Raw genomic sequence first — 72,089 nt, 5'->3', positions numbered from 1 at the left:
GGCAAAGTGGAGACAAAATGCTTCTAAATCCATTTAGCCCAAGATTCCTTGGACAGAGAACTGGGTGGGGTGCCCCCCGTGTGGAGAATGTGCCGGGGGGACTGGCAGATGGGGCTCTGTCTTCATTGTGCTCAGGACTGGGTGTTTGGGACCAGCTTTGTCCAAACCACTGACCATCTGGGTGACTTGGGAAGATCTTAGGGATTTCACCTGTAATATTGAGTCACGGGGCTTCATCTCTAAGGACTCTTCCAGAAACAAAAGCATTAGAAAGAGATAAGCTGAGTGCAAAAAAAAAAAAAAAAAAAAAAAAGGCAGCTCCAACAGGTGGCTGTCACTGGACTACCTCATTGTGTCCTAGGGCCTAAGGCATTCTGGGAAACACCTTGTGCTGGAAAGTTGTCCCTCACAGGTCTGAGAGTAGCAATCTGAGCTCCCAGGTTCTTCTTCACCCAACATGATATGGCCACCATTTCTGACACAGTGCCTGGAACCAGAATCCAGGCTGGGCACTGACTTCTGTCCATTCACCTATGACAAGTAGGCTACGAAGTCCCATGGATTCTTGCCTCTGACAGTTACCCTGACTTGGCTCATGCTCCCTCGTGTTTTGCCCTGAAAACACTCATCTGATCTCCTTCTTGGATTCTTCATCTTCAGCCTTTCTTCTCCTGGACACTTCCTCGGTCAGTCCTATTGTTTCTCTCTTATTGCTACCTCATTGTATCTGCCGTTGTGTTTGTGGGATTATTCAAATAGTAACTCCCTTCTCTACTCAGATCATAAAATCCCCAAGGGCAAGGACTGGGTGTGTTTTGCCCATCATTCTGGTGACTCAAGGGAGGCCTAGTACACATAGATGCTCACTAAGTGCTTAATAAACCATGAGCAAAAGAAAGAATGAATGACCCCAAAGGTTTGTGTGTTAAAAGCTTGGATCCCAATGCAATAATGTCAAAAGGGCTATTAGGAGATGGGTCCCAGTTGGAGGAAGTAAGTCATTGGGGTCCCACCTCTGAAGGGTGTATCTTGTCTTAGCCTCTTCTTCTCTTTGCTTCGTGGCTAAAGTGAAATGAGAGTGAGTAATCTACTCAGCCACATGGTCCTACCACCATGATGTTCTGCCTGCTTCAGGTTCAAAACAATGGAGCTAGGTGACCTTGGACTAATAACTGTTAGCCAAATAAATCTTTCCTCTTCCAAGTTGATTTTTTTTCAGGTATTTTGTCATCGTGGCAGAAAGTTAACTAATACACTCAGAAATATGATGCTTGTTGACCAGATAATATTTAGTTGTGAGGACTGCCCTGTGAATTGTAGAAGGTTTAGCAGCACTACTGGTCTCTTTCTAGTAGATGTCATTAGTGACCACCCCTAGTTGTGGCAGAAATGCCTTTAGACATAGCCAAGTGTCCCCCAGGGAGCAACTTTCCCCAGTTAAGAATCATGGAGCTAGTTGTATCCAGAGCTGTCCCCCAGTATGCCAGCTCTCTTGGATGCTCCAGGTCTTCATTAGTCCTATACTCCAACTAAAATGCTGTCCCCTCTGGGATAAGAAGCTCCCTCTTCATTTTTTTTAGACCCAACCCAATGTCCTCCTTTTCTGATTTCACAGGACAGGAACCAACAACAGTAATGCTGACCATGTTATCCTTGTGACAACTCTTACAAAGGCTGAGTTGTTTCATGTACATGAAATGGCTTGGCAGCAAGGCATGAAGGCAGCATTTGTTCAGCCAGTGAGCAAATGCTCAGGAGGCAATGGTGGGCCCCCAGTGACTTACTTCCTCCAACTGGGACCCATCTCCTAATAGCCCTTTGGACATCATTGCATTGGGGTCTAAGCCTTGAATGTGCAAACCTTTTGGGGTCATTCATTATTTCTTTTGCTCATGGTTTATTAAGCACTTAGTCAGCATCTATATGTACTATAGGGCTACCTTGAGTCACTGGAATAATGGGCAAAGAAGCAAAATATTTATCTTTAAATAGCAGGAGGATGATCTATGACAAGAAAATTTATTTTGTGCTGTATGAGTGATCTTTCCTGGAGGTTGATAGTAACTTGCCATCAGGAAGTTCCAGTTAATGAGTGGCACTGTCCAGACTTGTGGTAAGGGAGACATCCCCAGCCGAGGCAATGGAATCCTCTGACAGAGACTGGACAGCTTTAGCTGGATTGCAAAGGGGTCTCTCCTGGTGAGAGTTCAATAAGGTTACATCTCAATTTCTTTCTGATTCAAGGACTTTACAATTTGAAATCCCACCATTTGCACATGAATTTGGTGACTACTGCTTCATTCCAGATGCAATGGCAGGATTGAGCCGTTTCATTTCAAAATGAAACTCCATATTTTATTTTATTTTTCAAAATTTTTTAGTTGTAGTTGGACATAATACCTTCGTTTTATTTATTTATTTATTTATATGTGGTGCTGAGGATCAAACTCAGCTCCTCACATGTGCTAGCCGAGCACTCTACCGCTGAGCCACAATCCCAGCCCCAAAACTCCATATTCTAATTGCAATTAATTTCTAAAGATCTGGTTACCCAAAGGTAGTGAGTAATATTTATAGTAAGAAATAAAGAGGTATTCCCAGGAATGGAATACACCACATGACCCAGCTATACCACTCATTCCTTAGTATTTATCCAAAAGAACTAAAGCCAGCATACCACAGTGATCCATGTACGACAATGTTTATAGCAGCACAATGTACAGTAACCAAGTTGTGGAACCAGCCTAGGTGTCCATCAACAGATGAATGGATTAAAAAATGTGGTACATATACACAATGGAGTTTTATTCAGCCATAGAGAAGAAAGAAATTATAGAATTTGCTGGTTAATGGATGGGACTGGAAGACATTAAGCTAAGTAAAATAAGCAAGACTCAGAAAGTCAAGGATCAAATCTTTTCTCTCAGACATGGAAGCTAGAGAGAGGAAGGGAGGGAAGGACGGGGAGAGAAACAGAAACAGAAAAAAAAAGGATCTCATGAAAATAGAAGGGAGACTAAAAAAGTAAAGGGATCAGGAAGTAGAAGGAAGGGAAGTTACTAGGGAATGAGATTGCTCAAATTGTGGCCTGTGCATGTATGAATATGGCATAGTGAATCCCACTACCATGTAAAATTATAATGCACCAATAAAAAAGAAAAAGGAAGAGGTGGTCCCTGTGGGGGCTGTAGTAGACACCATGACGTATGGCTTGTTAACCTCTTTAGAATACAAGGACTTACTCTGGGCTGCTTTGTGTGCTGTGGGAAGAGAGCTCTCAGCCACTAGCAGTCTTTTTGGGAATTGCCTCCACTGGGACAGTGCCCTTCCCAGAGCCTGGTCCGCTCCCTATAGCAGCCCACCTTTAGTGGCTGATCCTGGGGTATGAAGGTCTGGCTCTCTTTTCCAGCTTGGGTCTCTGAAGAGCCTCTCCAGTTCCAGTGGGCCTGGTATAGTCAGCTAGGGGCTCTGCTGAGGCTGCACCACACACCCAGGCTCCTTGTGCCCAACCTGCCTCCTGCCCCTCTCTTCTCCAGGTGATGAGCACAGGTCTCTGCCCCAGGAACACGCTGCTTGCTGATCTCTATCCTTGCTGGGGGATCCAACTCAGGACGGGCCCCTCTCTTGCTTCACCTCTTGGTCTGTCTCCATAGCCCTCTGTACTGTTCCCATGTAGATCAGAGCCTGGAAAGCAATGGCTTCTTAAGTCATATAAATTTTCATCAGCCTGTGGTTAACTCTGGGAAGATAGTTTAAGAGAAGTGGTTTTTGAGGGTGTGTCTCATGTTATGAAGCCCTTGGTCACTCTGAGGTTTATTCACTGCTTTCTGCTTTGGAGAGCTAGAAGAGGAGCTTTGTTGGAGTCCTCTTTATCCAAAAGTCTCCAAGCCCAGGGCAGCAGGCACTGTGGCGATGCCTTAGAGGTATTAACACTATGATGCTTCTCTAAATGCAGAGACAGGTATACTTTGGGGCCACAGAGGATGTTCCAAGTTACATAAACAGGACCTAGAAAAGCCAGGAGTCACAGGCAGGTCAGCTGACACTGGAACCCACAGCCTCATCCACTGAGCAGACTCCCCCCTACCCCTGCCGTCCCATGGACTGTGACTTGCAGAGGGTGAGGCCCATGGCCACACTGTAAGAGTTTAGGCAGAAGCACTCCCACTCCTAAAAAGCACCCACGTGGAAGGCAGGGAAGCAAGAAAATAATGGAGGCTTTACAATGAAGACAAGGAGGGGTTGGGCTATGGCACTTAGCTCTGCTATGAGCCTTCTCTGGTTTCTCCATAATCTTCCAAGTCCACTTGACATTTGGCAAGGACGTGGAGGAAAACCCCGATAGAACTCTGACCCTCTATCCCCGCTACCAGCTCTCCGTATCTCCTTTGCAGAGGCCTCCTCTGAAAGGTCTGCCTTCACTAAATTGCATTTATTCAAATGATGTGTCTCAGAAGGCTGCCAGGCCTACAGAAATCCCTTAGGGATTTGAACCTGCAGTTCCCTGGAGCAGAAGTATTTCAAACCTAAGTCTTTGGTCACTAAGCCAGGCCCTGAGGGGACAGAATGCATATTTTGCACTTTAATTTAAACCTGGGCAGGAGAACAGGCGCCATAGACTGCACTCCACCCACGGAGTCTGGCACCTGTGACTCTCCTGTCTCTTGCCTCTGGCTGCAGTAGTCACCATCAGAGCTGCAGAGATTAAAACAGCCCCAATACATGGGATGCTTGCCTGGTCCTGCCTGTGTCTGGAGGGTGTTCCTTCTTCAGCTAAGATCCTTTTTGCATTCAGTGAGCACCTACTATGTGCAGGGCACATAGTTATGTCATACAACTAGGAGGGAAGGAAGGAAATCATATTTTCTAGACAGAACTGGGCAACTGGGACTCAAAAACTCTATGGAGGTCACATACCAGGGCTTCCACTATAAGGTTTCAAATATTCCTGTTTTATTTCTGGTACAATCAACATGTCATGGTTTGCCAGGACAGTATCCCCCTGTTCCTTAGTGCCCTTTCCAGGGGGAAATGTTCATGGATTAGGACCTGGATGAAGCTCTAGGAGCTCCCTCCAACATCCCAGGTTTACTGTAGTTTATAAATCACACAGAATGGGGCTCATAATGACACTCTGATATGGGCTTCCATGTGCCGATGCTAATGGGCAGCTCTATAATAAATCCCACTGAGGCCTCCAAAGTCTGTATGCCATCTGGAGAGGATATATTGGTTGTTGCTCGAGGTCAATCTTGTCACTTCTATTTCTCAAAGTGTTCACATCAGGAATTGTGGGAAGGTGCCCTAGTTAGGTGCTGGTAATATCACCTGCCTAGCTCTTGGGGAATTTCTCCCGGCTGTCCCCTGCTGTGGCCATATATGCTGTTTCAACTTCCTTGCCTGAGCCCCCACTTGCTGGAGAGATTCACCTGAGTTTATTCTCCATGTTTGCGTTCTTGGGGTGGTTGATCCGCTGAGGAGCACTATGTGAACTGTGTATGCTGGGACACGGGCATGCTCCCACCCCTGGGGGACAGAGCTGGACACAGAGAGGCCTTGAGGTGTCCTTCCTGGAGAATAACCTGGATCCTGCCTAGGGGCTGAAGAATCAGTGGGTTGCAGAGGTAGAAGCCCAGGAGGCCTACACTCCCCAGACACCTAGGCGATGGTCATCTGAGGGGAGGGTCTGGGGAAGGTGGGCACAGACCCATAGGCTGGTCTAGGGCCAGCCTCATCTGATGTCCCTATTCCTTCCCTTGAGAAGCAGAGAGAGGGGCATCGAGAGAAGATGTTGCCAAAAAGGCAAGCTTTCTGAATCTAGGCAAGGTGACGCATGTTAGGGATTGGACTGTTACCCGCATTCACTGTCCCGCCTAAATGCCTGTATCAACTTCCTAATTCCCAGGACCCCAGAATGTGACCTTTTTTTTTTTTTTTGGAAATAGGGTCATTGCAGATGTAATTAGTTAAGATGAGGACATTAGGGGGTCCTTAATCCAAGATGACGGGTGTCCTTATAAAAAGGGAGAAGTTCAAACCCAGATATGCACACAGTGGGGACATGGGTGGAAGATGGAGGTGGGGATGAGTGATTCTTCTCTCCAAGGAGCAGCAGAGTGCCAGCAAGCCACCAGCAGCTGGACGAGAGATGGACAGACTCACCATCCTCAGAAGGCGCCAACCTTGTCAACATCTGGATCTCACACTTGTAGCCTCCAGAACTGTGAGAAGAGAAACTTCTGTCATGAAGCCACCCAGTTTGTGGTCATTTGTCACTGCAGCCCTAGCAGATTAATACAGTGAGAAGCAGCAGGAGGGATTTCTGCCCCCACACTGCTGGGGATGGAACGCGGGGCCTTGAGCATGCCACAACAGTGCAGCCTCGGGGGACTGTAGACAAATCTTCCTAGGAGGAGCAGTTCCTGGGTGAATTATTGTCCCCTGCTGAGGCCAGGGGTAACTTACACACTCATGTGGTAACAATACTAGGGGATAATAATTCTTCATTTATTTAATAAATATTTTTAACATATTTGGGCATCTGTTTACCTGGCTTGTTCTAGGTGCTGAGGATACAGCCCTCATGGACCTGCCATTCTAGAGGGGGAAGGAGGCTGTAAACTAAATGTGTAACTGACAATCATCAAGCAGTGATAGATGTCATGGAGAGAAATGAAACTCGGGAGGGGAATAAGGACAGGGAGGGGAGAAGTTTCAGCAAAGAATTCTCTACAGGGTGATATCCAAGCACAACTGAATGAGGGGAAGAGGGTGTCATGAGGATCTTGGAGGAAAGCACATTCCAGGCTGAGGGTACCAGAGCAAAGGCCCAGGCCCAGCACATGTTTGGTCTATGTGAGGAACCGTAGGAGCCTGGAGCACTTGGAATGGAGCCAGCGAAGGAGAGAGGATAAAGCCATGCACACCCTGGGTCGAGTCCACACCCCAGGGCTCCTTGTGGTTTCCTGTAACACAGAAGCCAGGTCAAGAACACCACCAAGAAATAGGCCCAGTTCCCCTTCAGGTACATGCTATACCTATGGCTACAGTTTCTGGAGATATTTAGAAAATGGTTTCTCTACCTACTAGGAAAAATCAAGGGGCCGATGTTATTCTGATGTCACCAGACAAAAGTCTCTTAATCCTCCAATTCTGATAGGAAGCCATTTTGTGTAGAGCCGTGTGTTTCCCCTGTAGGAAGAAGTGCTTGTCCCCTGGGGTCCCTCCTCCCCTGGCCCCAGGCCAGTTTGCCCAGGAATGGTGGCTGAGCTCTGGGGGTGTCTAGGGTGCTGAGCAGCCTCCAGGGAAAGACAGTGGGGCTGGCTCAACTCTTCCAAGGACTCAGGCTCTACTGTTGTCCCTGGATAACAATGGCCTTCCTGTGCTTGAGCTTTTACCAGCAGCGGGGAAGAAGTCATTTATTGTCATTTAATTTCCCTTCTAATTGTTAGGTCAGTAATCATCACTGAGTTGTTTGGTTTCTTCCAGAAACAGGGGATCTGGAGAGAAGGAAGGGAAGTCTAGGTGTGCTTTGGGTCACACGAAGGCAGCCTTGGCCTGGGCTCCTCTGCTGTGCCTGCTCCTGGACAGTGACAAACAGCCAGTAGGCAGCCAGCGCCTCTTGGACCTGAGGGTGGGGGGTGGGCCTAGCACGAATCATCCTTGTCTTGTAAAGCAGAGAGAAAGAGGACCCTTCTGCAGAAAATCAAACTGACTGATCAAGTATTTATCAAGTTGCCTGTGTTAGGCATCATGCAAGACAACACAGAATGAAGTAGACGTTGAAGACCCTGTCCCTAGGAGGCTTCCAGTCCCAGCAGAAGAGCTGAGACCATGGGTGTGATTTTTGATGAAAAGGAAGATAAAAGGGCAATGAGAAGACTAAAGAAAGCCCAAGTCAAGCTCTTGTTATTTTTTTTTTTAATTCTCATATATTTTTTCTTTTTTTAATTGATTTTATTATTTTTTTTAAAGTACACAACAGTGGAACGCACTACAATCCTTATTACACATACAGAGCACAATTTTTCGTATCTCTGTATATAAAGTATGTTCATGTCAATTTATGCCATTATACATGCACTTTTTTTGCATTGCAATTCTTAATACACATATATACCACAATTTTTCATATCTCTGTTTGTATATAAGGTATGTTGACACCCAATTCAAGTCTTTATACATGTACTTTGTATAATGATGTCCATCACATTCCACCATCCTTGCTAATCCCCTTCCTCCTCCCTTTCCCTCCCAACCCTTTTCCCTTTCTAGAATTAATCTAATCCTCCCATGCTCTCCCTCCCTATCCCACTATGAATCATCCCCCTTATATCAGAAAAAACATTCGGCATTTGTTTTTATTGGGATTGGCTAACTTCACTTAGCATTATCTTCTCCAATGCCATCCATTTACCTGCAAATACCATGATTTTGTTCTTTTTTAATGCTGAGTAATATTCAATTGTGTATAAATGCCACATTTTTTTATCCATTCACCCACTGAGAGACATCTAGGTTGGCTCCACAGTTTAGCTATTGTGGAGCCATATAAACATTGTGGAGCCATATAAACATTGATGTGGCTGTGTCCCTGTAGTACGATGCTTTAAGCTCTTGTGATATTTTAGAGTTAGGAGGGTCTGGACCCAGGGCTCAGTGATTCAGGTCTGAGGATGAGGCTATGTGGGCAACCTCCAGCCTGATGCTCAGACCACCTTTCACCCCAGGTTTAAATGGCACTATCCGGCTCTGAAAGGGTGTGGCTGGTAGTGTGGTTTGAGTTGCTGAGTCAGGGGTACCTCCCAGATCTCCAGTTTGGACTTCTTTCCAGAATTAGCTTTGTCTACTGTGAGCTTAAGTCAGTCTCTTAAGTGTCTACAAGAACCCTCAGACTGTTTGATTGACAGCCATGTTTAAAGTGTGCGTGTGTGCATGCACGCACACACTAACACACACATAGAAACCACTTTGAATTTTAAGTGCTTCGTGCTTAGAAGAAACGAAGTTAGTCCATCAGAATCCAACCCCTAAACTGTCTCTAGAATGGGAGGACACAGACTTCCTTTGAGATGTTTGCCAAGGGCTGGGAGTGCCATGTGTGACTGCTCTTGTTCTGGTCCCCTCTGGTTAACAGGGAGCCCGCCCTCCCTGAAGCCCAGGAATCTGGCTCATTTCCTGTATCTCCTATTTCACTCGACATGTGGCATGCAGTTCCTGTAAACTGCATGATGCAAGCCTAGTGGTTAGGGGAAGTGGCAGTTCAGAGAAGCCTGGGTGCCTTCTGTTAAGTGACTGGGCACATCCCATCTCCTGGCCCCTCATCCCATACCCTAAAGCAGTCTGGGTTGGGATTTGCCTGCTCATTTGCAAGCATCTTGGAGGATGGGCTCCAAAATGAGGGTGGATGAGCACTGGCAGGATTCAGACAAGAAAATGACCCTTCCTTGCTGTGAAGCTCAGATTCTTTAGGGACTCAGCCACTTTTGAGAAAATCAGATTAAACACCGAAGAAAGTCAAAGAACACTCTGGGTTGTAGGAGTTTTTGAAAGGATACTCGCTGGGCCCTTGATTAAGTAGTCACACTTGGCACACTGTTCTGGTGAATGTTTACTTTTTTATGGTGTTGGGGGTCTTGCACATGCTAGGCAAGAGCTCTACCACTGAGCTACACTCCCAACCCTTAATGTTTATTTTTTATTTGACTTCCTCAGTCAAGGAGAAGAGTGACACTCTGCTGGGCCTACCAGTGACGTTTATCTGTAGCACAACTGGGATATTGATCTTGAGATAAGTGGCTTTAATCAATAAAATAGCTATAGAGTCAGCTCAGTTTCTAAGGAGTTTTTGGTTTGGCAGGGACATTGTGGGAGGGGCCCTACAAGGTATGGCTGCTTAAAACCTAAACCTAAACACACAAAGGAAGATCCCCTTAGGTTTTCTTATTTCCTGTACAAACCTGAAATCCACCTCCCATGACCTTATTCAGCAAACACGTATTAAGCACCTTGTATTAGTTAGAATATAAATGCAGCTGTTCTAAGGCAGACCTGAAGTAACAGTGGCTTAAGCCCAGTGGAAAAGTATTTCTCTTTGTGTAACTGAGTACACACAAGCAGCTCAGCTGGCTAGGAAGGTGGCTCTGTGGAGTCTGAGAGAGCTCTTTCTTATCTTTGCTCTGTCCTGTTCTAATGCTTTGCTCACCTCTGCTGGACCAACATGGCTGCCCACCACATCTGCATTCCAGCTAGAGAAAGTGGAGAACATGGGAAGGGGCAAGCACCCCTCTCCGCCTTAAGATGAACACCTGGAAGCTGCACATACTCTTTTGGTCTACTTTCCGTTGGCCAGAACTTAAGCCCAGTGCCAGAACTAATGCAGAGGAGGCTGGGAAATGAAGACTTTGCCAGGTAGTAGGTGGCCATGTGCACAGCTTAAAGACAGCCTTTAAGATAGAGAAGCAGAGAATGGATGTTAAGGAACAATCAGCAGTTTCTGTGTTGCATGTTCAATATGTAAGTTGCCAAGTAGGTACTGAGTCAGGAGAAACAAGACGGGTCCCTTCACTGTACATTCATTTTAGAGGTGTATACTTTATAGGAATTGTGTGAGGCAGACTTTGAAAAGGTGACTTCAACAGAGGAAAGGAAAGCCCTGCTGACATGAAAGAGCTGGAATTTGATTTGGATTTGGTGCATGGGGAGTTCAAGAGGGGAAGAGATAATTCCAGACAGAGGGGCTGCATTGAGTCCCTGAGTGGGGCAAGAGGCCTATGGTTAAACAGAATGGAAAGGAAGCAGTGTGCTCAAGAGACTTTGCTCAAAAGAGAGGTAGCTAGGTCTATGGTTGCAAGACCTCAGAGAAGAAGGTTAAAGAGAGAGAGAGAGAGTACTCTTGGACCCAGGATTCTGAGTTTTAATAGATGAGTCCAGATGCAAACCTACACTCCTGCAAAATGATACAGTCATTGCAACCCATTCAGAGTTGGCCGTGATGGGGAATTTTCATACCTGGAAATGTTTTGGAGATCTATCTTGAGCTCTTTTGAACAAACTCAGAAAACATTAGACACTTCTGCTCATCCTTTATCTCTGAAATTTTTATTTTGAAAATTTAATTTCTTAATTATAGAATATTTCTGTTGTTCAAAATCCCCAAATATTAAACATGTTGCAGCATTTCACTCTTGCTTCTGTCTCATATCTCTCCAGTTCCCACTGTACCTCACACACTATCAATTTTATTGCATTTATAGAGTTTCTTATCCCTCTATAATCTTGATCAGTTGCTTTTATTTGGCTGAAGTCTCTTAAACCCATTGCCTTCCTTTCATTCCCTCTCCTACCTCTTTCAAATCCAAAGACTCATGTTTTTGCTACAGTCTTATGACTTTGATCAACACAATACCCCAATATGTGTATGCACACAATGTTGCCTCCCCCGCCCTGTCTCTCTCTTCCTTCACAGACTGCCACCTCAACCAAAGACCACACTGCTGCTAGAGTGGTCTCCAACAAGTGCAGTCCTGATCAAGGCCCTTTGTGGCCAGAGGGTGCTTCACAAACCTGCGTGGCCCATCCCAGGCTGATCCAGCTGATTTTCTCTGAGCTCACCTCTCTACCCGTCCACAGATACCTATGCTCCCAAACGTGATCTTCCTCTCCCCCTACAGAGTCCCAATTTAGTCCCTTTCCTGAAATTGCCTCTTCCTCTCCTGTTCTCTTCTTCCATGACATCCTGTTCAAATTTCTGTCATTAGGATTGTCTTTCCCTCTGTTCTTCAAGTCCCCTTTCCAAAGTTTGCCTTTCACACTTGTTTGAATGTGTACTAGATTACAAGTTGATTTAGGGCAAGATGGAAGAAGTGTTTGAACATAGAATAGCTTTTTTTTTTTCTTTTTAATAATAGAAAGACCTTGGGGTGAGTTACTTTGGCTGAGGGCTTCTTCATTCTAAAAGGATTCTAATTTGGGTGAACTGAGACTCCCTCCATTCTAGGACATGATGAAAGGCAGGAAGGGTGGATATATCAGGGCTGGAACCAGGTTTTATTGGCTCAGGAGAGTCAACTGCAAGCATCTCTTCCAAATTCCTCACTGAATGAGGTTAGTAGTTTGAAATTGGCCATGGAGGTAATATTTGTACCATATAAATTGATGTAAATTTAGCTCCTTTTCTCCCTGGGCAGTCAGTGTTAGATATTTCCAGCACATTGCTGGGAATATCAATCCTGATAGGCCATTTTTGTTTATTGATCTTGGCAGGTTCCTTTCTTTAGCTACTTGTTCTCTACTACCAGTTCCGTCTCATTCATTTAATCTTTTATTTCCTTCCCCATAGTGTCATTAGTTTAGGTTTAACTAATAGACAAACTCAGTGCCATCTCATCACTTAACAAAAATTACTCATTGGATTGTTCTGCATCTGCTAATACTTTTATTTTGTAAATTTTTTTTTTCTTTCTTTTTTTTTAGTTGTCAACAGATATTTATTTTATTTATTTATATGTGGTGCTGGGAATCAAACCCAGGGCCTCACACATGCTAGGCAAACGGTCTACCACTGAGCCCCAGCCCCAGCCCATACTTTTCTTTGTTTATGAGTTAAAAAATTTAAAAATTGTTCCTACAATTTTCTTGATTCAGTCCAAGATAGCTTAGTTAATCAATCTTTCATCAAGTTTACTTTAGGGCTTTATAAGCAGAATAGAGGTTTGTCAATCTCATCCTTTTTGGGTGATGCTGGTCACTGTTGAAATCTGAATCACAGTGGTTGATCTTTTAGGATGGAAAAAGTGGCTAACCTGGGAGACTTCTGAATATCATTAAGGCAGAATATCAGGTGTAGGGTATTAAAGAGAGGGAGACGTTGAAGTTAACATTGCAATGTTAAAGGGGGAGGGGAATGAGCTGATGCTAAGTCATTAATTGAAATAAGAGGGGCTTATTTAAGGGGATATATCTTGAGTTTGGATGTTGAGTTTGTAAGGTAAGGTAGTATAGGAAAGAGTTTAAAAAAATAGGACTTCAACTCAGAACACCTAGAAGAGAAGATCAACTGTAAATACAGAAGACATGTTTTATGAAGTGTGCCCAGTCCATCCTTCTTTCTCCAACAATTGTGTTTCCTGTAGCCATGTTTGGTACCATTCTAACCTACTTCCACTCCCTGAGTGGTTTACCTGATATGAACTGGGCTAATCAGAATTTCTCTCCTGAGAATTTAGAATGAGTAGACATGACATGATAGTCTTTTGTGTATTGACTTTGTAAGGTGCTATTGTCTGGGGGACAAGGGAGCTGGTATAGAGCCTCTATGATGTTACCATAGGCCGTGATGAGCAAGAGGAGAGAGCCAGCCTGCAGATACAGAGAACAAGGAAGGTGGAACTGACAGAGAGGAGCGGTGATGAGGGACAATCTGTTGAAAGGAGAAAGTAGCTGTGTTGCTCTGAGAGTTCTCTGGGCCCAGTTCCAGCTCCTAGTGTGGCTTGACTATAGCTTTTACCCTTGGGTTCTAGGACACATCCCTATAATAAAGCCACTTTTACTTAAGTTAGCTTGAAGTCTATGTTTCATGAGGCTAAACTATTGATCCTTAAGCTCCCAGCTCTGCCATTTAGTTGTAAGCCTTAACTAAGTTGCTGGGTTCACTTTACAGACAGTTTTGGTTTCTTCATCTGTATAATGAAGGTAATAATATATTATCTTTGAGGATTCTATGAAGATTAAATAAAATATTATATAAAAAGCACTTAGAAAAGTGCTTGATATTTGATATCATTGAGTCAATGTGAGGCAATATTCTTTGGTGAAAACATCTAGCACATAGAAACCATTAAGTGCAAGTTGTCCAGTGTGTGGTCTGTCGAGTCTCCGTACCCTTGCCTTTCTCTCTTTGCCATCACATCTGCTGGGCCATCCTCCACTTAGTCTACCCTTGGGGTCTCCCAAGTGGCCCTTCTCTGTGGTGACAACTGTTATCCTCTTTTCATAATTTTACTACTGTCTCCTCTAAACTTTGATAGCCTTAAAAAAAAACATATTTTCCTGGTAACCCCAATTTTTAGCAATGGACTTCGTGCACAATAAGGTTTCAATTGATGTGTGATTAATGAATAAATGGGTGGATGTAGTCTAGACCCAGGGATCAAAGACATGACATGAGGACTATTTAGAAAAGAAAGATGTTTGAAGTCATAGGTGTGAATGAGATCACCAGGGCAGTGTAGCATGAGAAAAAAAAAAAAGGAGGGGAAGGGGTGTACCCAAGGAGCTGGCAGACCTGAGGAAGAAGACAGAGTAAGGATAGAGAGCATGAAGGGGTCAGAAAGTACAGAGATGTAGAAGTCATAAAAGGGAAACACAAGGGAATTTGAGGAGGGGTTGGGAAGGTCAAAACTCTCGTAGTCAGAGAATGAGATGATTTAGACAAAGAGGTTGGACGTTGTACTTTGGAGGCCATTAATGAGATATTGGACAGCTGATTCAGATGGCTGGGCAAGGGGAAGGCCAGATTATAACATACTTGTATACACTATTCCTTTGGGAATTCATGAAAAATGAAAAGGAAAGAAAACGATGAAAGTAGTTATTAGCTAGAGAATCTGTCCTACTTTTGAGTGGGCTCTTTAAGCTTTCTTTTTTGATATGTAAAGTCATGTTATACTCGCTCTCTTCTCTGTTTGCCATTTTCATGATATTTCCCTTGATTTACCATTTGGTAAGTAAGTTTTTATTAATTATTGTTCTATTCATTATGATTTTATGTACTTGTCCTATTTCTCTCAATTTTTCTGTGGAAGCTCATCCATCCATCCATTCATCTATATGTCCATCTTCCCACCCAATAAATATTTGTTAAGACACTGTTAAGGTCCACACATACTTTAGGAATTGTAGGGAACCAAGACTATCCTCAAGGAGTTTTTAGTCTAGTTGACATAATTCGGTCACACGGGTTGCTTTCTCTGGAGTTTTTTGGTTTCAGTTTGGAAGTTGCAACTACCTCTTGATAATCCAGATTTCCTGGTGGTGGGCTTGACTCAAGGGATTTATAATGACTGACCAGCCTGACACCTCGGAAATCAGGATCCACTGAGCAACTGTTTAACAACAAACAAGAACCCCAAAGCAACAGGCTGTATGGTTGGGGTTTCTCTCTGCAAGAGACTCTTGTGCATTATTCATGGTTTGTCATTTGCAGTTTAAGAGACAGGCTGCCCTCTGACATCTCTAAAGAAGTTCATGATTTATTGGAGACATCAGAAGAAATATAAAACTAAATAGTAATATAATCCCCTGGGGGAAGTCTTGCTTCAATATTTTACATAATATTAGAAACTCAGCAAATAGTTTCCCTGAGATAAAAACTTTGGCAAACATTCAACTGAAATGTTTGAGAAGTGAAACCATTCATGTTTCTATGTCAGGAGACTTGAATCTCTTCAGCCTTCTAAATACCAAATTTTGAAAAATCCCCCCAAACAGGAATAGAAAGTCTGTTATGCCACACAGCCCAATACCAGCAGCTCTAGCCCCAGTTCTAGAGATAGTGGGTGGTTTTGAATTCTTTTTCTTTGATCCTTTTCCCATACCACCAAATCAAGTCTTTAGCACTTCACAGTTTGGGATTCTTTAGGAATCAGAAGGAAAGAAATGTGCCGAATCTTCGGTATCTCTATGGGATCCTTCTTGTATAATGTAGGAATGTTTTGTTGCAAAAAAAAAAAAAAAAAAAAAAAAAGAAAGAAAGAAGTCAAACTATAAGAGACTTAAACTTTTCAGTGGGAATTGACTTTCCTCAAAAAACAAGAAGTCTGGGGTAGACAGCCCAGGGCTGTACAGCTGCTCTGCGAGGCTGTCAGTTCCTTTGTATCTCCTTGTCCAGTCATTCTTAGTATGCAGTTCTGAGCTTCCTGTTTGTAAGGCAGCTTCCGGGCAGGAAGAAGGGGAATGCCAAAGCCTTCTCCTTGAGAAGCTTTGTCTTTTTAGTTGAAAAGGGAAGTGCTTCCCTGTGGCTTCCACTCATATCTCTTTGGCCCAGAACATGGCCATCCCTGGCTGCAAGGTGACTAGGAAAACTGAGTATGGTATTTAGCTTTCCAGAACTCAAAAGAAAGATAAGAAAAAATGTGGTTGGGATTGCATATCAAGGAAGGCCTTTTTACAGTATCTGCTGCAACACTCTGGACACAATTTTGGAATTCTTTAAAAAGTCATATTGTACATTCAGTTTTTAATAAACCAGTGAATTAAACTCAGAGATTCATAGCTGACCCTGCAACAGTTATGTTCTGCATACAGTGGTATCCCAATAGGACTTTTCATAATGTGTGATTAAGAAGCATCATGTTTCATGATGTTTCAGTTCAACTAAGAGCTAAGAAGTAAAAGAGATGGTGGGAAAAGAAAAAGAGCGGGATCTCCTTTTTTTTTTTTTTTTCCTGAGAGAATGAAGCAAACTCTAACTTCCAGCTCCTCCTGGTGATAACACTGGACCAATCGAGGAACAGATGAGTGACTCCAGGGTGGTTTGGCATAAGCCCCAGACAACATCTGAAAGGAGGTGTTCTGTACGGTTATTCGAATGTGAGTCCTCCCTCGGAATTCTACATGTGCTCATGGTGACATGTGCCATGGGAACAGAGTAGCCAGTTTGTATGATAAGATGCTTGCTGCCCTCTGAAGGTTTTTGCATCACCCTTCCCAGCCTGCTGGGGTCTGCATGGGCGTTGGTACTTGATCGCATCAGTCTCACTGCCTCCACTTTCAGTTAGGTGGTTATTCATCATATCACAGGAATCCAGTGGTTAAAATGTGTTTCCTCTGCCCCAGTGACCCTCTCTGCTTCCTCCCTGCCTCTCCTCCCGTCCCCCTGCTCAGTGGGCAAGGGGGAGTTCTTGGGTTCCCAGAGGCTACCCAACCAGTTGTTTTCTCTTAGCTACACCTCTGTTCATTTTATTAAAATAAAACTTCCAGGAGATGGCATTGGGTAGGCTACAATGATGCATCCGGGGGAAGAGAATGTCCAGGACGCGTCAGTCCCTCATAAGGCTGAGGATAGCAGAAGGTCAGGACCTGTGGTACTAGGGCAGGTGAGAGATGAAGACAACTGGTATTCTTGTTTGCTTGTCCATTTTTTAAAATCTTGAAAATAGTGGATCAAAAAAATTTAAAGAAAGGTTCTTTAAATAAAGCAGCAGATTATATTTTATGCCATTTGCATCAGAGTGTAGCTTCTCTCTGAAGAAAACGGCCCGGAAGATAAGAAAAGCAGAGTAAATCAATACTCTGCACAAACCATATGATTTAATCTTCACAACAATCCTATGAGGTAAGAAAATGTGACTGAGGAAAATGAGGCTCAGAGAGGTTTGGCATTGCCTAGTATCACACAGCTGGCAAGGTATGGTTTGAACCCTGGCCTGTTTGATAATCTCCCAAACTCTTTATGGGACACCCACCTTTCAAGGGTCCTCAGCCAGCTTATTAAGAAAGCTCTAAATGTAGAAGTCCCCTAGTCCATCCAGGAGAGAAGCTCTCAGCGACATTTGGAGGGAGAGATGGTAAAAAAAAAAAAAAATGTGTCCATTGTCCCTCAGAGCAAAGGCACCAGCCTGCAGATTCTTCCAGAGAAAACATTGAAAGCTGACCAAAATGGCTGCAGAGCTCGGCTAAAGTCACTTTCCTAGTTCCATCTGGAAGCTCTTCAGAAGCATAATTTCATTCCAGCCAAATGTAATTAAGAATTTGATTTGATTAAAAAACAAATCGAAGGAGAGAAATGAGGTTTCTCCTCATCCCCCCCCTTTCTTCACAAATAGGGGCCTCATTAACCAGGCGGGTGCGCAGGACCAGTGACCAGTTCGCCCCGCCCACCTGCCCTGGGCCACGCGTCCTAAAGAACCACGGGGGCAGGGGGGAGGCAAGAAGGGCAGGAGGGCTGCGATTCCCACAAGAGATCAGTGGACTCAGCAAATAAGTGCAAAGGATTTTCAAAAATTCTAATTTGGCTGCAAGATACTAGCAAACCACAGCAGCTGTACCACCTCTGCAGGAACGAGATGTCCACTTAATTAAAGCACGGGCAGGAGGCGGCGGCGGGCGTCTCCCAGGGAGAAGGACTCAGCAAGACTGGGTCTGACCACTGAGCACGCCAGACCTGCGGCCCACAGAAACAGGGGGCAGCAGGGAGCACCAGTTTGCCCCTAAGGGAGGGGAGAGCTCCACAGCCAATTTTGGTTAAAGAGAGGGGAGGGAGGAGAGAAGGGGAAACGTAGGGTGAGGGGGAAAGGGTTTGTGATATTGTATTATTGGCCATGACCCAAATAATCTGCCTCTGACCTACTCCATCTTACCTCAGGGGCTCTAATGAGAATAGTGTGGTGAGCTTTTATAAAGGGCAATTCAAAATGAGAATGGGGAGGTCAAATACTGTGAGGCTGCTCCTGTCAGATTTGCGCCCGGATTCACCCTCTTGCCAGCTTCCCTGTTGGTGGGGATATTTCTTTATTTAGTTACTAAATCTGCCCCTTTCCCTTCTTTGAAGAATCCCTGTCTGAGTGTATTTGCAAGCCACAGTAGGCAGGAACTGGACGCCACTTTCCAATGTAGTCAAACGAAGGCAGAAACTTCTGGAAAGAACTGGGCCTTAGAGGAGAGCTGTAGAACTCAGAACGTCACAAAAATGGTACGAAGCATGGACCTAGGGCTAAGGTGAACTATACCTGGCCCATGCTCTAGGATGCCATCAAGGACTCAGTTTCTTCCTACCTTTCTACCACATCACCCTTAGACTATTGCCTTTGGTTTTGGTATGTTTTGACTCACGGAAGCAAGAGGGTGGCTGCAGGTCCAAACATCATGTCTTCCCAGAAAATGAGGGAGAAGAGGCAGCCTCAGTCTTTCCTGTTTCATCTTATTGGGAGAGAAAAATCCCAGAAAGCTCTTTTTATTTCATTGGCCCAACCCTGCTTGCAAAAGAGACTGAGAAAGTGAAACTTTATTGGGGAATTTTACTGCTCTGATAGAAATTGGAGTCCCATTTATAAGAAAGATGTGTGTGTGTGTGTGTGTGTGTGTGTGTGTGTGTGTGTGGAGTAGGTAATGAATACTCTGTTCCACAGACGCTTAGGCTACGGTGTACCAGCAAACTTTAGTAAGGAAAATAAAATCTATTCAAGGTATGACAAGCAGAGGGATTCAATGTACGGATGTGTTTGCTGGATGAGCAGGGTGGACAATGAGGAGGTCCAGGAAGCAGGAACTGTCCAAGATGCCACTGCTGGGCTGCGGCTGCAGAAAGGAACAGTATCACCCCAAACTCAGGATTGCCAAACTCCTGGTTTCTGGAACACGTGCTGCTGCCAACTTGCAGGAAGCCAGAAGCCTGTGCCCTCACTGGCTCTGCAGGACCCTGGGTTTCTGGAGATGATCACCCTGCCAGTGCTGCTACAGGAGCCAGAGCCCACAAGCACTGAGTTGCCAAAGCTGCTCCCACTACTTCCAGGAACCCAGGACTGCCCCCTCGCCTGCTATGGGTGATGCCACTGATAATACCAGAAGAAGGGATAAAAAGATGTCTTCTCCCTTCCTCCTTCTTTTAGTCAGCTTTTTTGTGGCTGTGACTAAAGGACTCGACCAGCATAATTATAGAGGAGGAAAAGTTTATTTGTAGGCTCATGGTTTCAGAGTTCTTAGTCCATAGAAGGCCAGCTCCATTCCTCAGGGCTCGAGGTGAGGCTGAACATCATGGCGGGAGAGGGTGGTGGAGGGAAGCAGCTCACATCAAGGTGATCAGGAAACAGAGAGGGAGTCTCTACTCGACAAATACAAATATATACCCAAAGCCACACCCCCAATTCCCATCTCCTCTAGCCACACCCTATCACTTTAGTTACCACCCAGTTAATCCCTATCAGGAAATTAATTCACTGATTTTGGTTAAGACTTTCACAAACCAATCATTTTTCTTCTGAACCACCTTGCATTGTCTCACACATGAGCTATTTTTTGGGGGAGGGGGGACACCTTACATCCAGACCATAACACTCTTTTCTTCCAGTTTCCTGCCAGAACCTACAATCCAGCTGGCATGGGAACTGACCCAGGAAATGTTTGCAGGCTTCTGTCCCCACTAGGCTCCATCCTCCAGTCAGAGGCACAGCTAGCCAGGATGGCACAAGACAAACCACGACCCAGGCATTGCACCTGCAGGAGAAGATGAAGCCATCAGGTTTGTGAGGCATCATAGGTGATGCTTTGTCCTCAGCCTGTACTTGACGGGTTGAGGAATTGGAGGAACAGGTGACAAGAGAAACCCAACACCAATCTAGTGTGCTATTCAGAAATAATTGTTAATTGTATGTTCTAAGAAGTAGATTCTAGATCAAAAATAGCATGTATTTATTTCTACTGAAGATAACCAGGAAATTTTAACAGTTGAATGGATATTTTAAAAAGTCTGCTGTCAACTCTCATGTTTGATGCCTTTTGGGGAGTATAGAGACCTATACTGAAGATGGGTCAAGGCCACAGGATCTGTGTGAGTGAGCAAAACCTGTTGAGGGATTAGTCTCAGAATTCTCTACCAGAGGTTTTATCAAGATCATCAGAGAAGAAGTCAGAGTCATTTGATTATGGTTGCATTTTCACTGTCCTGACACTGTCACCCTCTGTTTGACAGGAGGTGTCTATCCAGATTCTGGTTGGAGAAAGTTAGTTTCAGGAACAGTTTAGAGCATCCAGGCCTGAGGGCACAAGTGGACATCTCTTTCCAGTTTTCTTCGGTCACCCAGGTTTGAAATGTCAGCTGTGAGCAGATGATGAGATGAGTTTAGGCACATGGGTTAAGAGCTCCAGCAAGCAACCGCAAAAGCTCCTGCAGGATCCCTCTGCAATTTTGGCCTTGTTGAAAAGCTCACTTGGAAAACCCAAGTGCTCAGGCATAGAGCCAAGGAAGAATTGCCATGGGCTGAAATGAGGGCCCAGAACAGGCCATGGGACAGGATGGCAAGGGCAGTATAGGAACTCATGCTGTTAACCATGCCTCCTTACATTTGTGGTGCACTTGATGGTTTATGAGGTGCTTCCTATAATCTGGGCAAGTAATCTCACAGGTTGGTCACTTGCTCTGCAAGTTAGGTGCTCTGATGACCCCTTACTGTCCTGCAAACTTCCCAAACTTAATGCCTATACATCTGTGGCACATTCACATGGAAGGTCAAGCTGACTGTTGGCCTCTGCATGTGGCTTGGGCTTCTCAGAATCTGATGGCTGAGTCCTGAGAGGGAGCATCTAAGAGTGAATATTCTGAGACCGTGGTGGAAGTTTGAGACTCCATGTACTTTATACATGGCAGATAATGAGTGTCACTTCCTTTACATCCTATTGACCCAGCAAGTCACAGAGTCCAGCTCAGATCTGAGGGGAGGGAAATGGACTGCCCTCACAGTGAGAGAAGTAGCAGTGAATCTGGGGCCATCTTTAATCTACTACAATAGGTATTAGAGCCTCATTTGACATATTTAGCACAAAATCAACTTGCTTTAAGTTATCTAATGAGCAAGTTCCATGACTGAATTGAATTGAAATACAAGTTTGTTGACTCAATATCTGGTGTGTGTGTGTGTGTGTGTGTGTGTGTGTGTGTGTTTCTGGGCATTAAACACAGGGCCTTGTTCACATTCTACTGAACTATACTCCCATCCAAATAAATAAATATGGTATTTTTATAAAAATCTTTCTCTCTCTCTCTCTCTCTTACACACACTCACACACACACACACAGAAAATGGGGGGGGGAGGGGCTATGTTTTGTACACTACACTTTGTGATTTCATGGTCATTTAAAGAGTGTGGGACCCTCTGGGTGAGCTGGTTCCTCTTCTGACGGTTTTATTGTTATTCCTACACCTGTACTCCAGTTAAATATGTCCCTTCATACAAACCATAGGGTCCCCTATTCTAGGTTCCAGATGCAAAAAGTGGATAGTTCCTCCTAAAATCCTGAGAAGTTTTGCGAGTTGAGCCTTCCAGGAGGATCCTGAGCCAGACTTGGCACTGAGCTCCTGGACCCAGAGGGGACCTTAGAGAACACATTAACAGAGACTCAGAGACAAGAAGAGCAGTGCCTCAGGACCCAGAGCTCAGACAGATGAGACCAGGTCCCAGAGCCACAACCCGTTCTGATTTCCCCTACAAGGAGCACCCTTTCTACCTCCTTGCCTTCTGGCCCTCTCCCCCACCAACCAAACTTCCACATGCTGGAAACAGTAGAATGAGGGACAGAGCAGCAGAAAATGGTGAAGAATGCCTGGAAACTTATTTCGTGCCAGAAGTCTGGTCCTTGGAAGGGCTGGAGGTCTGGGGGCTGGGTGTCTACAATCAGGTGTTCATTTCCAGTTGCGGCCCCAGTCAAAGGCCAGAAGTCCCACTCATAAATATGGTCAGATTCCAGCTCCCTGATGGAGTAGAGGCAAGGGCCACCATGTAGAATCTCAGGCGGTGTTCGGATCAGCCTGCTCCTCATGCATTTAGAGCCTGCATCCATCCAGCAGTGCAGGCTTGGGACCCAGGAGTGGCCTGGGGAGTAAGATGTAGATCCAGACCTCTGGCTGCTTGACCCTGCCTTCTCTACCCTTGTCTCATCACTCCTATGTCACTCCTCCCTCCTCCTTTTGAGTTCCTCTGTGTTATGGCTTGGATGTGAGGTGTCCCCCAAAAGCTCATGTGTGAGGCAATGCACGATGGTTCAGAGGAGAAATGATTGGGCTGTGAAAGTCTTAACCCAATCAGCGAATTAATCCCCTGAGAGGGTAACTGAAGTGGTAACTGAAGGGTGTGGCTAGAGGAGGTGGGAATTGGTGGGCGTGGCTTTGGGGGTATATATTTGTGTATCTGACAAGTGGAGTCTTTCTCTGCTTTCTGATCTTCATGTGAGCTGCTTCCCTCTGCCACACTCTTCTGCCACCATGTCCTGCCTAAGCCTCGAGGAATGGAGTCTGCTGTCTGTGGATTGAGACCTCCGAAACTGTGAGCCCCTAAGTAAACCTTTCCTCCTCCACAGTTGTTCTGGCCAGGTCTTTTTAGTCACAGTAGTGAAAAAGCTGACTAAAACATTCTGCCTTCATCCCTGCACCCCAATATCAATATCTGAGGAATGACTCAGTTGGGGTTTGTCAGAGAACAGCATGTGTATATACGGAGAAAGAGATTTATTAAAAGGACATGGCTCGTGTGATTAAGGAGACTGTCGGGTCCTGTCCCAAGATCTGCAGGGTGAGTCATCATGCCAGAGACCCAGGGTAGTTGTTGTTTCAGTTTCAATCTGAAGGCAGGAGAAATTCCCTGAGACTCAACTTTTTTTTGTTGTACTTAGGCCCTAGATTGTTTGGATAAAGTCCACCCACATTGGAGAAAGCCATCTGCTTTACTCAGTCTACCCATTAAAAAATGTTAATCACATTTAAAAATATCGTGACAGACACACCTAGAATAATATTTGACCACCCCGTGGCCCATTTAAGTTGATATGTAAGATGAACTATCACAATAGACACTGTATATGGCTGGGGTGGCTCTGGAGTGCAGAACTATTCCCAGAAAGCACAAGAAGATGAACCACCAGCACCAGTTACTGTGAAATTACAGGGGAGTCTCCAAATCCTTTCCCCAGCCATTCTACTTTGCCATCAGGATGAAATCACTTCTTTGCCTCCCCAAACCTCTCCTTGGTTTTTCTGCATTTTTCTTTCCAGCTTGTCTCTGTCCACTTCCGCTGCTCTGCTCCTCCTCTTATTGCCACCTGTCAGTCAGCTCCTGATTGTGCTGTGTGCTTTCACAGCCCCAAACCTTTGCACATGCTGTTATCTCTACCTGGAACACCCTTACCTTTCTTCTCTTCCTGGAAACTTCTATATGTCCTTTAAGACTCAATATATTATTACATTGAGTTAATAATTATAAAGCATCCAGATCTGTACCTGGCACTTGCATTGGTTAAATGACTAGCGTCATCAGTGGTCACATTTGGGTTTGTATCACTTCATTCATTCGTGTTCATGTAGTCAATAAACACATAAAGAATAACAATCACATATCAGGTTTTTAGATTCTGTGCTAGGTACTGAGACATAGGGAACAGGATGGAGTGACCTGGGATTGAACCCAGGGGTGCTTAATCACAGAGCCACATCCACAGCCCTTTTTTGTATTTTATTTAGAGACAGGATCTCCCTAAGTTGCTTAGGGCCTTACTAAGTTGCTGAGGCTGGCTTTAAACTTGCAGTCCTCTTACCTCAGCCTGCTGAGCCACTGGGATTACAGGTGTGAGCCACTAAGCCCAGTGGAGCATGTATTTTAAGTGGAGGAAACAGACATGAATCCAAGGATAAGTATATAAAATAAATCTAAGTTGGTTATATGAAGAATGGAACTAGCAACCAGCTGACACAGAGATTAGCAATGCCTTGCATTTGGGTGAGTTTCCACCCAACATGAACCGATGAACATGTTTGAGCTGAGTCATGAGGGATGAGAAGGAGAAAGTCAGACCTAAAAAGATTAGGTCAACCAGGGATAGCAAAGATAGCAGGGAGGCTCTAAGTCTAGGAAGAGACAGGAGAGTTTGAGAAGTGGAAGAAAGGCACGAGGAACTGGAGAGACTGGGTGAAGCCAAGACCAGGTGGAGAGAGCTGGGCTGGGGTCTGCTGTCCCTGTCCTCTGCTGTCCCTGTCCTCTCAGACACATTTGACCCTTACTCTCATGTGGTGCCAGCCTGGCTTTACACTGGCCTGGAGACTTCCCGTGGCATGAACTGTCTACCCCAGAGTGGGCTTGGCTCCTAGAAGAAATGAATTTTGCTGAAGGACTTAATGCAGCCTGCGACTCAGCTATGCCAGGTTTGCTCCCAATGAGACCATGAGTGCCTTGAGGATGGGGGACCTTATCTATGCATCTCTTCAGTCCCCAATCTGAACCAAGATGTAGCAGTTCCTCAATAATATGCTAGTTGAGTGAGTAAAATTTCCCTTCTTTGGCTTCCAGAATAGAGTTAGGGATAGAGTAGATGACCAACAAACACTTGCTGGATGGTGACTGGCCCACAGTGAGTTGGGCTTCAGCTTTGCTTCTTGAGGAGAACATGACAGAATCAAATAGGAGAGAAATACATGGGTGTGATGGATGGTAAGGGTTTCCATGAGGTTAGGAGGCAGATTCATAGTCACCAAAAGTTACATCCTATATGGGTGTCCCGACTATGCAGATAACATTTGTGCTTCTGTCCTTGGGGCTCCTCTGTTGTGCTTTTCAAAGATTAGCCCTTCTTATGCTTGATTTTTTTTCTCTCCAACCCATCCATTTTATTCATGTATGTGTGTATCTGGTTTGTCTAAAGTGAATGTAATTTGAAATTTCTTTGGAGAATTTTTTTCTTTTCAAATTATATAGTTACATGAGTATATTGTCTTTGCCTCTGCATTTAAACTAGTTCACTAAACTGTTTCTGGAAAACAAAACCACAACTTTGGTTTGTTTCACAGATCATTTAAACAACAACAAAAAAGGGAATATTTAGTCTCTTTTTTAGGCTGGCAGCCCAGCAAATTACAGAAGAGTGGTGTGCTGTGGTTTTGGGTTTGTTCTTCAAGTCCCTGGTGGAGGCACAGATGTTGGAAAATGGTGGGGGGGGGGTCCCTAAATTAGGGGGATGGGAGGAGGCTTTTGAATGAGAAGAGGCAGGTGGCTTGGCTTGAAGGAGGCCAGAGGATGCAAAGAGAAGCAGACGGGAGCAGCAGAATTCTGCAGCTGCCCTTGTTAGCACAAGGGATTCAGGGTTAAAGGGCAAGGAGAATATTTTAAAAATATGATCCACACTTATAATGATTGTAAGTGAGCTTTTGCAACCTTGATATGATCTGAGGCTATATTCTTCTTATTTATTGTCCCACATTTTGCCAGAAAGAATTTGGAAACACTGGTAGTTGCTCATTTTCTGCTGACAAGTTTTAAATAATCCCTGCCTAGTCCCACTCTTAGCTGCTAATACAAAAAGGCAAAATAGAGTTAGCAATAAATGGATGAGTAAATTAAGCTAGTGGGGAGATGCAGGTAAGAAGAAGTGGAGGCAGGAGTGTTTCAGCATATTTCTCAGAACCCTATAGTCTTGTGTCCTGAGACCACAGAGAAATTTCTCTGGTGTTTTGCCATAAATACTGAATTCTGATCATTAAAGATCATTAAGGATGGAGGTCCACCATCTTCAGTTCTAAAAGTGGAAACCTTCCCCAGGTACCTAATTGACTTGGAGTTTGAAATCAACTGCACACACAAGACCCAGGCAGGAAACATTTTGGCATGTGCTGAATAAAGCTTAGGAGGAGTAGGGCTCCAGGTGTCAATCTGCATTTGAGCAGTTACAACCTTCCTAACCCAATTCCTGGCTTACAAAAATCACATTCCAAGCTCTAAAGATGGAGTATAGCATGGGGATGAAGAATTAGACTTCCTCATTTTGGATTCTAGATCTGCCACTTACGAACTGTCTTACCCTGTCCATGATACTTGACATTACCTAGTCTCAGTTCTCTCATTTCTAAAATGAGCATAATCATGGCAACTATGATAACAATATTGTTATGAAGTTGATGGAAGAACGTCCATGTGGGTAATTTGTAATAGTACTAAACAGATAGCAAATGTCCTTACCTATTGTTAATAATGTCCTCTCCCTTCAATATATGAAGCCAAATGCGGGTAAGAAGGAGAAGTAGAAATTTCTCCTAAAGAAATTTCTAAAAACAAAAATTGAGTAAAATGTATATTAAATTTCATACTATTCTAGACAGGCTTTTCTGGTTTCATCAGTTGGCATGAGTAGGACTGGGGCATTGGTTTCCTAAGAAACAAACAAACCAAAAACGCCTTTCCCAAATGATTCTGATGTGTAGTATGGACTGAGAAGTGACTGTGGTATCTGGTTTTATTTGAGCTGCTCTTTCATTAGCTTCCCAGGCACGGCTTCAGAATTCTAGCCTTCAGGCTTATCACACACAGACCCATTTCACAATTGCTCTAGACAATTGTCCTTTTGCTTTCATACTTTTTCTTTCTGTTGTTCAGGGTAAACACAGATCATTAATTTTTTAAAATTACCATTTTATGAACTCATGTTAGTTATAGTCTCCATGTAGAGATAAATAATGCAAATCATATTAATTTTTTCCCCACATTTTTTATTGGTGCATTAAAGTTGTACATAATAATGGGATTTATTGTTCCATATTTGTAAACGTACACAATATAACAATATAATTTATTTATCCAAACTTTTGTTTATGTATTGATGTGTATATAAATGGAAGTTTTAAAATTACAGAATAAGTTTTGAAATCTGCTTCTTTACTTAACATAAGCACAGTCTCAAAATGCCAAGAATTCTTGAAAGCATAATGATTTTTCCTTATTCATTGTTCTGATGTCCCTTGCTCTACTTTATCATTTCCTTATTATCAGCTATATTAGTTTCCTCAAGAGAATGAAACAAAATACCACAAACTTGGTGGCTTAAAGCCACAGAAATATATGCCTTTGCATTTCTGGAGCTTAGAGGTTCAAAACCAGGTTTAGGCATGATTGGTTCTTTCTGGAAGCTCTGAGGGGGTATCCATGCTGTTTGCCTAGATCTGGTAGTTATTGTCAATGTTCCTTGGCTTCAAGATGCATCTAATATTTGCTTCTGTCTTCACATGGTGTTCTCTCTCTGTCCCTGTGTCTCTGTGTCCACGTTTCCCTTTTCTTAAGGAAATCAGCCTTTGGCTGAGCACCCATCCTAATCCAGTATGACCTCATCGTAACTTACTTATATCTGCAAAGACCCCATTTCTAAATGAGGCCATATTCATGGGCACTGGGAGTACTTGAACATACTGCTTTGGGGAACACCATTCATGCCCACTGTTTCACTCATTTGTTATTTATACCCATCTTTTTAAGGGAGCAGTACAGGTCTTAGGCTTCTTGCTGCTTCTATGTCTCTGCTCCTTACAGGCTTCCAGACAGGTGCTGAAAAAGTCAGACCACAGAGAAAAATCAGTGTGGCAGGGAGAGGTCAATTCCCATCCTCTTAGACACTCACCTTCCTCAGAGCAAGCAGAGAGAGGCTAACTCTATGGTGCTGGCTCCAGGGAAGTCCAGGAGGGACCAGATGAGGAAGGGACAGAAGCCACAGGTGGTGGCAGGAGCAGGGCTCAGGGTTTCCTGCAGCTGCTCAGCCACCTGGCTGGACAGCTGTTCTCCCTATCAGGGAGCTGTGTAAGGCAAGGACTGTCTGACTTATCACAGCTTCGCTGAGAGTTACAGGATGCCAAAATGCCTGGTCCAATCTGTCAGTTCTGTTGAGCAACTGTTCTGGGGGGTGAGGAGAGTGGGGTTGGACGTGTGGAATCGCCAAATTGTCTGTGAATAGTGATTCCTCGTTTAGGAAAGAATTGACCCAAATGTACCCAGAGTTTCTGCTTCAGCTCAAGTGGGTTATTCCAGGACTTGCTGACCACAGGCAGGCTGGATTCAGCCCACCACCCACTTTGTATAGGGAGCTAAAAAAGGTTTTTTACACATGAACATTTGCAAATAATTTGATGATAGGAAACACTAACTCCAAACCCCCATTAAGCCAAATGATAGCTCTCCAAATGAATCTCATCCTTTTCATTATTATTTGTGTTACATAAGAAATCATACTCAATGATTATTGCCATATTTTGAATCTCATCAACAGAAGTTGTAAATTTGCCCTCTCTTTATGCAAGTGTCTCCATTAGAACCTCAATTTTACTTCTTGATCTACAAACTTTAAAATTTTTACTACTTAGCCCTGTCTTATTTCATTATTTTGTGTTTCTTATTTCATTATTTTGTTTCTATAACTGGTGCTGGGTACTCTTAGAGAAAAGAGGTTTATTTAGCTCACAATTTTGAAAGCTGGAAGTTCAAGATTGATTGACCTCATCTATTTGGCTTCCGTGGAGGGCTTTCTGGCTACATCACAATGTGGCAGAGGGCATGATGGTGGCCAGAGGGAGGGTGTCACACGTGGAGGAGAAGAAAAGGAAAGAGCCACGTGCAGAAGTGGCCAGGCCCATGAATGGCCTCCCTTTATGACAACCTGCCCCCTTGAGCACTAACTGACTCCATGAGACCCACATTGGTCCCTTGCTTGGATAACACCCTTGTGACCTAATTACCTTGCCCTCGGCCATAATTCTTAAAGAGGCCTCCACCTCAGCCACCACACCAGGGACCAAGCTTTCACACATGACCCTTGGAGGACACGCACAAACCTTATCCAAGCCACAGCAAACCCTCAGAGGGAAAAGTCTGCCAGTCCCTGGTCTAGTCCGTTTATCTCAAACACCAGCAAATAGGAGTAAATTCTGCAAGGCCTTTGAAAACAGATTGCTGTGTCCGCCCTGGGGTTTCTGGTTCAGGAAGTCTGGGGTAGGCCAGAATTTGCATTTCTAAAAAGTTCCCAGATGCTACTGGGGGGAGCCACCTTTTGAGAACCACTTGTCCAGTCAACCACATGGTTACCAAACACTGATGGCAGCACTCACAAGAATAGGAGCCAGAATCAGAGCCGGGTTGTGCCTGATTCTGCCCACAAACTCATTGTGTGATCTTGGTTATGTTATTTATGTTTCCAGAGCCTTTATTTCCTCATTTGCAAAATTAGGATAACAAAAGTGCCTACCTTACAAGGCTGTAAAGATTTAAATGAAATCAAGCTTAAAAAGCTCTTCCCAAATATTGGCTTTTTTTTTTTTTTTTGGTACTGGGAATTGAACCCAGGGGTGCTTAACCACTGAGTCACAACCTCAGCCCTTTAAAATTTTTTATTTAGAAACAGAGTCTCGCTGAGTTGCTAAGTGCCTCCCTAAGTTGCTGAGGCTGGCTTTGAAGTCATGATCCTCTCCACTCACCCGGAGCCGCTGGGATTACAGGCCTGCACCACTACACCCAGCTTGGCTATTTTTTTAAACCTCTGCCATTGGACAGCTTACAATCTGGGGCTGTGGGAAAGAGACTAAATGTTAGTGAACAGCATTGAGTGTTTAGGGCTGCAAACAAGAAGCTCTGAAGAACAATCCTAGAGGACTTCCTGTAGGAAGGGAGGTGTGAGTTGGATTGGGATGGGAAGGCAAATGGGACAACTTATGGAGCTTGGAGAAGGGAGTGAGATTGGCATCCTATGTGGACAGAGAGGAATTCAGACTTCCTGATGGGCAGGAAGAGCTGCCAAGTGGTATGGGAGGCAGAGGAATCGCCGTGCCAACTCCCGGAGGTCCAGTGAGATTCTCACGGAGCAGCACCATGTGTGTGGGCGAGGACCGAGCCTCAGAGCTGCTCTTGAGATTCCATCAGGACTTGGGAGGCTGGGAAGCCAAAACACCCTTTCTGCTTCTCAAAGCCCAGCTCTGCTTCTGGGGGCCGCTTGGAGGGCGGGCCTCACCAGGGCTCCTTCTGTTTACCCCACACATTCCTGCTGTATGGAGGGAACTGTCGCCTGGCAGAGGAGCTTGGGAAGCTTGCTCTGTTTTCTAAGAAACAGGAAGTCATTATTTGCCCAAAGCAAACAAACTCACAAACTGCAGGGTTCACATTCAGTCCAAAGCTGGAGTCCCAGGAGGTGCGGTATGGGCTGAGGATGTGGGGACCCGAGCAGAGACTCCTCTCCCTCCCTGCTCTCCTGCCAAATCAGCCACCGCTGTCATATTTACAGCCACCACATAGTGTGCAGACGCTGAGCCGAGCTTCTTCCCCAGACAGGGTCCATCCCAGTAAGGCTCTCCTTCCCATGACATCAGCAAAACCACTTCCATTATTCCTGGAATTAGAGGACAATCAGCCTTCCACATGCCCCTTTTCTTCCCTCTACCAAGAGAGAAGAGAACTGAACATGAATGCCATGCCCCGTGCTTGGTACCAGCCTTGCCTAGGCTGTCTCACTTCAATCTTACCACCACCCTGTCAAGAAGACACTGTGGTTTACATTTTACAGATGAGAATAAATCAAGGCTCTGAAAAACTGTTTTTTTCCCCCCAATGTCACTGACTTTCAACACCGTGGCTTTCCCTGTTAGGTTTGGAATCACTACCGATATCCTCTCTCCTCCCTGAGTTCTTTAAAAAGCTTTGCCTGATGTGATTCTGCAATCTGTATATGGGGTAAAAATGGGGGTTCATAACCCACTTGAATCAAAGTGTGAAATATGATATATCAAGAACTATGTAATGTTTTGAACAACCAACAATAAAAAATTAAAAAAAAAAAAAAAAAGCTTTGCCTTGATGCTTCAGAACTGGGATGTGCAACTTTTGTGCAGCATACACAGTTCAGGAAGCTAATGGAATTGAATGTGCCTGACTCAGCCAAGGTTTGTAGGAGAAAACTGTGGGAAAAAAAAAAAAGGTAGCCCCTGTAATGGCAGCACAAAGGGACACATAGAGTATGCCAACAGGGTTCACCATTTTTTTTTTAAGCAGGCAGAGTAAAGGAAGGCAGCAGGCAGAGAGGGACTAGGGGAAGACATGGCCAGTCTCCTGGCTGGGTGGAGAGGGCTTATGTGATAGATTTCCCTCATGGTCACAAAAAGCCTGAGAGAATCAACTTCAAGGAGGAAGAGTTTATTTTGGTTTATAGTTCCAGAAGTTTCAGTCCATGCTTTGTTGGCTCTGTCATTTTGGGGCCTGTGATGAGGCAGAACACCAAGGCCTGGAGCGTACAGTTGAGCAAAGCTGCTTACCCTATGGTGTATAGGAAGCAGAGAGACAGATGCTTACCCGCAAGGCGCTAAGATCTCAAGATCTCCTTCAAATACTCTGTTAGTAAGCTTGTTGTTACTGTGACAAAATACCTAAGAAAAACAACTTAAAGGGGTTGAGATTTATTTTGGCCCATGGTTTCAGAGATTTTCATCCATAGGTACTTGATCTTGTAACTGGGCTTGTGGTGGGGCAGAACATCATGGCAAGCCGCATGAATAAGCCAATCTGCTCACTTTATGGCAGCTGAGAAGCAGAGAGGGAGAGAGAGGGGGGTGGGAGTGCTAGAGCATAGGGGCCAAGGACAAGACATCCCTCGCCCCCAGTGACCCACTTCCTCTAACCAGGCCCCACCTTCTAAAGTTAGTTCCCACCATCTCCCAATAGCCTGTTCAATTATGAACCCCTGAGTAGGCTAAGACACTGATGAGACCCGAGCCCTCAGGATCCGATCACTTCCCCGAAGCCCCAACGCTAAACAAGCTGCCCTGAGGACAGGGACCAAGCCTGGGACACGCGAGCCTTTGGGGGACTTTTCATATCCAAACCAAGCCCACGCCTCCAATCACCTAACTTCCTTCCATGAGGCTCCACCCCCAAAGGTTCCACCGCTTCCCAAGAGGCCTCAGGACTGCAAACAAGCTTTGGACACAGGGGCCTTTGGGAACAGTTTGCCTTAAACCACGTGTTCAAAGCTTACTGCTCTAAACCTGAGCCTGGGCCTGCAGAAGCCTTGTGCTCGCTTTACCATTCACTTCTTGAGCCCCTTGGGCCCTCAGTTTCTTCGTCTGTTGGGCCACTAGTAAGTAGACCCTACCTCTCAGGGTAATAAAATGTGTATAAAAATGCCTGGGGCATGTGTCTGGGTACTTGGGAGGGAGCGGCCAAAATGCAGGGAGAGGGTAGCTTGTTCAGGTAGCCTGGGAGGGAGCGGCCCAGGTCAGACCACGTAGCTCTTTCAAGACCCAAACAGAGCCAGTGGAGGAGATCTCAGGAAGGCCCAATCTTCCTTCTTGACAAAAGTTTGAACATTGTAGATAAAACCCCTCATGCCAAACCTTTAACATATTTCAGTGTGTCTACTCACAAGTCACAGTCCTCATTTGTCAGTTACTCCACTCAGGCTTTAAGAAGAAAAGCAGGAACCACAACCAAGATTGGTAAAAGGGGTGGGGGTGGGGCAGAAGACCGAAAAGTCTCTTCACATTCATCTTCTCAACCTTTATAACCAACCTGCTCCCGACCCACTTCCCCATGTTCTTCTCTGTGCTTTCCATAGAAGCCTAGTGACAAGTGACTCTTGAAGGGACTTTGGCTCTGGTGGGCTCAGGGCTTCAGATGCTCTTTGCTGCAAGGAGGCCTAGCCCAGAGGTGGAATTCCCCAAACCTGGCTGGGTCTTCACAGCGGCCATCACTGGTCAGTAGCAATAATAATTATGTCCATGAGGATTGCAATTGTTAAGTGCTTAGGACGTGCCAGATGTTCAGCACCGGGTGTCAGGTAGCAACAGCGAGGCTTTTCTGTTGTCAGTGATAGGAACCCAAATATAGCAGATGGGGCCGGAGCCTGCCTTGCCATCCAAGTCCCGTCTTCTTTGTGCATGCCAATTCAGCTTCTAGCAAGCAATCCTGCAACTTCTCTGGAAGAAGTCCACTGTGTGTGTTTATCTCAGGTTGGAAGTCCTAGGGAGGTAATGTCCTTCATCCCTACTCTGGAGTAGCCCTCCACCAAAGACAGATGGGACCTGATGGATAAAGCCCCCTTCCTGTGCGCTTCAGCGGGGCAACTCTGGGGAGGTGTGCTTTGCCCTGTTTCCAGAGTTCCTCGACAGGATGGTGCTGCAGTCACTCACATGCCACTTGCTAGGTAATGTCTCCTTACTTCTGCCTCTGAGTCCCCTCCTTTGGTCCCCTCCCCGCATTCTTCTCATGTTTCCTGGGGTCATCTCATGAACCAAATGTCTGCAGTTGCATTTTTTACCTTGATTAGACTGAAGGTAAAAAAACAAAAAAAAAGAATTGATTAGCTCCTGTAATAGAAAGTCTGGTTTCAGGATTGGCTTGATTCAGGTCAAATGAAGTCTGCTGTGCCCTCCCTGCAACTCCTCTCTTGGCTTTGCCTGGCCTGTTTTTGCTCCCTCATCCAGCCTCACATCATCACTCCCACCAAACCAAGGTAAGAGAGAAGTGAGTTCCCTGATAATTAAGGAGGAATTGGTTCTCATTGGCCCCAACTGGCCAGACTTGAGCTCCTTGCTATGCTTGAGACAAGGTGGTGGCCAGGCAGGAGGCAGGTGGCAGGTGGGGAACCCCTGGTCCTGAGGCAGGTATTCTGCTCCTGGGAGGTCCTAGGCTGACGTGGGGGAGGAGTGGGGGAAGTGGACAGTCCTCTGGAGGGAGGAGGGTGACAGTGTCCGCTGACAAGCACAGCACACAGCCACGTCTCTCTCAGCGCTGCGGTTTTCCTCAGATGAAGCTGTGTCTCTCAGGTGAGCGTCCCAAGGCTCAGAACAGTTATTTGTCCAATGCTGCTGAACTGAAAAGGGGCAGAGCCCCTGGGCACCCACATCTAGCCATTCCCAGCAGTCTTTCTCTGCCACCTGCCTTGAGAGCATTTCTACCTAACACTTATGAACCTACATCCACTCCCCCTCCTTTGACTTAGGGCTGAACCTTGTTTTTCAGATATGGGTTCTGCAGATTCACCTCCATCTTGTTCCCAGGATGCCTCTCTATCCTTTTCTAACTCCGTCGTCTTTAGAGGGGAAAAAAGTTAAATGGGTGGCAACCCACTGAGTATGGAATTCTATTAGACCTGGCCCTTCTTGATCTTTTGCATTTGTCTCCTCCATTGTTATCTAATTTGATAGTAATCTTTTTTTTTTTTTCCCCCAGAAACTTGCCTTCATTGAGCTTTTCCAAAGCAATCAACTTAATTTTCATGGAAACACAAAGTTCTCTTTGTTTTGTACTTTGCCTGTTTATAGGATGGTTGATCAAAAGGTGTGATCGCCATGGCACACACAGTTGGCATTTAGAGGTTTGGGAGCTCAGGGCTGCCTCTTGGTTGGTGTAGGCTCAGCTGGCAGGAGACAGTGTGAGCATCCCTGGGGCTCAATGATGTGCCGGCTGAGAGGGTCAGCCTGCTGTGGGCAACAGATGCAAGGTGGAAGCTACTCCCTGCCTGGGGATCTGAGGTTTTGCAGGAAGTGACAGAACCACATGCTTTGATTACTGTTAAGACCCTGGAAGTGACTTATCCTCATGTGATTGAGAATGGCCATGTGAGACCAGAGCTGAGGCTGGGGTGCCAACCCTCCCCCAGCCCCTCTGTAGGCTGAACTCTCCTGTGACCTTCTGACTTTTCTAAGGATCTCAGAGTAAGAATGCATTTGATGTCTTGTTATGTGCACTGGTGGGCAAAGGGCATTCATTCAAAGCTACCACGGCCCATGTGTTTTACTGCAGATTACAAAAAGGTATTGAGTGGATGAACTTTTAAAAGATGCCCTCTCCCAACACATGAGCCCCCCGTTTTTAGGCCAAAGAGGCCTCTCAGCAGAGCATACAGTTTGGCTAGTGGAGCATGAACTAGATTACCATCCCTCTTCATCCCCTCGGCCAGGCATCTTTGGGCAATGCACAACCTGTAAAACCACACAAGGCAGGCCTTTGGAATGTTTTAATGCCCTACAAATTCCTGTAGTTCTAGGCTGAGGGACAGACTGTAGTAGTACAGCAGTCTTCCTGAAAGCATGGAAGAAGTACCAGTTGCAGCAGCAGCAGCCCTGGAATTTAGGAGAAATGCAAATTCATGGGCCTCTGTCCCAGAACTGCTGAATCAGAATCCCTGGGGATGGAGCCCTGGCATCTGGGTTTAACCAGTCCTCCAAGTCTGTCTGCTGCTTGCTAAGGTTGAGAAACCCTGCAGACTCCGCTGCATCGGGACGCCTGCCTGCCTCTGCTCAGCACTAGTGCTTAGCACAGTGCAGCCTGCCATTCCCTCCCCGGCTGGTACACTCGGGTTCACTGGAGCTGGGTCCCCTGGTGACTAGGGGCTCCCACTTGTGCTGGAAAGGACTTGTGCATGTAACCACTTGGCCTGTCTCAACAAGCACGACCCTGTACTTCTCATGACATTTTCACTTTGTGGGAATGAGGAAAACTTCACTTCCTGGAGCAGTGGAGTTCCGCCCTATTCCAGGCAGGGCGGGGTTCCATGAGCTGAGCCAGAGGACTGAGTGCCCCTCTGAGTTGGGTTGAGAGGATGTGAGAGTCTGAGCAAGAGCGCCTGGGGATGTGGGGAGGCAAATTCCCATATCCGGATCAGGTTCATCCTGCTGTTAACCTTGAACTAGGGCGAGGCTTGGGGCGCTCTCAGCATCCCCAAACATTGCAGCTTCTTAATTTTCTATCGTCAGCCTGACATCCCCCGGAGGAGCCCATGAGCATTTCCACCCTTTCCCACTCCTCTGGAAGCATGGGTAGGCATATTTTGTCTGTTGGTGGTTGCTCTGTCTTGCTCATTTAAAAATGTCTCCATGTTGTGCACTTTTGATCTCTTTCCAGTCTGAGCCCCGTGGAGCAAGCTTCATGGCTCTGCTTCCTTCTTCCTGAGTCGGCATCTGCAGGTGGGGAAAAGGGTCATCTGTCAGTCCAGTGTTTGAAGGGTGACGATGTGCATTGCAGACAAAATAATGCCTCCAAAAGGCAGAGAAACTAGAGTTTAGAACACCAGAAGTCTGTGTTTTTACTCAGTGAGGTCTAGCACAAGTCTTGGTATTTAAAATGCTAAGAATTAGAAGCACAAAAAGCATAGCAAAACAAAACCAAATAAACATGTGAAAAGGAAAAGAATCAGGCCAACTTTCTCTTCCTTTCAAGCCCCATGTGAAAGGAATTTTCAAAGGAGTTGATTCTGCTGCAGAAATTGAGAGAATATTCTACCCTTCCAAAGTGCTGGGCTAACCCATGTAACCCCAGAAGATGCCAAGACCCCACTGCCTGCCAGGGAGTGCTGAATCCTGTGCTGGAAAGAGGGTTTTGTTATGAGCCCCAGTTTCAATCAGGCCAACCCTTTGCTTGCCGGGTGACCTCAGTCAATCTGTTAACTTTTCTGAGACTATCAGTCAAATTAGTCAAGTTCCTGAATAGTAATATTAAGTAGGATTGTGGTACACAGTGTAAAAACTAAATAAGACCATGTATATGAAGTACTGGTGCAAAGTGCATTGAAGTGTTAAGCCATTGGTTCATTAATTGCTGTCTATAAAACATTCTTTACACTATGTTAATATGTAGAGACGTCCATGTGAGAGTTTGTTCTCAGTGACAGAGGTTAGAATCCAGGTACCACTTTTTTTCTAGCAGTGTGAACTGGGTGTGTTACTTAGCCTTGCTAAACCTGTTTCTTCTTCCCTAAGAGTGGAGATAACTTCAGTGGTATCTTGAATGAACTAAGATAACATGCTCAGAACTAGGTTTAGAACCACAGGTGATATATATAGTTCCATGGGAGAACTATCGATATGATTATTAAGTTTAAATATGTAAAGTCTCTCTTAGCATGGTATGGCTACTGTGCAGTTCTTTGTCAAGTGGCAGGGAGAGGAAGACCAAGGATACCCCCATGTGTGGCTGCAGGGATCTCTGGAGATAGCTGGGGAGACAGGAAGCTAGGCAGGTGTGTCTGGAAGCAGGTGAGTGATGCTGTTTGGGGACAGGTCAGAGCACACACAGGGTCCTCTGGGGAGGGAGGCAGGAAGGCAACGGGATGGGGTGGGTGGGGTGGGGGGAGGGAAAGATGGAGCCAGCAAGGCAGGTTGGAGGCATCAGAGGCCAAGAAGTGCAACTGGGGAAACTGGAGCAGGTTCAGAGGAAGAGGCAAGTGGGGTGGCCAGTAGGACTGTCAACCCATGCGCACAAGCACTGTTGCTGCTTAGTTTTTCATATATATATATATATATATATATATATATATATATATATATATATATATGTATTTAGTTGTAAGTGGTCACAATACCTTTCTTTATTTATATGTGGTGCTGCGGGTTGAACCCAGTGCCTCACACGTGCCAGGTGAGTGCTCCACTGCCGAGCCACAACCCCAGCCCCAGCTGCTTAGTTCTTTTTTGTCTGTATCCTAAGCCCCCAGAGGAATGTTTAACATGTAGAATAATAATTAGCAATATTATTAACGATAAATAATTGATTGACTAAAGGAAAGTGAAAGAAGAGACTGGAATGGAGGTGAGAGAGGAGATCAATTAGCCCCAGGAACATTCTGAGAGAGCCAGAGAGGGGGAGTCCCAGCGGTGGGTGGAGGAGGCACCCAGCCCTCCTTCTGATGGAAGGCCAGAGGCCAGGACACAGGGACACCTGGAAAACAAGTGTGGAGGGCAGGAGTCTAGGAGAGAGAGCCCGAAGTGGAACCCGCTGCCCCTGCTGGGAGAGAGGGGACCAGAGGCGTGGCCTGAGGGGAAGGCAGTTTTGATTGGCAGTTATGGAGAAGGGAAGAGAGCAACTAAGGGCAGAAGGTGCTACTGAGGGTCTGGGACCAAGTGGACACTGAAGGAAGCACACTCAGTCAGCACCACCCTGGAACTCTTCTCTCACAGACGTCAATTGACAGGTGTGTGTGCAAAGAAGGAGCATGAGGCCCAACAAAGCAGAAGTGTTGCTGGGGTGTGTGATGGGGCAGGGATGGACCAGAGAGCCTCAGAGGCAGAAAGATGAACCTGGCTATTCCAAGAGAAATGTGGCCAGGAGGTGGAGGCCACGACAGGATAATGGGGGGTGTTGTTTCGTCTCGTGCATGGAATTTCTGGCCTTTGTCTAGAGTCCCTCAACCCCCCATCTCTGTGTACCCAATAGTCTCAACCTTCCAGGGTTCCCTCAAATGCCATTTGAGCTTCTCAGAGCTGAAATGTCTCCCGCTGTTGAACTCCTGTCCTCTTTGGGATTGCAATTATGCCCCTGCACAGTCTTTCTCTGGAGAATGCAAGACTGGCGACCTCGGTAGGTTGCAACTTTGTCGGTCTCCAGAGACTCAGCTGAAGTCCCACTTACTGCGTGCATGAATGGGTATCTGTGAAACTGATGATCAATTTTCTTAGATCAATAGATAGATGGCTTATTATATAGATCAAATAAGTATTTGTGAAATAGAATAAATCACTTCTACTGGAATCAATTCTATTTTTAATTGATGTTCCCTCAGAATTAAAAATAATAATCCTATTTGTAAGTTCTCTTTCTATAGAAAGGCAATGTTGCATGAGAGAAAGCTTATGGGTTTTCAAGTCAGGGTCAGAAATAATATGTAAATAAGCAAGGCACCTACTAGCACATATCATAAGTACATTCCAAAAAGTTACCCCTGCACAAGGACAAGCGGTTTGGCAAGTGGATTTCAGTTTCCACCACACCCCTATTCAGACACCTTTGTACACAGCACAACTGTAAATTGTGTCCTTGGTCAAATGCCTGGCACACCGTATACATTAAATAAAAGTAGCCATTATACTTATGATTATTATTAAAACATTATTATCATGATTCTTATGCATGGAACCCACCTGGCTCCACAATCAGACAGATCCTTTGATTAATATTCCTCTGCAGTTTAAATTCTTTCTATTTTAAAGATTCAAGTCATAAGCACTCTACTGTCTGTCTTGAAGAAGAAAAATGAAAGTGTGTAGCAAATGATGCTATTAGAATTATACTTTCCTCATTACAGAAGTAATCTGACCCTGCTTTGGGGCTCCAACCTCCCACTGATGCTGAAATTTAAAAGGCAGGGCCTAGACCAGAGCCCCAGAGTAACTGGAGTGATTGTGGGAAGTCATATAAATGGATTTGATCTCTTGTTAGTGGTCCATATTCTCTTGGTAGGGCTAGAGAAGCCAACTTATTATCAATAAAAAAGAATAAACACTTTATAGGAAACCATTTTCTCTGTCACCAAATGTTTTATATACCTGTCAATAATTGTAACTGTTAAATATGACATATTGATGGATATAGTGGGACGAAGGGATGCTTTTTTCTGATTAGGGTGAAAAGATTTTATATTCTTTATTTTATGGATGAAAGTAATCTAACTCACAAACTTCAGCTTTCTGTGGGAAGGCAATAAAAGAAAAAGAAAATTCTGAAAGGAGCACTTTTGGCCAAGAGCCCAGCCCTGTGGACCCTGTGGACCCTGTGGACCCTATCCTTCTTAGAATTGGCTCTGAAGGCTGCCTGAGGAAATCAGAATCACTCCAGCTCCCGATTCTTGCCAGACCTGTGGGTAGGGCCATGAGGTGCCTGTGCGATGGAGAGGACCAGCCTCCTGGGCATCTGCCTGTTACTCTCTGGTGGAGATACATTTTGCTGCTCGGGTTAACCAGAAGTGGCAGTTGGAATGTGTGTAGCAAACAAAGAAAGCCATAGACTCCTGGATTTGATTGCTTAAGAGGCAGGGAGAAATGTCTGGAGACAACTTCACGTGAGCACCTGTTCAGAGTGACCACCCTCTCCCTGATACCTCTGTCTCTCTGCCCCACCCTCTCTATGGACATCTAAATCTCTCCATTTTATATGTTGTGTGTGTGTGTGTGTGTGTGTGTGTGTATGTGTGTGTTGCTGAGGATCAATCCCAAGACCTTGCATATACTGTGCAAGTACTCCCCCACTGAGCTACATCCCCAGAATCTCTCCATTTCTCTCTATTGCTTGGACGACCCTAATCCCAGCCACCTCCCCGCTTACCTGTTAATGCTGCAAGAGACAGAGAATTCCCAGAAGCAGGAAGACCCAGGAAACCACTGGGGCCCTGATTGGTCTGCTGCTGCCTTCAGAAGACTTGGGTGAGGCCCTCACCCAGTTGGCTGAGCCAGGCTCTCCTGCCACCTTCACAAAATGCTGGTATCTGCTACTCTTTCTCCTGCCTTCTCTCAGTTTCTCTTCTTTACCAACAGTGATTTCTGTTCACCTTTTGCCTTTTGCATAATCCTCCCTGTCCAGGGCAGTTTTCCTAACCCACTGGAGCCTGCTTGGTAAATGGCTTTATTGACCTCTTCTCTTGACCTCCTTAGCCAGAATCCTGGGAAGGAACATAGGTGTCTGGTGATACATCAGGCAAATGGGAGCGAGGGTCCTGGCTTAAGGATTCATTTCCTGAGAAGTGGTTCTAATGTGATTCTTCAGGTTGACGATCCACTTAATCACAAGTGTAAGAACTGAAAGCACAGATGTGAATTGGTGTGGGTGGAGCTTGCAACCCCAAAGCAGAGTGATAATAATTCAGCCTGTGCTTGGATAGTCCTTGGGTGAAGATCTAAAGGGCCTTGGGACCTCAGTCCACTTTAGGGTCTGGAGGCAGAGAGGGCAGGAGGTAAAGGGCCAGAGTCTTGGTCCTCTCTTGAGGGTCTGGATTTTTAAAAGGTGGTACAGAAAACAGGGTTATGAACTCTGTGTGGAAATTAGGGTCATTGGAATATGTAGTATAAAAAGTATGTTATATTTCATATTGGTGATCAATTTTATGGGTCAACTTGGGTAGGCCACAGTACCCAGATACTTGATCAAACATTATTCTAGATGGTTCTGTGAAGGTATTTTTTTTAATAGGATGAGCATTTAAATCAGTAGACTTTAAGTAGAGCACATTGCCCTCTATGACATGGGTGGGCCTCTTCCCAATAAAGGTTGTAAGAAAAAACTGACCTCCCATGACATCATGTCTTCCCTGGATCTGTAGCAGGACAACCTGCCCTGGAGATTTTACCAGGCTCCATAGTCACATGAGTCAATTCCTTAGATTAGTTCAAATAGATACATAGATAGATAAATACCCAGTTTATTCTGTGCCTTGGAGAACCCAGTAGTGTAGTACCGTCTTAGTTTTATGGACTATATTTTATTACATTTAGTTTATGGAGATATGAATAACTGGTCACTAGAGTAACTGGTGACAAAACTTTTACTTTAAAAAAATACATCAGAAATTTCCTAAAACAAGAGATGCAGGCTTTCTATGATAAATCTTATCATTAGTGTCTTTGCAGTCAAATGAAGCAAAATTTAAAGTAATTTAATTAGTATTCAAAGTAATTCTTCAATCCCCATTTTTAACAGCTAGTCCTCCCAAGATAGTATAAGACATATGATTTAGTGAGCCATTACTATGTGCTGGGCATTATTCTAAATATTTTTATGCTATTTCTCCTAGATTATTGTTACCCTCTTTTTAAAGATGGAAAAACTGTCATGTTTCCCAAGGTGACTCAGCTGTTGAGTGGCAGAGCTGGGATTTGGACCCTAACCCTCTAGTCCTAGAGTACAGGCTTGCCTTGACGCCTGATGACTTTTATATTGGATAAGAGGCTTGTCGTTAAGAGGGACGATGGAAGGGAATGCTTCATGAGGAAGTGATGGGGAAATTTAGTCACAAACATATGTGATTAGGAATAATAATACTGAAAGTATCTGATATTTTCTAGACACTATGTCCAGACACTATGAAAGCACTTTATGCATATTATGCACATCTAATTCTCAAGAGAATCCTGAGAGGTGTGAATTACTATGTTCCCCACTTGACAGAGAAGGAAAGTGAGCCGCAGAGAGGCTGAGCACTTCCCCCAAGGGCACAGGTAGAGGGCGAGGCAGCGTGGTTTGAAGTCAGTCTTCCCACTCCACCTCAGAGGAGAATGTGTGAGAGGTGAGGAGCTTCACTGGGTGTGTTGGAAATTGTGCAACTGCGTCCCAGCTTTCTAACCCATAGGCCGTTTTCAGAAGGAGTGGAGTCCACCTGGCACCAGGCATTTCAGAAAGAACCTGGTCAGAAAGCTCCTCCACTTCTGCCTTCCAGGAAGGTTTGTCTTCACAAGCCTCCATCAGAACCCTGTGGCCTCCACGGAGCACCTGAGAGGTAAAACATCACTACAGGTCACCTGAGGGGGAGGGACCCAACACTGGCATGTTTGGATCAGGAAAGTCCTGTGACGAATGGCACAGGAGTGTCAAGGGCCTGGTTGGAAAGACTGGAGCCGCCTTCCCTTTGGGGCCGTCCAATGCTCAGTGCCCTCTCCACAAGAGCAAGCAACCAGAACAACAGGCACAGGCGGCAGGCACAGCATGGCTGCAGCCCTGAGCATTTTGCAGTGGTCTTTCCCTGGCTTTGCCTGAGGTCGTCTCCACAGGCTGTGTGCCCACAGCCTCTGTCTTGCAGGCTTGCCACTAGCCAAGGAGCCCAGGCCTGTGCAAGGCATCTGTGTCACTTCCCATCCCTGTCCCCAGTAAGGAAGAGTTCTGTCCTGAGTATGTCACGTTTGGAACCACGTGATATCAGCTTGTCCCATTACTGGTGACCTTAAGTTTGATCACATGGTTTAAATGGCATTCTACCAGATCTCTTCTCTGCAAGTCACCCGGTCCCTGTTTGCAACGGCTAAACAATGTGCAGGAAGAGAACAAACACATGGCAAACTAAAACTCTGTTGCTAGTTGGATAGAGTGGACCACACTTTTAAAACGCAAGGCCGTTGCTGCCGTTGACAAGAAGTTCAAGAAATAAAAGCCTTTTCTCCCTTCAAAACCAGAGAAAGCACTTTCTGAAGAAATAAAACCCTGACCCCTTTGTAAAATTTGGAGGGGAAAACGTGCAGAGAGGGCCATGAGGGTGGGCGGGTGGCCCTGTGGAAACTGACTATAAACGCTCCTGACTCTGCCACTCACTTGCACATACTTTGAGCAGCTGGAGAACCATGTATGTGTTTAGACTTGATGGGACAGTGAGGAGTGGTGGCTGCTCCCAGCCAGGTCATTTCAATAACAACAGGAGCCCGCAGTTCCAGCTGAATGGCATCTTTCAGGCTGAAGAGCTTCCGCAGTCTCTCCACTTCCATACTGATTAGAAGTGCTTGAGATACATCATAACAGTGTCAGTGCCGTGTTTATGGGGGAAATTGTCGCTGTCTCTCGCTTGTGGAAGGTGACATAATGGGATTTCTTCCCTTTGTCCTGGTGACAGGATGATGAGCACTGTCTGGGATCCAGTTCTGCATGCTTTGCCATTCATGCATCCCGGCTCACTGACAAGCCGAGGATCCATGGAGAAGGTGTGTCCTGTCACTGGGGTGCGGGGGTTTCCGTGCATGGTGGGAACGAGTGGGCTGGGCCCAAACCTCTGCAAGAAAGAGCACTTAGAAAGGATGATCCAGGAAAGGAGGGAGAGGGGGGCGCCAGTTTGGGGAAGAGCATAGCAGCTGCAGCCTGTTTCCCGTGAGGTTGCTGAGACTGGACCTGAAGGCTTGGTGGATTGGTACCCAAGATGCCTTTATCAGGGTTGGCATCTAGGTACAGACCCAAGCCAGCTTCACCTTGCTACTCCCTCCCTGCTCCCCAACCCCACATCTCTGATATGATTTATCTGTGTGTAAATATCCTGTCTTGTTCCAGAAAGGTTTTGAGAAGTCTTGATGTGATATATTATTAGTAGAGTCCATCTGCGTGTTTCAGTGGAGACACACTAAATAATATGTACTGCAGTGAGGGCTGTGTGTGAGAAAGCAATGGTCACAGTGCCCAAGTAAGCTGATCTCGGCCTCCAGCACCCCCTGGGGAGAGGGAAGGCTAGCGGAGAAACAAGCAGGAATAAAGTAAGTTAATTGCAAGTACTTAGGTTCTGGTTCTTGAAGGAAGTTTTAAAGATGATGTTGTGATTGTCATCCTCTGCCTTAATTGTTTTGACCCCTGCAGAAGCTTCTAGCTCATCTCCCTGCTGAGACTCACCCTCTCCAGTGTACTTTCCAGCTTGCTGCCAGAGATTTCAAGCACACAGACATGGATAGCTAAGTCCTCCAACGAATGTTTCATCCCGTTCCATTGTCCACGTTCTAAAGACCAACTCCTTGTGGTGGTTTGTAATAATAATAATTTTTAAAAATGGTGTAATATTAATACCATTATTATTTTATTACAATAATGATATATAATATAAAACAATTATTATTATTATTATATAAATAGTATAATAATGGTACCATAATATTATTAGAAATATATCATTATAATTGTCATTCTAGTAATATACAATATATAATTATTATTAATATATTATACAAATAGTATAACAATAATGGTATTATATTATTAATATTATTATTATAATTATTCAGTATCGAGTATGTTCCATGTGCAGTATTTTAATTGCATGTATTATTTCATTAATCCCTCACAACAACCCTATGAAGCAGTTACTGTTAGGTATTCCCATTTAACATCTGAGGAAACTGAGGCTCAGGAAGTTAAGCAGCTGGCCCAAGGTCATAGGGCTAGTATGTTGCTGATGACTCAATCGTCTAATTCCAGAGCCTACACAAACCTCAATAAATCATGATTTGCCACCTGTAGTTGGGGTGTCTCTTGACATGTGCACAGAGTAATATTGATAATAGCAAATATATATTGGGCATTTACTATCTACGAGGCATCATTTTAAATGCATTGTGCTGATTTTCACAATCAAACTTTACAGCAACCTTGTGTATGAGAGAAATTGCTGTTATTGTTATGTCTCCATTTTATAGGTGGAGAAATTGAGGCACACAGCTGTCCTGCAGCTGAAAAGTGGTAGATCAGACTTCAGATTCAGACAGTCAGCCTCAGAGTCTGCCCTTCTCATCATTTACTGTACTGCTTCTAGTACCTCTTTTCAGGTGTCCAGAGCCAGGTGTGTACACATGGAGGTGTCTGTAGAGGGATTTCCATGTTAACAAAATTAATGAGATGGACATCATTACCCTAAGTACATGTATGAAGACGAATGGTGTGAACATACTTTATATACAACCAGAGATATAAAAAATTGTGCTCTATATGTGTAATATGAATTGTAATGCATTCCACTGTCATATATAACAAATTAGAATAAAAAAGAAAGAAAGAAAGAAAGAAAGAAAGAAAGAAAGAAAGAAAGAAAGAAAGAAAGAAAGAAAGAAAGAAAATCTCAAAACTTACAGGGTCCTCCAGCTGTCATCTGGTTCTGTCCCTTGAGTGGAGCCAAGTTTACCCCTGCATTCTTGCAAATGGAAAACAGGCTCGTTGGGTGTTAGGCAGCCCCCTGGGATAGGGACTCTGCACCTCTTTTGGATGGCTACCCTAGTGTTTATCACCTCAGGATGCCACTGGCCAGATGCCTTTAAGGTCTCTCAGCTGGAAAAAACGACTAGAATAAAACAAATGAAGCTCTCAATGATGGAAGCTCCTGATGGTGCCTGCAATGGGGTATTTCCCAGCATCTGTCTCCTGCCACGTTGCCATCATCCTTTTATTGCTCAAAGATGTTGCTCCTATTTTGTCACTGGCCACTAACCGGCTGCTCAGGTACTGGGAGGCCAGGGCTGCCTCATTATTCAAAGCAGTCAGTGTTCCACCCCAGACTGCAATCCATTATCATTCAAATGAGCCAGCCGCAATGGAAGGAAAAATATGCAAGCTGATTTCTCTCCCACGTCCTTTCCCAGCGCTCCCTAATTACAGCTGGCAGTTGATCGGGACAGTTGAACATGGAGGCTGACTGGGCAGCTGTGGTGTTCTCATCTAAGCAAAACACAAACAATGCATAAACTTGCTAACAGGGCCTAGGTAAGCAGGATTTTATTCACAGCTCAGTGTGTAACAATGTTCTGCATTTATCAGCCAGTGGTACATCATAGCATCTCTCTTCTCTCTTGCATAGTTTTGGTTTTCTCTGCCTTTCTTTTTTAAACTCTGATTCATTAGTGTCCTTGGTTTATCCCTGATCCTTATTTTCCTCCTCTTTGGCTTCATGGATTTGTCATGGTGGCATTTTCCTATCTTATGCATAGTATTTTTCCAGTGATGAGTGAGCTTTCATACAGTACTCTCCATGTGTTATTTATTTATTCGTTAAAAAACTATTTATTGAATGCATACTAAGTGTTAGAACACTATGGAGGGTACTGGGACATAAAAAAACATGATTCTTGTCCTAACTCTAGTAGGACAGGAATAAATTAAAGGATAATTAAATATTTAATATTTAACTAAATATGTGTTTGCAAAGTGATAAGTGCATTTAAAAAGGAGAAGAGGCTCCTATTCATTCCTGGAAGAACACAGGTCCTGAACACTAACAAATGACAAGTAACTTTGTATTCTTCTACAAATAACATTTTTCTTAAGGTATACTCATTCCTTAAAAAACAAAAAACAAAAAAAAAAAACTATTGATTCTCAATGTGGTCTATGATTTTCTGAGTGAGAACTTGGTGACTGATGAAGTTTGTTGGCAGGCGTGATGGTCTCGTCCATTTTCTCAACCCACTTCCTGATGCTTGATGCTCTGTGTCTCTCCACCTTGGATTAGCACTTGGAGTGGTAGAATATACAACAAGAGGAGAGCCTCCTTGAACTCACTTGACATTTTTTCTTTTTCTTTTTTTTTTTTTTTTTAGTTTTTCTTCTTCTAGACACCATCCCATTCAGCTTTCTGTCCTCAGCAGGTGCTGAGGACATGGTTCATCATTGGTGAGCTCAAAAATGTTTAGATAGAAAGCTTTCTATCACAGGGACATTCAACTTAAAAAGAGGAAAGGTTTATTTTGGCTCACGGTTTCAGTTCTTAGTTGGTTGGCCCGTTGCTTTTGGGCCTGTGGTGAGGCAGAATGTCATGGTGGGAGAATTGACAGGAAACAAACAGGAAGACAGGAAGGGACTGGGGTCTCGTGTCTCCTTCAAGTGCACACCCTCAGTGACCTAACTTCTTTTCACTAGGCCCCACCTCCTGAAGATTCACCTCCCAATGGTACCATTGGCTGTGGACCAAAGTCTTCAACACATGGGCCTTTGAGAGACATTTAAGATTCAAACTGTAAAGGAATTTTTAATACATTGGGCTGAGCACTTTTATTTATCCACTGGACAAATATTTATTCAGCATCTACTTCCTGGTAGTGCTGGGCACTGGAGATATAGGTATCAAATAGGCCGAGGCCCTCCTCTCCCAGACCTTAGGGTACACTGAAAGGTCCAAAGCCAGAATCAGGCAAACAGTGGCAAGAAACCTGCTGTGATAGGGAGGCCAGAGGATGGTATGGAGTCAGGGAAAGTTGTGAAGGAAGAGACACTTTAGGTGAGTGAAGAGTGTGCGGCTATGGTGAGGCATAGCAGTGCGAGGGGTGAAAGGAGCAGCAGGTCTGGAGTAGAGAGGAACCGTGACGTGTTTAAGAACGGAAAGTTCTGTGGGGGGTGGGGGGAGAATGGGACTTTGCAATGAGGGCCTGGAGAAGTAAGCAGGGGCAGGAATGGCTTTCTAGGCCCTGCTTACCCTCGGTATGGGGAGCCCTTGAAGAGATTTAATGGTGGAGGGGAGAGGAGAGATCAGATCTGCATGGAAGGCCAGCTGGGAGGGTGAGGCTGGAGCAGGGAGAGCTGTCCAGGAGCTGTGGTGGGGCTCCCTGCACACAGGATGGTGCCATGGGCATGGAAGGGCATTGAGTTAGACATTAGTGACCAGGAGTCTCCCAGGTGAAGGATTTCTCCTGGATGTGAGAGTTGAAGAGAAAGAAGACACCACTAAGGAGGCAGGAGGGGGATGGAGGTGAGGATATTAGAAATGGCCCAATCTTGCTTTGTTCACTCTCTACAACATCAGGCACAGAGCCACTGTTTAGCTGTTTTCCTTCTAGAATCTTCACAGCACACATGTGCTGTGATTCACGACTGGTTGTTCCCTGATGAACTGCTTCCAGTCTGGTGCTATGATACACCGTGGGGGAATCTGAGCCTCTTGGAAATTTCTAATAGTGGAGATGCTGGCAGAGAGGTTAGGAGACTCACTAAAGTCTCCCAAGCAGTGAGTGGTGGAGCTGATATTCCAGACCCATCAGAAAGACCAGTTCATGGCCCCTCAACTCTGCCCTTCTGTGCCTTCCCAAGCAGAGCGGCATGGATCTCTGAGCCTTGAGGTCACTTCTTGTGGAAGGACTGGCTGGCTGCCGCAGGGGCAAAATTCCTGCAGAATTTATTAAACAAGCAACTCCTAGACCTTCTCAATCAGTCTCTGGAGTCCGGCAAGGAAACCTGAATTTGCAATTACACCCCTGACACTGCAGGGGCAGGTTTGTCTTGAACTCTATACTAGAACCCCGCCTGGCCCTTCTCAGAGTCCTCAAGGTCTGCACTCAGGAAGGATTAGAGCAGTCCATAGATTGCACTTCCCCTCTGTGCAGCTCCTTGTGGTATTAGGAAGAAGGCGAGAAGGAGGAACTGTAGTGAGGGCTGCCCATGTTGGGGAACTTCCCTCTCACCTTCCCATGGTGTCCTGTGATGCCAGGCTGCGTGACAGAATCTCAGGTGCAAACTTCACCCTGTCTCATAGATCAAGAGGCAGGAACAAGGTTATATACCATGGGCTGGCATAGGACTCCATAATGCCTTCCTTCCATGCCAGGAAGGTATGTGCTCCTCCCCAAGCCAAATTCTCACTTGTAATTGGCAGAAGGCCTATTCAGGGCATACGTGGTCCCCACCAAGTTTCAGACTGGTCAGAAAAACACTTTTGTCACAAGTGTAAAGACCCTGGAAAGAACCATTTCCTTCTCTTCCTCCTGGGAAGCTGGGGTGTTCCTCTCCACACTGCCCACGTCTAGATGTGTAGTCCCTCAGCTACATCTTAGATTAGCCTGGGGATATTTGGAGAAGTCTCAATGCCTGGTCCCTACTCAGATTCCAATGGAAGTGGCCTGGGGTGGGCCGCAGGGCAAAATTCCCTCAAGGAATTCTGGTCTGCAACTGCCTGCAGACCACGATGCCCCTTGTCTTGCCCACACCTCCTGCTGACACAATTCTTGGTGCTGGGGCTCTCCACTTACAGACAAATAATCCCTTCACCTCTTTCTTAAATTAGGAAGTAATTGTCACTTGCATCTGTTCCTGTTGGCCACTGAGCCACATGATATACTCGCAGTGCTGCTGGTGATTTATGATTACGTGGTGAAAAAGGACCTGCATCCCTAGAGGCCTCTGGGAAGTAGCACCATTCATTTTGAAGCATTACCAGCCCATTCTAAACATTCCCACCTTGGCCTTGTGTCACAGCTAAAGAAAGAAACAACACTGGACATGAGTGAGGGGACCTGAACCCCAGCCTACCTCAATCGCTGGTTATGAGGCACCACGAGCACCTCTCTCATCTTCTTAGACCTCCATTTATTCACCTATAAACCAAGAGTTGTACTTTTTAAGCTTTCCCACTCGTGGTATCTTATGCATCTCTGAAGGATGCTGAAGTCCAATATTTGTTGGATTGCCCTCCCTGTTGGAAGAGTGTCGATCACAAATAGGCTAAGAACCGAGGAGGCATTTAAACTGAGAGTCGGAAATATTGACACCACCAAAATCATCTTCAACTTGACATTTCTACTGTTCCCAGCATGCCAAGTAGGGGGTCTGAGACCATGTCTGTAAATGTGCATGTCCACTGTTCTGGAATGAGTGGTTTTCCCAGGGGAACAGATGCCCCAAAGCCCCAGCTGTCAGGGGATATACCATTCTGAGAGGGGCTCAATGGAGTCAGCCATTTGGAGTCAGCCTCGATGCCTGGCAGCTGTGGGGCCTGCTGATGAGGAGGCTGAGGGGGAGGCCCCAGGTGGAAGGAAAGTGCCCAACTGGCCTGCACATTTGTTTTCCAGAAGTCCTTGAACGGATCCTATAATGGTCTGGCTGGCTCTGTGCTCTCTCAACTCTGAGTGGCAGTTGAAGCTGGAGACGCCATGCCTGGAGACTCAGCTGCTCCAGGCTGCTTGGGGGTTGCTCCTGGGTTTACAAGGGTCAGGGGAAAAGAGCTCTCAGTGTGTAAGCACTCAGTCTATTGGAGGTCCACTCTGGCCTGAATGCTCCCGTTTCCCTTGATTTGGGTTCTTATAGCAATTAAAGTACCCTAAGCTGCAACTAATATAAACCTCACTGAGATTGGCTCAAACAAGGAATTGAGTCCACATATTATCTCATGTAACTTGAAGATCCAGGTTGGATAGATGCCAGCCTTGGTTGTTTCTTAGACTAATGACATCAGCAAGCACCCATTATTTGTGCTTCTCCCCTGAGTCATCTTTGATATTGATTTCATCATCCAGCTGCTAGCAAGGTGCTTGCAGCTGTCCCAGGAATCACATGTGGCTGTGCTGATGTCCAAAGTAGGAAGCAAGACTGCCCCTACCTCATAAGAGGGAAAAAGTTTCCTCCCACGCCTCATAGATTCCCCTTCAGTCATATGTCCATTGGGATTACTGGACTGGTCTAGATTCACCTCTGGATTGCACTTGGAGGAGTCAACCCAATGCTCTTTATGTTTTCTAGTCTTGGATGATTGTGTTTGCTGTCTGGTAATTCTCTTTTTCTTAGCTATTTGCCAACTGTCTTTTTTATTTTCTACCTACACCTCCATTGAAAGCCCCTTCTAAATTAATTGCAGGTGGGACCCCACATCTAGATTTCATTGAGACCAGGAATGACAAGAATCACATTTTGTTCATCGTCTCTCTTGGCCTGACCCATCTGCCTTCAGGGCAGTGTGTTCCTATTCTGTTAGGGCAAGCTTTTAATAATAGTCTCATGCCCCTGAGTGGGGCAGGTCAGAGAAGGAGGGACCTGACCAGGCTGGAGCTGAACCTCAGAGCTGAACCTCACAGGTCACAATTCCCTCTTCTTGCTTTTCTTTTCTGACCACATGGATAGTTTATAACCAGAACTGGAGGAAACTTTTCATCTCTAAGTCCCACCACCACCAGCCAGTGGAAGCCATATTACTCAACTGCCTGCTTCCACTAACTCCTTGCTTGGGAGTGAGCTGGTGCAGGGTTTAGAAGGAAGGTTCGGAAGGACATCTGCTGTGAGATATACCAGGAAGATATTATCATTCCTGCGTGACAGGTGAGGAACCTAAGGTTCAGAACAACTAAGCCATTAGCCATGCAGCAAGTTCGTCACTGACTCTTTTCCCTGCCTTTTTCCATGCAAACTTGGCTGAGGCTGACCCCTCAAAGTTAGGTGGGTCCCCTGTGATGGATTTGAACTCATGAGCACCCAGCAGTTCCTGCTGGCTATGTTGTATAATTGTGAGGAGTGGCATAAAATAAGAAGTCCCAGCAGACTGTGATCCAAGTGTGAGCCTCTAATCACACTGTCTTCCCTCTGGACAATGGCTGTTGACCTCAGAGACAGTAGCACTGGGTTGTGCCCTCAAGCAGAATTGTGGACAGCATGCAGGAGGGACCTTCAAAATCTAACCTGGTGTCTGTCAGCAAGCAACCCTGTAGGATTAGGAAATTGTATTCTTATCTGTGTGTGTTGTGTGTGTGTGCGCATGTGTGTGTGTGTTCATGCACATAAGGGTACGTGAGCTGTGGTATGCACCTAACTGGACCCGGACACATGCTGTTTGAGTGCCTCATGCCTGTCATTGTTGGTCTCCCAGATTTCCAGGCAACACTTATTCTGCAAAGCTTGAGGGGCTAGCTTCTGTTGCTCTTTTAAGAAATGAGATTGCCTTCCAGATGCTTCTTTCACTTTTTTCCCCCACCCCCTTCCACTTACAGAACTGCCTAAACTTCCCATTCAGGGGCTCTAAAGAGGAGTGTATCATTTCAGGCTCCCTTGTTTAGCTTTTCCAAATCTAAAGCTGAAACTGGCACAGCTACTGATTAGCAGAAATCAAAAGCAAAGGCTGGATTTTTGATGGGAAAACTGCTACATTAGAGAGGGCTGGTTGTTTTACAATTGCAGGGTAAGGTCCATAATATTACCCACTACTGAATGCCATTAGATTGCAAATTACCGGTCACTTTGCTGGACGGCTCAGTCATCCTGTAATCATGATCATAATATCCCCCTGTAATGGTCAAGCCCAGGCACCTACCAGGAGTCTGGCTGCTGAGGCGCCAAATTGCTGGGCTGCATACAGTAATGATCATCACAGCAGGAAGGAAGGAAAGCTACCCCAAGTTGTGGAGGTGTGGCAGTCTCTCCTCATTTTCCATTAGGAGGCAGAAGCCATGGTCAGAATGACCGCAGTGCTCCCAGCCACAGTGAGCATTCTGCCCATGGAGGTGCTAACTCTGCATGGTTGTCAGGCTGCACAGCAATCCCAGGACTCGGAACAGCTGGGAGGTGATCCCTGGGTTGACCAGAAGGAAAGGAAGGTGACCGTTTTCCCCCAGCCCTCTGCTGTGGTGTATCGTGTCCATGTGTGTAGCACTTGCTTATATGCCTCTGGTGATGGGGAGGTGGCCGTGAAACACACAGAACAGTTCAAGGTGTTAACACTGCTCTATGATTTTAACATGAGTGATGGCTTCATAGGTTCACACACACACACACACACACACTCACACATACACACATGCTATTTTTTTTGTGGTACAAAAATGGAAAAAAGAGAGAGAGAGAAGGCAAAGCTGATAGAGTGATGTGCCTTTAGCTTATCTCAGAGTCCCACAAGAATCAGATGGCATGTTCCAGTGGATTGGTTGAGGAGAGGTAGGGGCTATTGACAAAGGCAAGAGCAGGGTGAGGGAAAACAACAGGGCACAGGGCTGGAAGGGTCCTACTGACTTCCAGGCCCCAAGGAATCAAGAGGAGGGAATGAAGGCTGGAGCAACGGCTTTCTGATAGGAGCGTGCCTTCAGCTTCTGATAAGGGGACCTGGCATGAGGGTGAGAGCGGGGTCAGGGAAACATATAGCCTGATTTCCCTCCCGTTGGCCCTTTGTTCTCATGTTACTGCCTCCTATTGGCAAACCAACCAGAAGCTAGAGGGCGTGGGAACCCAGAGGTGCTTTCTACCAAGGGTAGAGCCACATAGGGAAGGTAGAGGGAGGTTTAGGGGGTAAAGAGGTTATAGCCAGTGACTAGCCTAGCATACATTTGTTGATGGGGTATTTGGCCATTGACTGGTTGATGGGGACCCTTAGGACCTGAATGATTGGTGTGAGCCATTTTCACTCTGTTGTCAGAGGACTGGAGACCTGTCCTGTCCTCTGTGGTGGTTTTCCTGGCCCCCAGGGATGGGGGTTCCTCAGGTTCCGTCCAGGTTCCACTGCTGCCTAAGTTGGCTGTGGCTGTGGCTTCTGGGTGTCAGGAAATGATCTGAGATGACTTGCTGGAGGTGACCACTTTGAGCAACAATCAGAGACATGGTGGAGGGGAGGGGTGCTCTTACTAGGAGCTGGGGGATGTGGCGGGTGGTAGAAGATTCTAGTGTGGGCTCAGGGTCTGCACAGAGCCTTGGCCATGGCTCAAATGGAGCCTCTGTGCTTTGTTTCTCTCCCCAGTCCGGGAGAGATGGTGTCCTGCTTAACTCTGTAGGGAAGGCCAGAGCCCCTGCCAACCCTCCCTCCCAGCGCAGCAGAATGCTAGCCGAGAAAGGAACAAAGTTGGCATTCTTTTCAATTTCTCCGGAGAAATACCACTCCCTGCGCCGCGTGAACCTGTTTGCCAAACTCCTTTTAGCAAGACTGAATGAGTGACAGGAAAAGGCTCAGGTGGCCTGTAAAAGTGAAAAGAGCCATAAAGATAGCAAGTGCTACCAGTGTGCCTGTCCTGTGCTGGGTGTGTTCTAAACGCTTCCCCCATATGGTCTTATCTAATTCTCATGACAACCCTATGAAACAGGAATCAAAGTTATCTCCACTTTTCAGATGTAGAAACTGAGGCACTGGGAAATAAAATGACTTGCCAGCATGCCCAGAAGGTTACTAGTGGAACCTGGGCAGTCTGGCTCCAGTTCCGCTGCTTTCCTTTTCCTTTCTTGGCTAACTTCTCCTTCATAATGCCAAGGGACAGGATGTTCCTAAATCTTCATGGACTGTAGAGTTGGACACAGTGTGGGTATGTTTAGTCCAGCCTTTGTGTTCTGACAGAGCAGACAACCAGAGACCCCAGGGGCTCAGTGATCAGGTCTTGGATCCCTGATCCAGTGTGAAATACTGGTTCTGGAAATACAGGGCAACTCAAAGGTAGCTGGTTCTGCCTGGTGATATCCTGGCAATTTTCCTAGCTTTGTTTACCAAGCAAATTTCTTTGAAGCAAAGTTCCTTTTATCCAAGAAGCAACGTGACCTCCATTCCTGTTTTTGTAAAACATCGCTGAAGTTAGCTGCAGGAGGCAAACCCTGAAGGTGTTTGTGTTGTCCTCTTGCGCCCTGAATCTGATGCCATCTCTGTCTCTACCGTAAATAACAGTCAAGCCTCAGGTCATGGGGAGGCCTAGGGGTCAGGTGAGTTGGGCATACTGGGGGTGCCAATGAATGGATATCCTTTATCAATTTCCAGGGGTTCAAGGACGCCTGAAGCATCTTTGTCTGCAGAGGTCCTTGGTCCACCCATCCAAATAGCTGTCACAAAGAACAGAGTGTCTTAGGCCATGTGACCATGGGGGAGGCTGCCCAGGCCTCAGAGGGGGATGCCAGCTTCTGAGCTGTTGATTCCATGACTGTGGGATCCAGAGCTGCAGAGAAAGGGCAGCATTCTTCCTGCAGAGGCTCGGTCCAAATGGCCCCATGGCTTTCTTTCCTCCAGGATCAGCAGAGCTACTGTGGGGAGGGACAATTGAGGTTGTTGTCCTGACCTGGCCCAGAAGCATCGCTGCCAGATGCAGAGCTGGCTCTGGCTGGGGCTCATCCCTCCTCATCATTGGGTGCTCAGGGCAGAGACCACATGGGAACTGTGCTCCTTCTTACCTCCTGGCAGCCAGGCCCGGGACAAACCAGACAGAGCAGGGGCCAGTGCAGAGGTCCCCACCTCTTCCACATGCCAGACATATTCTACTTCTCCTTCTGCTCATGTTGGAATTAAAACAGGCACTCTATGCCTGAATAAGAATTTTGGTGCTGACTTGCTCTCATTTTAGGTAGTGCGCTTCCAAAGGGATAAAGATGTCATTTTGCTTATCACATCCTTGTAGCTTAAATGATAAAGGGACAGGCACAGTGTGACTTCTTAGGGGAAGAACTTGCTACCTTTTCTGTTTTGCGGGTGCTCTTTTTTGTTCCTGATCATGATTGTTTGAGGAGGCTGGAGGTGGCCTAGATGTCCACGTACTCTCTCCGTATGGGGACAAATGCCTTCTCCTGTTGCAAGTAGCCAAGGAGAGCTCAATCCTGGCTTTGGTTCCAGCAGAGAAGTACAGAGAGAAGGGATACCATAACCCTTTCTGGTTTGGGGCATTTTGGCCAGCTTGGTGTTTGGTCAAAGGGCCCAAGAATTCCTCAAACTTGTCTTAGACTGACAAGACTAAGTGACTTCTCATATTATCTGTATCAGTTAGGGTCAAACAGGAAACAGCACCCCCAAACTGAGTAATCAGAGGAGATTTTAATAAAGTGATGGCTTACAAAAGCATGGGCAGGATTTAGAGAAAGCAGAGAGGGACAGTGTAGTAAACTGGAGCATCAACAACAGGGATCCATTACTACTTCTAAGCCTGAAGGGCCACAGGCAGGAAGCAGTCTCTGCATGCTAGAGAGATTCCCTGATGCAGCCAATGGCTCTGGGCCTGTGGAAGAGTGAAACAGCCAACCCAACATGATCTGGCCAAGGGCGTCCAAAGTAGTCAACCTCATTGTCCTCCTACAACCACCCCCACTGTCCAGTTCCTTCCATTAATGAAACCAAAGCCAGAAAACACACACACACACACACACACACACACACACACACACACGGAGGGAGGGAGGGAGAGAGAAATTATGCATGTGCTTGTGATGGTGTCTGCAGATGTGGTCCATAGAGTCAACTTCTTTAGGCACAGAACAGGGTAGAGAAGAGCAGGGAGTGGAGTTGAAGGGGTAAACGGGGTAAAAGGAATATATCCAGCCAAACATCTAGTGTTACCTGGCTCCACCATCTCTCTGATTCCCAGCAGATACACATACCCTCAATGACCTGCATGTTTTTTATTAGTTTTTTTTTGGGGGGGGCACCCCCCTCCAGTTTTGATGGAGATGTAGAAGGGCTTAGGCAATCAGGGAAAGATGGCAAGTGAGGAGGTCAGGGCAGCGCCAGAACAAAGGAGCATGGAGAGGGTCTTCTGAAGAGGTCAACATCTGGTTGATGAAAGTGCTCATGGACACAAGGAGGGGATCCAGTCAGACAGACGCTTCTGTACTTGTGCTCCTAAGTGAGGGACTCAATAGAAAAACTAAAACAAACGCGAAGACAAAGGGGGCACAAATCAATAATTGTGAGGATTGCATGGATAGGGGAAGAGATAAAGAAAGGAGGAAATTCCAGAGACCAAACTCCCCCACTGGATTCCTAGCTCTGGAGGAAGAGGGGCCCTTCTGTACAGAGAAATCAATCTCTATTGCTTTTGCATAAACCTATAAACATACTTCTTGCTTGCTATCTGTGTGTACTGTTCCTCAATTCTTTGCTGAACAGAGACAATGAACCCAGCACCCTGGTATGGTAACAGTTTTGATGTTTTATTGATGTTTTATTCTACTTTTATTTGTCTGGTAATGATTTTTAGAAATATAATTTACATTTTACCACCTTATTAAACACACACACATTATTACATCTTTTATAAATATTGGCCTTGAATTAAGTGGTTCTTTTTTTTTTTTTTTTTTTTTTTTTTGTAGTACTGGGGATTGAACCCAGGGACTTGTGCATGCTAGGTAAGCACTCTACCAGCTGAGCTATATTCCCAGCCCCCCCTAAGTGGTTCTTAACTGGGAACAATTTGGCTCCTCCCCAGGCCACATTTAGCAATGTCTGGATACATTGTTGGTTATCACAACTTGGGGAGGGATGCTACTGGCCCTTAGTGCACAGAAGCTGAGCCAATATTGCTGCTAAACATCATACAATGCACATAGCCCCCCCCCCCACCCCCCCAGTCACAAAGAATTATTTGGTGCAAAATGTCAATAGTGCTGAGATGGCAAAATGTTGTTCTAAATGGAAAAAAGTTACAGTCAGTTAAAAGAAATAAGAAAGCAGGTAAAAGGGGAGAGGGACTTTTGTGTTTGTTTTGTTTCATTGGGCAGGAGCAGCCTGTCCCAGAGGTTTCCACACTCTTCTCTTTGAGGAGGTTGGTCACCAGTTGGAGGGTGATCCCCTGCTGGGTTCTTTGGTCTCATTCTCTGGGCATCTTGGGTGTCAGATGGACTGTGGGGTTGAGCTGCTCAAAAGTAGTGCTCTTTGAGAACATCTCAGACCATGTAGATGATACTCTTCATTTCCCTGCTCTTTATGGTTGTTGAAAATGGCACAGCAGAGTCTAAATAGCTGTTTCAAAATGGTTTAGATAGGACCCAAAGAAAGGTCTGGCAGAGTTCTTGTCTTTCCTAGACTTCAGGATTCTCTGCTCTTCATCTCTAAGCTCTTAGAATGTTAGTAAGTGGGGACTTCAAAAGGTCCCACTCTAGTTCTTAGAACATAAAGGAAATGTCCCAGCTCAGAAAGAACAAGTGTAGCCAGTTGCCCTTTGTTATCTTGCTGAAACTTAGACTTACCTCTTTTTCCTGTTTCTTCCTGTATCCCACTTTGGGCGCATTTCCCTGACTGTTGGCACCTATGTTAGCCTAGAGGGCATGCAGGGGCAAAAACTGCATACAGGTTCCTTTGGGAAGGAACATGATGAAAAGTCATGATGAAAGTCATGATGAAAAGATGAAGGAGTGGCTTCAAGACCTAATCCTGTCTTTGTCACTAAGTCTTCACTTGGCTGCATTACAGCAGGAATGACTTCAGTATTCATTATATTTCATTAAATTTTTTAAACAATTCATTTATATTGTTTAAAAACAAAACAAAAGGGTTGGGGTGTAGCTCAGTGGTAGAGCCCTTCCCTAGCATGTGTGAGGCCCTGGGTTCAATCCCCATCACACAAAGAACTAAAACAAAGGACTTAACATAAAGCAGGAACAGTTCCTCCATCCACCCAAACCATCCCTTCCCAAAGACAAGATCCACTTGGGGATAATCTAGGACTATACAAACAAATATGGATAGACAGAAATAGAAATGTCAAATTCATTTATATATTTCTTTTGTTTTTTTTAACCTATACAAATAGTATATTTGCTTTTTTTTTACCTTCTAATGTTATGATGAAAATTCTTCAATATCAGTAAAGAACTTTCTTTTCTTTTTTAAAAAACAGTTTTTCTGGCATTATTTAGACATACCTTAATATCGTTAGCTAAAAGTGATTTGTTTTTTTTAAAAAAGACTTCTGAATCTGTATCAAACCAGAAAGAATGCTCACCTAAAAAACCCCAAACCCAAACAAACAAAAAAGTTTGAAAGTTTTGAATGTGAGGTCACTTGCTTTTATCATTTTGTAAAGATTTCGTTTTCTTATCTGGAGATTTTTTCTCTTTCTTTTCCTCCCTTCCTTTCTTCTTCTTCTTCTTCTTCTTCTTCTTCTTCTTCTTCTTCTTCTTCTTCTTCTTCTTCTTCTTCTTCTTCTTCTTCTTCTTCTTCCTCTTCCCCCTCCCCCTCCCCTCCCCCTCCCCCTCCCCCTCCCCTCCCCCTCCCTCCTCCTCCTCTTCTTCTTCTTCCTCCTCTTCTTCTTCTTCTTCTTCTTCTTCTTCTTCTTCTTCTTCTTCTTCTTCTTCTTCTTTCTTCTTTCTTCTTTCTTCTTTCTTCTTTCTTCTTCTCTTCTCCTTCTCCTTCTCCTTCTCCTTCTCCTTCTCCTTCTCCTTCTCCTTCTCCTTCTCCTTCTTCTTCTTCTTCTTCTTCTTCTTCTTCTTCTTCATTTGCCCCTTAACTTAAACCTCTGTCAAATAGCTCTTCAGAAACGTTGAGCATCCAAAGGTTTGGATACGTCCTATGACTTAAACCTTGCCGATTTTAACTAACAGACTCTTCACTCTCTTTTCTATGGAGAGCCCACCTAAGCCTAAGTGATTCTGACACTAGAAAAGCCTGCTTTGGCTTGGAACAAGATTTGGAGCCTTTCTGTTCCCAGCTTTTCCATTTAAAAAATCTGGACAGTATTTTTGAACCTTAGCAGCTTTGAAGCTTTGTGCAGGACGGGACTAGCTCAGATACACGGACAAGCCGCTGCCTATTTGTACGGTATTTCCGCAGTACACCCAGGACTAGCGAGAAAGATGAACACATTTTAAGTAAAGAAAGAGCTTGCTGCATTTGGAAGGCAAAGAGAGGGCAGGCAGAAGAGCCGTCGGGATGTACAGCGTTCTGGGGCTCCGGGGCTTTGAAATCCTATCCTGTGTTGTCACTTGAATGTCGAACACGTTATTCTCAGTGGACACTAAAAAGAAGTACAGGTACCGTGGGCTCCAGGGGGATTCATTATTCAAGGCACAAAATTTCCTACTCTGGCCTGCAACACATTATAATTCAAATGAGCTGAGCACAATAGAAGAAAAATATGCAAGCAGATTTCTCTGTCGTGTTTTTCCCCTTCTCTCTGAAGCCCTGTAATTACAGCAGGCAGGTGGAGCATCTGGGGTGTGGGGGAGTCCACTGTATTTTTACCTTCTTAGGAACGCGACTTGCCTACCGCATCAATATATTTTAATTAAATGCTATTGCAAAATCGGAGTCCCTGCGTGAAAAAGCGTGATTCAACCCTCACTCCCTGCGCCATTCTCTGTCTCCAAATTCCTCTTAAAATTTGTTCTGTTAGTAAACTAGTTCTGGTTTCCGTGAGCTCAGCAACTCCGAGGTGGCCCGATTGCCGGACCTTCACCTCCTTTAGTCCAGTCCTGTGTCCGTTTCGCCCCGCGCGCTCCTCCGCACCCACGGCCTGGTGCCGGCGGGACTGGGGACCCTTCCAGCTTCGCATTCCACTGCCCAGGGCGGTCATGCGCGCCTGGCAGACGCTGTGCTGCTAAGAGACCTTCTGCCCTCGCGGTCGGGGACGTAGAAGCACCCAAGCAACCCGACACGGCGACCTGAAGCTCCGCTGCACCCCTGCCTGACCCTGTGGCTGGGCTCCCCAGAAACTCCAGGGCTTAGCTGGCTCCATACCCCGAGGAGGCAGCGCGATCTGAGCGGCGCTGGTCACTGCACTTAATTCGAGATCCCGAGGTTGGCTAAGAGGAGACGCGAAGACCCAAGGCAGTAGCATAGCGTCCGCTATCCTGAGGTCCTCGCCTGTCCCCACCCGACGTCCGCCTGGGTCCCTTTCTGGGATGCAAATGGATTCCTACCAATCTGCTTTCCTAATTCAGGAAGTCCGGGGGACCCAGGGTTGGCGGAACTGGTGTCCAATACAATCCTGCCAGAGAATCAGGAAAATGTCGGTGATGGGTGGGGGCACCTGGGGTTCCAGAGATGAGAACCAGTGCTCTGGGGGTACAGGTCTCTACGGGATCCCTGTGAACCCAAGTCGAGGGGAGGACATCTTCCCAATTCCACCTGGGTCCCTTTCTGGGATGCAAATGAATTCCCACCAATCTGCAGAGCCCTGCCCTTGCACACCGTCCTCACCCAGCAGCCATTCTGTTGGTCGGCTCTGGCGCCTCCTAGGGGTAATCTGAGGCATAATTGGGGTTGACCCAGGACCCTGGAGGGATCATAGTGAGAGGCAGCAACCGATGGGCTGGTGGGTTGGTCAATACTTGCAAAGAGGCGACCACCTTGGGTCACGAGTGAAACTTAATCAAGGGCAGGAGAGTCAAGGGTATTTTTAGGCAGGTCAAAAGAAAGAAACCTACCCCTGGAATATAAAAAAACACAATATGGCCAAAAGAGGGGCCCAAACTGGATTTATGGGTCTTACCTATCGCATGGATCTTCCTCAACAAAGGCTGTATGTTTGCACCTCCACTTTCTTTGGTGTCTGATGGGGCATGGACCTGGCCTGGAGTCCCAGGCACAGAGTAGGGTCCCATATCTCTGTAAAGATAGGTGGAGAGAGCTGGTGAGGATGGCTTATTGGCCTCAGGGAAGACAGGCATCCACAGGGCCAGAGGTTGTCAACAGAGCCAGACAATTCCTCTGGCAGGTGCTGGTGGGAGGTTCCTCTCGGAAGGATGTAGGTCAAGGCTGAGACTGAATCACTGCCCTCCCACTTTAAGCCACCCAGTGATGAGACTGGAATTCTGTGATGTTTCCTCTTCTATATGTTCTGTTGTGTTTTGTTTCATACTACAAAAACAGTACATGTTACTATAGAGTTAATGAAAAATGCAAATATACAAAAGGAAGAAAGTAAAAACAAATAAACATACTCTCATTACCTAGAGACAAACCTTTCTTGTATATCCTGAGTACACACACAGTTATTCTTTGGGGTAACTGGCCTTTTCTTTTTCTGAGCAAAGTTTTGTGAATATCTTTCCATGTGAGCATCCTTCCAATGAATACAGTTCAACGAATATATTATCTCCTTAATGATTATGCAGTACTTTTGTAGCAGGGCTGTAGTGTGATATTTTCAGCCATTTCTTTTCTGGTCTTTTAGGGTGTTGCCATTTTTTCTTTAAACCTCTGCCCAATCATTCCAGGGTCATTCTCCTGCTGGGTCACTATGCAGGCCCTTAATTATTTCCTTAAGATCTATTCCTCAAAATGGCTGGGTCAAGTGTTGTGCATTTTTAAAAAGTTTTACTACATTTTGTCCAATCGACCTTTAAAAAGGTTATGTCAATTCACACTCCCACCTGCAGAGAATGCAAAAGGTCTATCGCCCGAGTTCTGTCCTCATCAGTCATAAATGTTAGTCTTCTTTTTATTCTTCTCTCTTTGCCTATTTTTAAGTTGGAGAACTCCTATTTTTCTCACTGGCTTTATGAACTTTTTGTATATTCAATCTACTAACTTTTTCTCATACATTTTGCAATTTCCCCCAATTTGTCAATTTCTTTTAGCATTTTTATACTTTAACATTCTGTGCAGTCAAAATTCTTAATATTGTAACTCATGGCTTCTCCCTTTGGTGTCATTCTGTACAGTCCCTTCTTATTTCAGGATTTGCTAACTATTCACTATATGTTCTTCTTAGGCTTCCATTGTTTTATTTTTAATTCATATAAAATTTATTTTGGCATATAGTATAAAGTCTGTTTCTAATTTTACTCCCCCACCTTCATTGTTGGATCTGAATTCTTTTGACACTGCCACACACTATAATCAATTCCCAAACAAGGGAAGCCCAGAATGTAGAACCATCAGAGAACACTGCCTCTAAGAAATACTGAGACTTGAAACAAAGAGTTGAGAAACATCTCAAAATCAGGAAAGGGGTCCCACATATATTAGAATCACATCATGGAGATATGGATGAAGCCCAGTCTCTATCATTTTCACTGTGGGTGAATTACTTATTTAAATCTTGATTTTGTGTCTATGCAATGGGTATAAAAATGGTACTTACCGCTCCAGATGGTGGTGAGGATAAAGTGACAATATGAATGTGAAACACTTGGGCACATAGCAAACACTTGATATTATTAGAGAGAAGATGGGAAGAATGACTGCAACAGCATGGGCCATGGAGATGTTACAAAGAAATACAGACTGCCTCAATAATTATAGACACAAAGGTGGTAAGTGCATGCACTTTAGTTCCAGAGAGCTTATCTGGCTAATTAGGAGGGTCTCCTGAAAAGAAGGCCTTACATTTCTAAAGCCTGGCTCTACAGGAGCCCAGACTTGCACTAAACACACACATGTCAAAGGATTCCATTAGTATTTCTTTTTCTCAAACTGGTTCCAAGGCTTTCTGCTGGAACTGTCTGCATTGAGGTGAATCAGCTGAATGAGCTGGCATCTGGAAAGCTCACAGGACAAAGAGCACGCGGGTTTGAGCTCAAAGTGGGCAGCCATCTCCCTGCCTGGCTTGCCCCCAGCTAAGGGCTGCTGCAGGGAAATAGTCACTGGACACGAGCCAGGGGCACCAGTCAGCCTAACCAAAGGAATCAATGGACACTGTGTTTTCCCTCTGCAAATGAGGAAAATGACGTGGTGAGAAGGCGTATGCCTTGTCCAGAATCACAAATCCCAGGGGCAGAGAAAATGAAGAGAAATGCTGCCTCAGAAGGAGCCACATCCCATCTTGGGGAGGCCCTGAACTAGGGACTAGGAACTCTGCTCTTGAGCTCCCAGCAGTGGAGGCCCAGAATATTTTTATGAGACATGGACAATGAGTAGCCATTCAAAAAAGCTGATGCTGACTCCTTTTAGAAAAGGGCAAATATTTTAGGAATCTCTTGTTAGTAGGAAAATGTCTAATGGCTTTTGGACAGAGCAGGGCTTGGCCAGATACTCAGCATGTAGGGCTTAAAGATTTGATTCTGAATTTGCTTTAGTAGAATGGTGATTCTCATTTCTGGCTGCATTTTGGAATTAGCTGTGGAGCCCTTAAACTTGTAGAGGCCTGGGCCCCATATCCAGAAGGCCGAATTAAATCAGTCTGTAATAGGGCCTCAGTATCAGTATTGTGAAAAAGTTCTTTAGTGATTATAACATGTAGATTAGGATTGAGAAGTCCCTTTTCACATTGTTCTTGCCAACTGCACCTCTCTCTCCCCAGCAAGACTATTCTAGCAAAATATCTCTCAAGCTTTAAAGAATTGTTTGGGGGTTTTGTTAAAATATGTGTTTTGATTCTGTAGGTCTGGGATGGGAGGACCCAGGATTCTACCTTTCTAACAAGCTCTCAGATGATGCCGTTGCTCTGATCTCAGAATCAATCTTACAGCAAGAGTCTGGAAGTGGCTCTCAAACTTCAGTGAGCATAAAAGGCAGATTCCAGGGCTGATCCTTGTGCCAGCGATGGGATCCAGGAAAGCACATTTTTAATAAGACATCAGATGGACTGATGTACTTGGTAGTTCAAGGTTTACACTTGAAGAATGTGCTCAGTCTACCCACAGTTTTCTCAAGCATTTCTCTTTTCAGCATCCCCTGGAGCAAATAAGTGGCTAGAAAATGACACAGTCACTTGGCCTTCAGCTGAAATTGAGCAGAGATCCCATGATTCAAGCCTGACTTGTGGGCTTGAATTCTAGCCATCTGACTCCGACATCCCTTCACTTTTAGGCAGAAGCCCATTGCCATAGGAGACCTTCAAGTTGTTACATTCACTTGGAATAAAGGAACCATTTGTTTATGGGTTTTGACTGTAGAGTTATTTGACCTGTTCTCTGTTGGAACTATAATCAGTGCATCGAGAATCAGAGCATGAATCCTGAGAGAATGAAAGGCACAGAACTTTAGAGACCTTCCACCCAAGGGAGAACCTCAGCAGGAAAACAAAAGATGTTGTAAAAAATGTCAATGCTCTGTAAGATCTTAAGGATGTCAAGTAAGAAGTCTCCACCAAATTAATGTGCTTTTCCTATTAATGAGATAGTTGGTAAGATAGGATACCCTTAGGTCTTGACATGGGAGTCTGAAAGAAATGGACAAATCTGGCCTATTCTCTCATTTGGTTACCGTCAGGACCACCATTTTCAGCTCTGCATTATACCGCTTGTAGAAGATTCTAGGCTTTTGTTTCCCTCTTGGTTCTTTTCCCTTGTTCTCCTTGTTTTGATGGTTTCACTGCTCACTAGCAGCCTGACCAAGGAAGAGATGTAGAAATAAACCTCATAGGAGGCAGTGACATCTGTGTTAGGTTGGCTGAGCAGCTTGGTGGAGGGAAAGAGAGGCTTGAATTATTATTGCAGGTTTTATGAAATTTACTTCTGTGTCCTGGCCAGGCCCACTCATGTAAGGCAAATTCAAACCCTGTAAGAGCAGAGTGCCCTTCCCACCCCTAGTTCAACTGGCAATAATGACTTAATAGATAAATTAGAACTTGAAAAATGCTATATTATCTCACTCAGATATATTTATGGCTTTATAACTTCTTATTCTCATGGTCATTTGGTAAGACTGCCATGAGATGGGGGACATAAATTTATCACCACACATGCTAAAGAAGATGGAGAGTGTGACTTTCATGTTTAAGGAAGGTATTTTGTCTATTTCTTTTAGCTAGTTTCAATACATTATAACAAAACATACCTCCTATTCCCATTACTTGATATAATAAATATCTTGGTGAAATTTTGTACAGAGTTTGATTACTCAGTCAAAACCTAAGTATCCTGCTGGGAGAAGAACAATCATTTTAGTGACACTGTTCTATGCCTTGGTTGAATTGAATAGCTACTAATCCAGCCAGAGAAGAAAGACACAGGTAATTGGAATTGAGCAAACACACTGAGCCTCACAAAAAAGACTAACGAGAAGTGTAAAATTCCCCATCAAACATCCATCCGTCTCTATTTTCTCCTTTCCTTAGAATAGTCATTGTGGCTGTAAGAAATGACTCTAGGGACCAAGTCTACAATAGGGGAAAAATGTCATTCCTCATTGAAGTACTCTGAAAATGAGTTTAAACAGACACAACCTGCCAATGGTCAATGTGAGGTCAATAACTCCAGTAGCCAAGTTGAATTGTCGTTTTTAAAAATATAATACCCCCACCTACCACCCCGCTTCTACTGTGTCACATCAACAGATTATTTTTTTTTTTAGATTGTTTGAGGGTAGAGAAACAGGGATATTATTTGGCCAACTTTTCAAATATAACTTGAAAAAAAATAATAGCAACAGATTTCTCTCATTTATCTATTCAACCTAAACTCTGAGCCTTCCTCTAGGACCGCTGCTGGAGACCAGTAGTTACAAGGGCTGAAGCAGTGCGGCTGATTGTCTAGTTGAGGGTGGTCAGATCTCCTGGACCAGGTGCTCCATGCATGGAGGCTCCATGGCTCTTGCCTACTGGTGTATCTCTGGTGCCCAGCGCAGGGCTTGGTTCTACATAGGCATGTAGATTGGCAGTCTGGGTTGAAACCATACCAGGCAACCAAATGACTTTTAATTTATGGCATTTTTGAAGCTGGAAGGAACCTTGGAAGGAATAGAGATCACTATACATTTCAATCCAGGAGCAACTTCCCTTCCACACAGGATTCTGGTTTTCTTTAGTTATTCTCCACTTGCTGCAGGACAGGCCTAACACTCTGTCCTGAAGGGGTTTCCTTTCCAGAAATTGATTCAGAAATGCACAAGTGTGACTCAGTTATGGCCAGTGCTCTGTGAAGGCATGTCTTCTAGAGGATTCTGTCTCTTCCTTGAACGCCTCAGGCCTGAATGTGACTGTAAAACTATAGTAGCCATCTTACTATCAGCAGGAGTATAAACTGGTACTCAGGTGGCAAGAACAGAAAGACAGAAAGAACCCATGTCCTGTTGACATTACTGAGCCACTGAATCAATCAACCTCTAAGCAACCTTGTTGTTCAATTTTTTGTTACACAGGATAATACATTCCCCTAACATTCAAATCATTTTGAATCAGGGTTTGTATTGCCCCATGGCCCAAAGGATCTCAAATGTCTGAGGGAATCTAAAGACCAAGTTCTCATTTCACAGAAGATGTAACGGAGTTTGCTCAATGTTATGTTGCAGGTGACAACAGAACCCAGGAACAGGAAGACTGGATTCTTTTGCTGCTTCATTCAAAATTTACTTAGTCATAAATTAAAGGTAGTTTAAAAGTGTATCTCTGGACTGATGGTTTTAGTCAGCGTTTTTGTCCCTGTGACCAAAAGACCTGACAAGAAAATTTTAGGGGAGGAAAATTTTATTTGGGGGCTCACAATTTCAGAGGTCTCAGTCCATAGATAGCAGGCTCCATTCTTTGGGGCTTGAGGTGGGAGTGAACATCATGGTAGAAAAATGTGGTAGAGGAAAGCAGCTCAGGACATGACATTATGGAAGGGGAGGGGGGGAGAGAGAGAGAGAGAGAGAGAGAGAGAGAGAGAGAGAGAGAGAGAGAGAGAGAGAGATTGATTTTGAGAGAAAAAAACCTCCTCTTACCTGTGGACAAAATATAGACCCCAAGGGCACACCCCCATCAACCAACCTCCTCCAGCCACACCCTACCTGCCTGCAGTTAGCACCAAGTTAATTCCTATCAGGGGATTAATGCACTGATTAGGTCAAACTTTTTATAATCCAATCTCTACACTTTCTTACATTGTCTCACACAAGAGTTTTCTTTTGGGGAAACCTCATATCTAAACCATAACATCTTGTATTCAACAAAATTTCCCTGTAGAGGTAGAAATCTGGAATTCTAACCCCAAATTTTTTCCTTGGGACATGCTGAAGCAAACTGACCACCAACAAAGAGTGTGCTCATGGACTAAGAAGAACCGTTAAAACTTTGTTCATGATTATAGAAGAACAATGAACGGGAGACTTGATTTGTTGTGTAATATGGGAAAGAAAGACCAGCGGATACCCCTTTGGGTCAGGACTTGCCATCCATAAGGTAAGGGACACAGTATGTTGTCCAAGGCCTTTGCCAAGACTTTGGTTGGAAGATTTGATGAAATCCGCAGGGAGAGGGTGGGGTGAGGATAGGAGAGGAAATGCAGAGTTGGAAGGGAGTTTATCCTTTCTGATGGCAGGGCATTTCTTATATCAGGTCATTCCTCCATTTGCAAGGCCTTCTGTTTGCCTCTGGGGCTCCCTCCAGTCCACTCATGCTGCAGGACCCACAGTAAGTTGAATCTGCTCTACCAAGTCTTCTCTGACCACTGCAGCACACACCAGAAGCTCTTTTTCACAACTAGCTCATGTCCTGAATTCCTTAATTACTTATTAAACATGTTATGGAATATTTTCTAGCATTTCATTTCTTTTGCCCCAAAATTTTATCTTTAGGGAGTGGATCAGCAAAGAAGAAAACGCATGGACTTTAAGGACTCATTGACTTGAGTTGGATCCTGCTCTTGGGCCTCTGCTTATAGAATTCCAGGAGCCAGTTGGCCATCATGGCAGCCCTGCCTGGCTCTACCACTTTGGAGTAAGCTTCTCTGACCAGCTTAAATCTACTGTGGAATGTAGTTGGGGCAGGTGTGAATAGCACAGTGGATTAGCTTTCTCTTACTGCTGCAACTAATTACCACAAACTCAGTGACTCAAAATAACACAAATTTATATCTAGTTCTAGAGATCAGAAACTCAAAATAGTTCAGAGGGCTTCAGAGGAAGATTCCTAGTCATATCTCTGTCACTATGAATCTGACCTACTACCCACCTCTTATATGGGCCCCTGAGATTCCACTGGGCCCATCTAGATAATCCAAGATAATCTCCCCACTTCCACATCCTTAACTATGTCTGCAAAGACTTCTTTACCATCTGGGATAAAGTATCTCAGACTTCAGGTCTTTGAGTGAGGGAAGCATCATTTTCTGCACTACACGTTTACTCTGTGGATCTGTTTCCACATTATGAAATAGAGGCAGACTGTCTTTCTCACAGGGTTATTGAGGCGATTGGAGGAGGTAATCTGTGCATGTGAATCCCCAGCACCATGCCTGGCACAGTGGTTTATTCTGGTCTGGGGGGTGGTTTATTCTGGTCTTTGTAGTACTCTGAGTTGTAAGCCAGAGGCAAGGACTATATGTTCTCCTTCTTTCTAACCCTTGAGCTTCTAGCTATTGCTGGATCCTGAGTAGGAAATCAATAAATATAATAATTATCTTCATCGATGACAATGCTTTGCACCTAATAAGTGCTCTAAAATGATTTGTTGCTTGTTCGTTCTTTGGTGGTAAGGAGTTGGGTGGGTGAGCACCGGATTAAAAACTATTATTTATTCAATCCAAAATATAACTTTGGATTCTTCTGTTGCACTTTTACCTAATTATGCTAAACACTAGTGGGAGTGAGAGAGAAAGAGAAAGGAATGAGTTCACAATACTTATGGAAAAAAAGTCTTGCTGTCACAGACTTTTCTCCTTGGTCTGGAAACTTCTTGGTTTCCTAGGGTGCAGCTGACTGCTCTCTGCAACTAAAAAATCTCTCAAAGGGCCTGGTCCAGTTAGGTCACACAAAGCTAGGCTTATTATTTAGAGAGCACACAATGCCCCCTCACATGGGGCACGGAGAGGAAAGAATTTTTTTTTTTTTTTTTTAAAGCCAATTCCAGTCCCCTGGAGCTGCAAACTGCCCTCAGGGCAAAGAGGCCTGCAGAATAATTGGGAGGAGTCTGGCAGGAGGGAGGCTGAGGTAAGTTGAGCTGCATTTCTTTCTATACCGCCAACATGCCACTTTTTAAACCTTCCCCTCTGGGACAAACCTGTGTGTCAAGATAAACAATTAAATAATAAGCAAAGGCCCAATCAGGACAACTGTGGCTTTGGCCCTGGAAAATAACACCCAGAAACAGCAGCCCGTCTGTTGCTGCTGAGGAGCTGGTTTCCCTGATTCTGAGAGAGAACTGGGTCAGCGAGGAGATACTGTCTGCTTAGAAGATGATTCGGTCTCCTAAACTTGGCAGGTTTATGCTTTTTCATGATAATAAGGTGAAAAATGACCTTACCTCGTCCCTCTATCAAAGCAGGGCTCAACTGCCTGAGGAATTCCTAATATATTTGTGGATGATGTGTTTAGAGATGGGATGAGAGAGGGTCCAGAGGCCAGACCCCAAGTGGTTGTGAGAGGTGGTTCCTGCCAGGAAGACAAGACCATTAGATGGGATGCCTCCCATATCAGAGGGCCTGCAAAAAAGGAGCCTGAACTGCCTCATCTCTGAAGGGTCTTCCAGTGCTTCTACATCATCAAACCTCAGCTGTCAAGGCCAAGGGATGATCATGCAAACATGGGATGGTCACATAATTCTGAACTAGCATATAGGGGTTGAACTTGACTAAGGGACATTTTTTGTTGCTGTTTGGGTAGTACTGGGGAGCAAACCCAGGGCCTCCCACTTGCTAGCAAGCATTCTCCCACTGAGCTACATCTCCACCCCTTTTTAAAAATTTTATTTTGAGACAGAGTCTTGCTAGTTGCTCAGGCTAGCTTTGATCTTGTGATCCTCTTGCCTTAGTCTCCTGAGTAGCTGAGATCACGGGTATGTGCCACCATACCTGACCTAAGGGACTCTTTTTAGGGAAATGGGGGAAGCACTATTTATGTAACATGTTAGCAGAGCATAGCATTTGTGGCTTCAGGAGATGGTATGGAGGGACAGACACTATATAGTTATAATGTCCCATCTCTCTGTGAGTAGGCCAGCAGGATCTGGCAATAAGGCTGGCTGAGGTGGCAAGTTCAGAGTTCAGAATTAATTCTGATAACAGAGCCATTTGGTACCCAGGACAGAGCCATTTGGTGCCTAGGACAAGGAGCCCAGGACAGGTTACTAAGACTGTATAAGAAAAGAAGGGTGAGCAGGTGGATGAATGCTCTAGGGCCTCTGGGCTTACACAGAGCAAATGTGAACAGGAGCATGGGTTAGAAAGCATGGTTTAAAGGGATGCTTTGGTCAGCTGTGTACTCTTAGGGATCCAGGCCATAGTGTAGGAGTGGAAGTTCAAAAATGTTTTGGGATATTGTCTCCTCTAGAGAACCAGGCACACTCAATTTTTAAGATGAACATATGAAGTGTGTCAGGCTAAGCCATGGGCTGTACTTTGGGACCTTTGGCCATAGAACAGAGGATGATCTTTGAATCTGGCCTTGTATAATAACTCCTATGTCAGGCCAGCCTGCCCTATAGAGAGCTTTTAGAAATATACTATATTTCCCCCATCTATGATTTTGATTTTGGTTTTGGAAGTTTATTTGTGGTCAACTGCAGTCAGAAAACATTAATGGAAAATTCCAGAAATAAACAATTCATAAGTTTTAAATTGTACACTGTTCTGAGTAAGCATGATGAAATCTTACACCATCCCGCTCCATTGCCACCTGGAACATGAATTGCCATCCCTTTGTCTACCTTTCCATGCTATATACCCTGCCTGCCTGTTAGTCACTTAGTAGCCTTCTAGGTTATCAGAGTGTTGTGGTATCGTGGTGCTTATGTTCAAATAATTCTTATTTTTTTTTAAAGAGAGAGAGAGAGAGAGAGAATTTTTTAAAAAATATTTATTTATTTTTCAGTTTTTGGCGGACACAACATCTTTGTTTGTATGTGGTGATGGGGATCGAACCCAGGCCGCACGCATGCCAGGCGAGCGTGCTATCGCTTGAGCCACATCCCCAGCCCAAAGTAATTCTTATTTTTTTAAAATAATGGCCCAAAGCACAAGAGTAGTGATATTAGCAATTTGGATATGCCAAAGAGAGGTTGTGAAGTATTTGCTAGAAGTGAAAAAGTAAAAGTACAATCAGATATTTGGACATAAGTATAGAGAGTGTGTGAGAGAAAACAAACATTTATGTAATGTTTATTACAACATATTTTGTT

The sequence above is a fragment of the Marmota flaviventris genome, chromosome 5, assembly GCF_047511675.1.
Source record: "Marmota flaviventris isolate mMarFla1 chromosome 5, mMarFla1.hap1, whole genome shotgun sequence".
NCBI lineage: Eukaryota > Metazoa > Chordata > Mammalia > Rodentia > Sciuridae > Marmota > Marmota flaviventris.
Note: the sequence above shows the minus strand (reverse complement) of the source record.